The 69,973-nt window shown below is 49.4% G+C and overlaps 2 protein-coding genes, 2 long non-coding RNA genes and 1 other non-coding gene across 9 annotated transcripts in view; 4 read left to right on the plus strand and 1 right to left on the minus strand.

Moving 5' to 3' along the window:
• Positions 1-5,393: 5,393 nt before the first annotated feature.
• On the minus strand, positions 5,394-16,206 carry LOC125407920 (uncharacterized). Of its 2 annotated transcripts, XR_015738743.1 has the most exons (4): positions 15,851-16,206; positions 15,604-15,746; positions 7,044-7,363; positions 5,394-6,559 (listed from the first exon to the last, which is right to left on the minus strand). It is a non-coding gene; the product is annotated as an uncharacterized LOC125407920 (long non-coding RNA). The 2 variants fall into 2 exon arrangements; XR_015738744.1 differs by lacking the exons at positions 15,604-15,746; positions 15,851-16,206 and adding an exon at positions 9,752-9,914.
• Positions 8,294-12,874, plus strand: LOC125407919 (uncharacterized). Its single transcript, XR_007234321.3, has 2 exons — positions 8,294-10,245; positions 12,689-12,874. It is a non-coding gene; the product is annotated as an uncharacterized LOC125407919 (long non-coding RNA).
• Positions 16,207-17,481: 1,275 nt separating the features above from the next.
• On the plus strand, positions 17,482-33,566 carry Slc4a1 (solute carrier family 4 member 1 (Diego blood group)). The gene is made up of 20 exons (XM_048445804.3): positions 17,482-17,638; positions 21,012-21,094; positions 21,211-21,331; positions 22,249-22,322; positions 23,311-23,491; positions 23,588-23,723; positions 24,164-24,287; positions 24,401-24,482; positions 24,580-24,761; positions 25,371-25,581; positions 25,757-25,969; positions 26,142-26,290; positions 26,417-26,611; positions 27,708-27,878; positions 28,269-28,358; positions 28,829-28,995; positions 29,426-29,679; positions 30,547-30,716; positions 30,798-30,971; positions 31,747-33,566. The coding sequence occupies exons 2-20, from the start codon at positions 21,080-21,082 to the stop codon at positions 31,825-31,827; spliced, it is 2,790 nt and encodes a 929-aa protein (XP_048301761.2). The 5' UTR covers positions 17,482-17,638; positions 21,012-21,079; the 3' UTR covers positions 31,828-33,566.
• Positions 33,567-48,816: 15,250 nt separating this feature from the next.
• On the plus strand, positions 48,817-48,935 carry LOC148120775 (5S ribosomal RNA). Its single transcript, XR_015738944.1, has one exon. It is a non-coding gene; the product is annotated as a 5S ribosomal RNA (ribosomal RNA).
• Positions 48,936-68,165: 19,230 nt separating this feature from the next.
• The window catches only part of Ubtf (upstream binding transcription factor), a 13,262-nt gene continuing 11,454 nt past the window's right edge, over positions 68,166-69,973 (plus strand). For 2 of the 4 annotated variants that reach the window (XM_085695852.2, XM_085695853.2), the window contains exon 1: positions 68,623-68,761. The gene's annotated coding sequence lies outside the window, so the exon portion shown is untranslated. Of the gene's footprint in view, positions 68,297-68,622; positions 68,762-69,919 lie in introns of those variants that run through there. The other 2 variants (XM_048445800.3, XM_087909934.1) reach the window with 2 other exon arrangements.

Here is a 69,973-nt window from a genome sequence, read left to right on the forward strand (position 1 = left end):
CACATAATGTATTTTCCATCTAAGTACTGGCCAGACCCAAGCCTGCTTAGCACCTGAGGTCATCATCACACATTCAGGGTGGTGTGGCCGTGGACTACTGGCATGGACGGTCTGGGGACTGTTGCTGTTTGTCAACGTTCCAGCATTTCTCCTTGACGGTTCGCAATTCCCCAGCACCTTTTCCCTTTCACTTTGAATGTTCTCTCTATGTGTCATGTGAGTTCCCATAAGCTTTTTCCTTTGTTAAATTTGTTTGAACTTTGAAGGATGAATGTATAAAATGGCAGCCTCTGATAAGCCAGACGGCGGCGGCATACGCCTTTAAACCCAGCTCTTGGGAGGCAGAGGCAGGCGGATCTCTGTGAGTCTGAGGTCAGCCTGGTCTACAGGAGCGAGTTCCAGGACAGCCAGGACTGTTACACAGAGAAACCCCGTCTCTAAAAACAAACAAACAAAAAAAAAACAAAAAACAAAGAAAGGGCAGCCTCTCTAAACAAAATTATTTCGAAAAAAGTCCCCACCACCATGGAACCATATAGTGTGATAACTCTGCCTACTCCCATACAAGTTAACACCAAGCTGCCAGAAAATTTAGATAAGCAACATACACTTGAAATTCAAGGCATATTTGATAATCAAGATTTATAAATTCCTAAGGTCTACTTAGGTTCACAATAATATTTGTCCCGTTTTGTCTGTGCCCACTTAAGCTTTGGCTAAATAGATAAACTAAGTCATATAAAAAGCTGCTATATTCTATAGTAAAGTGTCTGGTGCCCCCAGGAAAGTTCTTTTCCTAAGGTCAAGCTTTGAAACAAAAGTCTCCATGCCTTCACAGGATTGAACAAAGTTCCTGCTTGCTAAAACTAGTCCCTTGTGGCTCTTCATTGACATGTGATTGGCACCTACAAACTTGTCAAGGTCAATGCTAGATCCCTCAACCCCTGATCTTAAGCCACACCCCAGCTCCCTTGTGCCCTTTCTCTCATTTAATCCTACGTGCAACTATAGAGTATAAAATGTGTATTCTTTTTTCAATGAGTACTTGGCCAGCCATCTGGATTCACCTCAGATCATGTCAGTACTCCCCATCCCCACTCCACTCATCCTCTTTGGGACCTGAACCCTGAGCCGGTCTCCAGTTGATCACAAAATATCTTTCTATTATATTCTCCCTCTGTTTTCCTCCTAGCACCCCTTCCCCCTGACTGATCCCCTTCCTCTTTCCACTGGTGCCCCTACTACTTTCAGTGTGTGTGTGTGTGTGTGAGTGTGTGTGTGTGTGTGTGTGTGTGTGAGAGAGAGAGAGAGAGAGAGAGAGAGAGAGAGAGAGAGAGAGAGAGAGAACGAGCGGAGGAGCTTCACGAAGGTTGCTTTCAGAGGCATGGGTATTAAGTACAGGAGTTTGGACACCTTATCAGTGGATACAGCACTGAAAAAACTGTCTCTTCCTCCCGCATCAACCTGACTGCACACACATTTGTATATAAACCCCCAGGGAGTACAGGGCCCCAGGAGCCACTTGTTGACAGGGTGCTGGCAGCCTCAGCCATGGCAGAGCTTGTGCAGGTATTCCCAGATGCTGTAAATCAGTGTACCAGTCAAGCCACGCCTGGCGGTCAGTGCTCCACCCTGCCCACCCACTGCTGTGGGACAATGGTCTCTACCCTGTCACTTGTATTTTAAATAAACGCTGATTGGCCAGTAGCCAGGCAGGAAGTATAGGCGGAGCAACGAGAATTCTGGGAAGCGGGAAGTTTCTTTTCTTTATTATTATTATTTTATTTTATTACTTTAAAAAAATACCAATCCAAATTTCCACTTCCTTGCCTCCTCCCACTTCCCTCCCACTCCCTCCACACACACACACACCCCACCCCCTCCAATTTTAAGAGAGAGCAAGGTACCCTGCCCTGTGGGAAGTCCAAAGCCCTCCACACTACATCCAGGTTGAGCAAGGTATACGTCCAAAGAGAATGGGATCCCAAAAAGCCAGAACATGCAGTAGAGACAAATCCCAGTGCCATTGTCATTGGCCCCTCAGTCTGCCCCAACTGTCAACAACATTCAGAGGGACCAGTTTGATCCCATGCTCGTTCATTTCCAGTCTAGTTGGAGTTGGTGAGCTCCCATTAGCTCAGGCACACTGTCTCAGTGGGTGAACCCCTCATGGCCTTGACTTTCTTGCTCATATTCTCCCTCATTCTGCTCTTCAACTGAACCTTGGGAACTCAGTCCAGTGCTTCGATGTAGGGTTCTGCCTCTGTTTCCATCTGTTGTTAGATATTTAAGATAATCATCAGTCTGACTACAGGGCAAGGCCAGTTCAGGCACTCAAAGACGGAAGTTTCAGTCTGCAGTTGTCACCCAGCCACATAGGAAGCCAGACACAGAGCAAGCAATATATGACTGCCTTGCCAAAAAAATCAGTCACATGGCTAACAAAGACAAGAATTATGGACTAATAAAAGTTCTAAGAGTTAATAAAAACAGCCAGGCGGGAGGCAGAGGCAGGCAGATCTCTGTGAGTTCGAGGGCCAGCCTGGTCTACAAGAACGAGTTCTAGGACAGGATCCAAAGCTACAGAGAAACCCTGTCTCGAAAACCAAAGAGAGAGAGAGAGAGAGAGAGAGAGAGAGAGAGAGAGAGAGAGAGAGTTAATAAAAAGCCTGAGATACTAGGCCAATCAGTTTATAATTAATGTAGGCCTGTGTGTTTATTTGGGACTAAATGGATGAAGGACCAGGAGGGACAGAAACGTTGGTCAACCACCCACCTCCGATTTTTACATTCTTTCTGCCTTTGATGGTCCCTGAGCTTTGGAGAGAATGATGTAGATGCTCCACATATAACTGGGCATCCAACCCTCATTTATTCTTGGTGCTTGGACCTGTTGTGAGTCTCTGAAATCAGACCAGTCAGTCTATGGTTGTTGAAGGTGAGTGAGTTTGCTCGCTCAGGCTTGTCAGACTATAATAATGTTCCTAGCTTTCCAGCCTCCACTTTATACACAGTGGGTCCCTAAAGATCTCCACCCTGGAGGGAGACTATGTATTATCTGAAAATTTTCTGCAAGGAAGATTATCTCTTCTCTCTGCTTATTATTTACTCAATCATTTAAATATATCAATATGGGCTTATGGCTATTTATTGTGTACTTTTGGTTAAAATGTTTGTGTTCATTGTTTTGGGAGGCAGTGGGTGCGGGGTGGGGTGGGGAGTGGGAGGTGTGGTGTGGTTCTCACTATGTAGCCTTGGCTGGTGAGCCATCCACCTCTGCCTCCCAAGTGTTGAGATTAAAGACATGCTCCATTCTCTTAGTTAGGGTTTCTGTTGCTGTCAAGAGATACCAGGACTACAGCAACTCTTACAAAGGAAAATATTTAATTGGGGCTGGCTTACTGCTGCAGAGGTTTAGTCCATTTTCTTCATGGCAGAAAGCATGTTGGTGTACAGGCAGACATGGTGCTGGAGAAGGAGTTGAGAGTGCTACATCTAGATTGGCAGGCAGTAGGAAGAGACCCTGAGCAACTGGCCTAGCTTGAGCATCTGAGACCTCAAAGCCGTCCCCAGTGACATGCTTCTTCCACCAAAGCCACACCTACTCCAGCAAGGCCACACCTCCTAATAGTGCCACCCCTGTGAGCCTATGGGAATCATCTTCTTTCAAATCAGCACAACCATCATGCGTGGGTTTTGTATAATTTGATTATTTGGTGTTGTTCGTTTGCTTGCTTGTTTTCTGGTTTTTCAAGGCAGGTTTTTCTGGCTGTCCTGGAACTCACCCTGTAGACCAGGCTGGCCTCACACTCAGAGATCTGCCTGCCTCTGCTTCCTGAGTGCTGGGATTAAAAGCATGCGTCACCACCACCCAGCTGATTGCTTTCAGACAGCTTATATTGGTAACTTTTCTAGTGCCGTGACAAATGCCATGACAGAGACAACTTACAAAGGAAAGCATTTAACTGGGCTCACAGTTTCAGATGTCAGAGTCCACGATGGCAGAAGAAAGGCATGGCGCAGGAATGGCTGAGCACTCACATATGAAATACAACCACAATTTAGAGAAAGAGATACCGAGAATGACACCAGTCTTCTGAAGCCTCATGGCCTACCGCGGTGATACCCTCCAACAAGACCTCACCCCCAATTCTCCCCAAATGGTGCCGCCACCTGGGGATCAAGTACTCAAACACATGAGCCTCTGTGGGCCGGGCCGTTCTCATTCAGTCCCGGGTTATCCATCACTTTCCTACGGTTCTGTTTTTGTGTCCCCACTGGACAAAGAAAATCACATTCAACTAGCCAAAGTGCTTTCCTGCCCTTTTGCTTCAACTTTCTTCAGTCCCTCATCTATAAAACCGACTTCCTTTGTGCTGCCTGCCACAAGACTGATTCTCTTTATGGGATGTGGTCTTGCTTGATGCTGGCATAGAAAATAATGTCAGCTGCGATCATTCAGTTGAGATTGATCTACTATTTTATTGTAATTTCATCCTCAGTTTTGTTGCTCAGATTGCCCCCATCTCCGTCACCGAGAACTGCCAGTGTCTATTTTCCTGTCTTCTAGAGGACAACCCTGAGTTTGGTTCTTTACACACCATCACCTGGGGGTGGGGGGGTTCATTGACCTTGAACTTGCTAAAAAGTTATCTGGTCAGCAAGCCCCAGGAATCCACCTGCCTGTCTCTGTCTCACATGGCAATAGGATTACAGACAGACACCACCATTCCCAGCTTTTTTTTAAAAAAGAAAAACATGGGGCTTGAACGCATGTCTTCGTGTTTGCAAGACAAACACATTACCAACGGAGCCATTGTTCTGTGTCACCTTTACTTTGCAGTACATTCTACACTCACTAATTGAGCACTCCCTTGTGTGGTGGCCTGTGCCAATCACAGGCACTTAATAAAGGAAGGAGGGAACAATGAAGAAGAGTCAAACCACTAGACTGGGGAGGTAAACACTGACCTATGGACATTGACAGGAAGTGACAAGCTCCAGTTCTGGCCAGGTCCTCCGGATACATGGAAGTCAATAGGTATCGGCAGGGATCAGCCAGAGAGGGTGGCAGTCATACACCTGCAGGTGCTAGCTTGAGCCACTTGGGTGGACCAGTCATCTGAGAAAGGACACCGCAGAAGGCCAGGTTATGAACACGCAGAGTGGAGGGAGACATAACTCAGCAAAGATGAGCTTGGGGAAGGGTAACGAGGGACGTGTTAATAGTCAGGCATCTGTACTGGCCAGCCCTTAGGATCCTGGCAGGATGTGCCTCCCTCCCCCTCTACCTCTCTCTTCTCTTCTGGCACCAGTCCCCAGAGGCCAGAGTCCCCCTCCCCCACCCCACTTTACCATTCCCTTTCCCCCAATAAAAACGCCTCCACGTGAGCTCTGTTGCAGGGCATGACTCTCTCTCCCGCCGTTTTTAAATTGTAACAGGAGGTGATAAGAGGAAGAGGAGACAGCTAAGAAGATGGAGACGAAAACACGGAGAGCACGGAGTCGACATTCCCAAGAGGCGAGTGCTGCCAGCGTCAAATGCTACAAAGAACGGGGAGCTGGAGAGTGTGTGCGGGACCTAGTGGTAAGCAGATTCTCTATAACCTTCATGATGTGAGGAGAAAGGAGTGAAGCCGGTGGCTTTGTCAGAAGACGGACCAGCGACCCGAATGAGCAAGCTCACCGTTCCTCTCTGAGGTGCTGAGCTGTGTTGATTGGAGAGCAGCCCTTTGTTTGCCTGGGGTAGACTGGACCTTCTTTATGGGAGATGGGAAAAGAGGGGCAGTAAACAGCCTGAGCCCCCTGGAGGTCAGGTGATGTAATTACAGAGGGGTTTTCAAGGTTGGGGGAGGGGAAAGCATTTATTACATCAATATCCCTGGAATACAATATTGAGAGAGCCTCTCAATTTGACATTCTTAAACTTGATTTCTCATCCAGTTTATTAACCTTATGAATTAAAAAAATCATTGGTTTTATTTATTTACTTATTTATTTTTAAACAAGGTCTCTTGTATGTGGCCCTAGCTGTCCTGAAACTACAATGACCAGGCTGGCCTGGAACTCACAGATATCCACCTGCCTCTGTCTCCCAAATGCTGGGATTAAAGGTGTGTGCCATTACATCCAGCAATAGGTTTCTTACTTCTGGGATTAACCAGATAATGAGTCCTGTCCTGACTCTCTTTTCTTGTCTGGGGTTAGCGAATTCACTAACTCCTGGCACTTTCATTTCCTCTGGGTGGGAACAGATTGGAGAGCATCTCTGGGTGCTGCCATAGTTGTTGGGGGTCCATGATCTCCAGCAGAGAAGAGCCTTGGGCGACTGGGCATCCATGGGGGTCCCTGGCTCCCTCCCCATGCACAGGCCAGGCTCTCCTGGGCAGAGGAGGAGGAAGGAGGAGGTATCTGTCCAAGCCAGGTCCTGGTAGTCCTTTTCGACAGCTGTTCTCTGAGCCTTCCCATCTGCGATGACAAAGGCACGGTGGAGTCACCCGGGTTTTAGGCCGTCCTCAGGGGCGCGTGCGCTGTGGTGCTTCGCTTGGTGTTTACTTCTCTGCCGAATCACAAGAGGGAATCCCGTTCACTCTTGGGGATTATCATCAAAGCGTTGCGGGGCTCTGGGTCCAAGAGTTTCCCAGGGGTTCTGGGCTTTCTGTGTGTTTTTCCTGCTCTCCTGACCCCTAAGATTTCGGACCCTAGCTTGGGATTTGTGCTTTTGTCTTCGTTTTTGCCACTCCTAGCACAGACCAGCAGGAGTGAAGTCAGTGCTTGCAGACTGACACCCGGGCGAATTAAGACGCTGAGTCTCTGGGCTTCACAAAGTGGGAGCTAGGCAAGCCCATATCCAGAGCATAACCTGAGGCAAGACATGGGGGGGGGCGGGGATGCCGTTCCCCCACTTCTGTCAGGCTCTCATCAGCCGAAACAGAACATCTCAAGTTTGGGCGCTGACAGCACTGGGGTCTTCAAGAGGAGCGCCCCCCCCCCCGGCAACCTCCCACGCCTCCCACCATGCCCATCAATGCTCCCCTCCCTACCCAGGGCTCCCCAGCTTCACTGGTCCGGAACCAGCAGCTGCAGTCAACCCGGGAATATAGAAGCCTGGATTCTTAGTTCTGATTGGCTGCCCTAAGGGCTGTTCAAAAACAAACCAAGAGCTTGAAAGGAGGGGAGTTTGGACCTGGAGGCCTCCTTTTCTTTCCGCTCTTCGAGGGACAGCTGAGTCACTAAGCCCAGTTGGCTTGGTCTCTTTTACAGGAAGAGAGACTGAGGCACATGAAGGAAGAAGGTTCTGAAGTTTCCTCTGTGAGAACTCTGGACCCAGCAGTCCGATTGAGATGGGCACAGCTCAAGGCTCCTGTTTGAGACACAAAGGAGGAGCTACCTGGGTGGAGGAGCTGAGCCCTCCCCCTTCCCCCCCACCTCAGGCCCCATCAACCAGGCCTGAGAATGTCTTCACCTCCCTGTGCTGGGAGTGTCATGAAGGCAGCCTGGTCTCAGGGCGAACAGGAGATCCTGGTACCAACTGAGGTTTTCTCCTGAAATAACACTCCTGCCTTCCACCAAGCTCCTCTGTGCCAAGGGCCTCCTAGACTCTGACCTTCTACCTCACAACCTCCTGAACTTGAACCTTCAGAGACCTCTGGAAACTCAGTTAAGGCCACGCAACTAGGGGGAAGCCACGCTGGATCAAAGCCACATTCCCCTAGACATACGCATGGCATGGGACACACCCATAGGCCTGGCCCTGTGACAGACTCTGCCATCAGCTGTCAGGTGGAGGGCCCCAAACATCTGGCTCAGCAGATAGGAGAGACCAAGGGGCTGCAGCTGGTCCGAAGGGAGGGGCTGCCCCTGTGTCAGGGTGTGGCCCTTTTCTAGGAGAACTCTTTTCCTCACCAACAGAGCAAGGGAGAGAATTTTCTCAGCAAGGAAGGGGTCCCTGTGGGCTGGGAGAGGGAGATCAGGACAGGCAGATGTGGGATCAGTCACAGACAGGGAATCTAGGGGATCCCAGGAAGGGGCAGGGAGAAGATAGAGGAGGCTATCACACAAGCCTTCCCTCTGCCCTCAGTGTCCCGTGGCTGACTCTTCCACGGATGTTCACTAGGAAATGGATGTATCAGATACATACCCTTTTGCCAGTTTCCAAGGCCCAATCACAGTGATGTCAGTACCAACTGCTATTTTGGTTTAAATTTTTTCTTTTTCTCATATATATACTTTTTATCATGAGAAAAAGAAAAAATATATATGAGAAAAAGAAAAAATTTAAACATATATATATATATATATATACTGTCAGTGTGTGTATGTAAGACTAACTTTCTTTTTTTGTTGATTTTTTAATTGATATTTATTGAACTCTACATTTTTCTCTGCTCCCCTCCCTGCCTCTCCCCTCTCCCTTCAATCTTCCCCCAAAATTTTCATGCTCCCAATTTACTCAGGAGATCTTGTCTTTTTCTACTTTCTATTTCCCATGTGGATTATATCTATGTAAGTCTCTCTTATTATCCGCATTGTTGTCTAAGTTCTCTGGGATTGTGGTTTGTAGGCTGGCTTTCTTTGCTTTATGTTTAAAAACCACCTATGAGTGAGTACATGTGATAATTGTCTTTCTGTGTGTAAGACTACCTTTCAACAGCAAGGGAGTTTAAGTTTTGTTGCTTTGAGACAGGGTCTTACTATGTAGGCCTGACTGTTCTGGAACTCTCTTTGTAGACCAGGCTGGCCTCAAACTCTCAGAAATCCACCTGCCTCTGCCCACTGAGTGCCAGGATGAAAAGTGTGCACTACCACACCAGGTTTTTTGTTTGTTTGTTTGTTTTTTGAGATAAATTCTTCTCTATTGTAGATTGGCTTCCAACTCTCTACACTGCCAAGAAAGAAGATAAACTTCTAATCCTCCTGTGTGGGCCACTGCACCAAGTTTATGCCATGCAGGGGGTGGATCCCAGGGCGTGAATCCCAGGGTACCATACATGTTTACAAGCACTGAGCTACATCTCCAGTTACTCTTTTACAAAAAAAATTATTTTACTCTGTGTGTGTGTGCTCCCATGAGGAGGTCAAAGGAACACCTGTGAAAAGGGGTTTCTCCTTCTACGAAGTGGGTCCCAGCTATCCGGTGCTGAAACTCAGGTCACTGGCTTCACAGCAGGGGTGTTTCTCGGAGCCATCTCTTCAGTTCCCTCTAGCCAGCTTTTTGGTTTTAAATAAACAGCTCAGCAGGTGGTAAGGAGCCCCCTCTTCACCGTGAGCACCCTGTCGCACAGGAAGGATTGCCTGGAGGCTTGAATGACCCCTTTGTTAGCGCTCCCTCCCCTGACAGCAACCTCTCTAATGAAGAGAAGGCAGCCAGGATTTCCAGGGAGCAGGGGCGGGGGGAATTCAGCGCCTGCTCCTGCCATTTCCCCCGCCTCCCCCCCCCCCCACTGCGTCCTGGGAAGACAGGTGACACCAACAGGCCTGAGGACCTGGAAAAGGATGAACCTGGCACCAAGTCGCAAGGTTGCAGAAGAGAGCTTAGCTGAAAGAGAAGCCAGAGGAAGGAGAATACATAGGACAGGGCTAGGTCAGGGGCAAGTTCAGAGTTAGGAGGCTAGACTGGGAGGAGGAATTGAAGTTAATGCTGAGGTGGAGGCCTCAGGGAGTCGCTGGCAGAGCGGAGAGGTGGGGAGTGGAGGGTCGGTGGACCTCAGACGGGAAGGACGGGGACCGGCTTCCCGGCAGCGATGCTCACCGGCAGGGGACCAGGTTACAGCATTTCACCCACTTCATCCTCGCCCCGCCCCCGTAGGCGTCCCGACATGCGGGTTCTAGCAGACGTGGGCTACTTTACGGCAAATCTTGTGCCTAGACCCTGTGGAGTGGGCAGAAGAGGTAGGGTCTAGCGGAACTCTTTCAAGCACTCGGAGCCGGTGCCAGCAGCCCAGACACCGTTCCCGCCCCGCCTCGCCCCGCCCCGCCCCGCCGGTGTTCCAGGCCACAGTCAGTGCAGCCCACAGCGGTTTCTGCTCCGCTGCAGCCTATCTCCGGGCGTCTGTCCCCTTGTGCCCCACCAACTAAGAACGACTTCCCAGGGGACTTTCTCTCCCGGTCCAAGCTTTAGCCCTCTGCTTCCTGTGGGCCAATGTACACCGTAGGTAAACAACTGGACCTGAGGAAGTTACTGCACCTTTCTGCGCCCAGGGTTCTTCAAGCATTGGGAATGAACGAGAGAAGGCCCTGCACACAGTAGGTGTCGCCTAACGGTTAAATTAAAGGACAGAAACTGCTTCTTGACCTGCCCCTGATCTGCTCGAAGCCCTTGGGAACAGCTCTAGTCTTAGGCTGGAGCCGCCTGTGGGTGTTTTCTTCAAACTAGGTTTCCTAGAAGCCAAGGCAATGAGGAAAACCTGATGAGTTAGACAGTTCTCCCTTGTCCGAAAGGGAAAACACAATCTGTCCGTGTGAAGGTCACACGTTGCTCAAGGCTTAGGTCCAGGAAGGATGTAGTTCACGGGTGGATTCCTTCTGACCTTTCTCACCCACCGATCTGTCTGTCTGAAGGCTACCAAGTTGTTCCAGAACAACCAGGGCTCATGTTGATCCTGTTAAAGGCTACTGGCTTGGCATAAATGGGAACTTGGAATGGAATTTCCCAGGCATGGCACCAACAGGCTCTCTGGCAATCTTTCTCTGGCTTGAACTTGCCCCTGGGTAGAGCCAGTCTGTGAAGTGGAGGCGCTCAAGGGAACGTTTGGATTTAGACTCACATTGCCAACTGTATGTATGGCCTTAGGCAAGTTCCTCTGGTGACTGTGGTTACAAATTAGTCTCTCAATCCCACATCCCTAGCTGTGTAGGAATAAGAATGGCTCTAGACCAGAGGTCCTCAGCCTGCGGGTCCTGACCCCCATGGAGTCGAATGACCTTTACACATGGTCGACAAAGACCATCAGAAAACACAGACATTTACATTACAATTCATAACCATAGCAAAATTACAGTTATGAAGTAGCAATGAAAATAAATTTATGCTTGGGGGCCAGCACACCATGAGGAACTGTATTAAAGGGTCACAGCATTAGGAAGGTTGAGAACCACTGCTCTAGGCCATAATTTCCAGCAGCCAATCATTATTCAATAAAAATTCAGGACTTTTCTTTTTTGAGAGAGTCTTGCTGTGTACCTTAGGCTGCTTGCTGATCACGATCCTCCCGTGCCTCCCGAATAGCTGGGACTACCTTTTGCTGGCACTCGAGATCCAGTGATAGAAAATCTCCAAAAGCCCTACACTCATGGGACTTATTATTTTGTATTCTGTGTATATGTGTAGTATGTAGTAGTGTGTATGTGTGTGCATGTATTGAGTGTGTGGGAGGTGTGCGCAGTGTGTATAGGTAGTGTGTATAGGCCAGACAATGATATGTGTCTTCTCAATTGTTCTCTACCTTATTGTTTATTTATCTATTCATCTATTTATTTATTTATTTATTTATGGTTTTTCAACACAGGGTTTCTCTGTGTAGCCTTAGCAGTCCTGGAACTCGTTCTGTAGACCAGGTTGACCTCGAACTCACAGAGATCTGCCTGCCTCTGCCTCCCAAGTGCTGGGATTAAAGGCATGCGCCACCACCACCCGGCTTATTTATTTATTTATTTTTAAGTTCGTTTTTTGACACAGGGTCACTAGGTAGCTCTGTGGGTCCAGAACTTGCTATGTAGACCAGGCTGACCTTGAACACAAAGATTTCCCCAATTCTGCTTCTCAAATGCTGGGATTTACCCACTGAGACATCCTGCTAGCCCCTCCACCTTAGGCTTGCCGAGACATTGAACCAATACTTGCTAGTTGACTAGACTTGCGGGCCAACAAGTTCAGGGGATTTCCCTGTCTCTTCCCTGCTGAGGACCTGAACTCAGGTCTGGTGTGGGAGAATTGTCTGTATTCTGTCAATCATGTATTTTAATAAAACGCTGATTGGCCAGGCAGGAAGTATAGGCAGGTCAACCAGACAGGAAGTAGAGGCGGGGTGATGAGAACAGGAATATTCTGGGAAGCAGGAAGCTCCCTCAGTCATTCCTGCGCAGACCATTGAAGAGGCAGGATGTAACCTGCCCAGCTGAGAAAGGTACTGAGTCGTATGACTAATGTAGATAAGGATAATGGGGTAACAAAAGTTATAAGAGCTAATAAGTAGCCTGACCTAATGGGACAATCAGTTTTATAACTTATAGAGATCTCTGTGTGATTGATTTTCTCTGGGACTTGCCAGTTGTGGGGTATCGGGCGGGAACAGATACCCCAATAAGCCAGCCCGTCATGTTACACAGGTCCTCATTCTTATAAAGCAGGCACCTTAGTGCCTGAGCCAACTCCCCAAGCCTGGCTTCTGTTTTACTGTCAAAGATAATAATTAATAAACAAGCTATTCAACAAGAGAGGATCCCCTGGGTAGATGTGTTAGTGGGGGTAGAGGGCGATGGTGACAGGACTCGGGCTGAGTGACTTGATGTCTTCTCAAGTCTATTCCCCTCTTCTTCCTGTGTGGTAGAACCCTGGACACAATACTTCCAAGAACGGAGACTACGCCGCCCAGACTGCCTTTCAGCTGACTGCAGCCATGTAACTAAGTCTTGGTCTCCAGACATGTCTTCAGAAGAGAGCTCATTTTTTCTTTACTCCTGTTGGCAGGCACGCAGAGGGGACAGCTGAAGCTCAAGCAGCCATGCTGGACCGAAAGGGAAAAGCTACTTGCTAAAGATGACAGACAATGGACAGAAAGACCTGCAGAGCTCCATTGCGTTCTGGGATCTCCTACCTCCAGGCTTCTGTGTCAGCAGAGAGAGATAAACTGCTATCTTGTTTAAGCCACAAAGAGTTGGGGGTTTTGCTCATATACAATCCATCTTGCTTTTCCTTATCACGGCCACAGAGGCATGGGATTGTGTCCAGTTGAGAGGCTAAAAGGAGGCTAACACGGAACTAAAGCCTGAGTGGTGAATGGGAGCCAGGACTGACACACAGGAGCAGTATCATGATTGACATCTCCTCCTCCTCCTCCTTCTTCCTCCTTCTCCTCTTCCTCCTCCTCCTCCTCCTCCTCCTCCTCCTCCTCCTCCTCCTCCTCCTCCTCCTCCTCTTCTTCTTCTTCTTCTTCTTCTTCTTCTTCTTCTTCTTTTTTCAAACAGGGTTTCTCTGTGTAGCCTTGACTGTCTTAGAACTGAGTCAGAGGCAGGCATATCTCTTTGTCGACCAAGGCCAGCCTGGTCTACAGAGAGTTCCAGGACAGCCAGGGCTACACAGAGAAACCCTGTCTTGTAAAACAAACAAACAAACTAACCAACAAACAAACCAAAAGAAATAATTAGAAATAAAAACACTGTTATTATGTCATTCCTATGCACTGATGTCTCTACTATGCTTTGGCTGTGTGATTAGAGACCCAGTTTTGCCCAGATCCCATTCAAATCCACAAACACACGGACTATGAAGCCAGGTGTACATCGGGGATCCCAGTGCCTGGGAGGCCAAAGCAAGAGGACCAAGAGTACGAAGCTATGGAGTAAGACCTTGTCTCAAAGAACAATAATGGGTTGGAGAGATGTCTCAGTGGTTAAGAGCACTGACTGCTCTTCTAGAGGACCTGGGTTCAATTCCCAGCACTCACATGACAGCTCACAACTGTCTGTAAGTCTGACACTCTCAAACAGACATACATGCAGGCAAAATAGCAACGCACATAAAATAAAAACAAATCATTAAACAAACCATGCCACTTTGGGACAGAGTGAAGTCCCGAGAGCAATGGTTTCTGTCCTTGGGTCTTCTGGTCAGGCAGGGAAGACCTGCCACAGCATGGAGCGGTGAGGTATGAGGACACCTAGCACCTCTGAGCTGATCCCCTCCCCCGCCCCAGGACAGAGTCCTGAGTACAAGCATTGATCCTTGAAGGTCACAGCTTCGGTTCAGTGGGTTTGGGACTGGGGATGAAGGGAGTCTCAGGACAAGCAAAGGGACATGAAAGGGCCAGAAATCAAGAGAACAGAGAATATTCTCAGGAGAGCACATGTCTGACGAAGAGCCCCGAGTCCAAGGGCTCCTCAAGCAGATCCTGTGTTTTGGGAGACCCCTTTCTGAGCCAGCCAAGTTCTCACCTGTCTCCTTGGGCAAGCAGTAGCACCACGCCCACCTCTCTGGACCGTGAAGAGCATCCCCACGTGTGTATATTCTGAAAGGAGGCCTAGAACCAGCTGTCCTCACAGACCAGGCCTTACTACCCCAGCTAGGGGAGTCTTCTCCTCTCAATCCCAAGGCCCAGCTAAGGGTGCTGGCCAGGCAGATGAGGGGACCCAGAGGAAGAGTGGCCTTCCTGGTCCCTGTGCCACCTCCCACTCCTTACCATGCTCCCTCAGGAGTGTCGGAGCCGTGACTGTATGGCATCCCCCATCTTCCTCTGTGTGCTCCCAGTGACTGCCCTTCTCCTCTGCCCCACCCCACCCCATTCCTAGCTCTCTTCCCCTAAAAAAACTTCAAGGTTCAGCTCAAATTCCTCCCTGGGGACCACAGGACTTCCCAGGTGTTGTCTCCTCAGTCCCCACTCCTTTTTAAGTTGAATTTATTTATTTCTATTTTATGAGCATTGGTGTTTTGCCATGGGTGTCTGGTTCTCTGGAACTGGAATTACAGACAGTTGTGAGCTGCTGGGAATTGAATTGGACTCGGGTCCTCTGGAAAAGCAGTCAATGTTCTTACCCACTGAGCCATCTCTCCAGCCCTCTCAGTCCCCTCCTCCTTTTTTTTCACGACAAGGTTTCTCTGTATAACAGCTCTGGCTATACTGGAACTTGCTTTGTAGACCAGGCTGGCCTCACACTCACAGAGATCCGCCTGCCTCTGTATCCTGAGTGCTGGGATCAAAGGCGACCTGGTTCTCCTGCTCTTTACCACACTCTCGCCTTCAGACTCTGCGGTTATTGTGGGTTGTTATCATCTGCCCCACTAGATGCGAGTTCCTAAGGATGGATGTTCTGAGGACCAGCTCAAGCAACCGCCTACCCAGGAGACGGTCCAGGCTCAGTAACCCTCCTCCTCAACTCAGCCCCACCCTGCATCCAAAGGGGACTGTATCTTCAAACTCCCAGCCATCCGTCACTCCCTTTTGGTCCCAACAGTCCATAGAAGAAAGGAATGACCAGAGAAAGGATGTAGCCACACAGCAAAGTAGCAGAACTTCCTGTCCCGACAGTTTCTAAAAGCTGGACTGTGGAGACTCCCCTTGAGTGGAGGATAATGGGAATCTGGGTCCCTTGGTCTATGGGGAAGTAATTTCTTCCACAGAGAGTCAGTGGCTCTCCTGGGACAGCAGGGCATGGAAGAGGGACCATGAGGTTATTAAGGGACTCCATCCTCAACGATCACAGCTCCAGGCAAATACCCCACTCCTCCTCTTCACCCCACTACAAGGTACGGGTCACCTAATGCCAAGAAGCCCCTCTCCTGCCTGGTGAGGCAGACAGGGAGGTATGAGCGGGGAGGCTTCCCGTGAAAGGCTAGCTAACAGTGGGCTGAGGAATGCGGCGTAGTTGGTAGCGTTGCCCAACACTCACAAAGCCTTGAGTTGATCCCCAGCACGGAATAAAGTGGGCACGGGCACGGTGCTGCACAGCCGTAGTTCAGAACTGAGAGCAGAAGTTCAAGGTTATCCTCAGCTTCATAGCAAGTGTGAGACAAGCCTGAACTCAGGGAAATCCTGTATTTAAAAAAACAAACAAACACAAAAATTGAAACTGGGTTTCTCTACAAATCTCTGGCTCTCCTGAAACAGTCTGTAGACCAGGCCAGCCTTGAACTCACAGAAATCCACCTGCCTCTGTGCCTCTGCTTCTCAGGTTCTGGGTTTAAAGGCATGCGACACCACACCCAGGAAAAAAAAATAAAAAGAATAAAGGAGAGAGAGAGCAAGCAAATAAATAAAAGCTTCATAAAAAGCTCCTTCCCCTGAGGGCTTCATGAGCTCAGAGAGACTTGGTGTCCGGCATGGAGGAGGAGTAATGTCCCCTGGTCATTTTGCTTACAGGAAGCCACATTCCCTCTCTGGCAATTTAGGTACTTCCTCTGCACAGGGCACTTGAGAAAATGGAGCAGGACTCCAGCTGAACCTCCAGAACAGCCCCTGCAACAGAGGCCTGCTACTCTAGAGGACTCTGTCCCTTTAGGTCTGCAGGGATTCCGCCAGCACAAGTTCGTGGTTGAGACATGATAAGCTAAATTTGGCGGGCTCTAAAATTATCTATTGTTGGAGCCTGAACTTGATCTGTGCGTGTGGAGGGTCGGGGGAGACTTGAATGCTCACTCTCATTCACGGGCTCTTTCTCTCCTCAAGTGTCCCAGGCTGGCTTTGAACTCCCTAAGCACGTAGCTGAAGATGACCTTGAACTTCTGATCCACCAGCCTGTTTTAAGAGTTCTGGGATAACACCTCCTGAGTGTTGGGATTCCAGTGAGCCCGCCACACCCAGTTTTATGCATTGTTGAGCTCTAAAGCAGGGCATGCTGCAGACTACACAAGCACTCTACCGTAGAACTGAGCTCCAGCCCCACTCCTTGGTAGAAGAGGAAACCAAAGCTCCAAGAGACCAGGAGGCTGTGGTGACTCTCATAGCCAGTTAGCCAGTGAAGGAGCCGGGCAGAGCATTCCCGCCCCTCCAGGTCCACAGTACCCGACTTGGTCTGCTCCTCTTCATTCTCACCCAGTGGGGCCCACCTGTCAGTCAGAGATAGGTGCCCTGACGAGGGAGAGAGAAGCCCTGTTGGAGATGGGATGGGAGGAGAGCGCGGGGGCCAAGAATGCAGTTGCTCTGCCTAGGGGCCTGGGCTGGGCTGCCACAGAGGAGCCAGTGTGCCCAGACATTGAAGCTTTGTGAGCTAGGGCTCGTGTGGGGACAGTTGTTTTCTTGACTGGACATTGTTTCAGGTTGACTGTTAGGGCCATGGCCCCTAGAGGCCAGCTCTCAGGAGCCAGTGGGGTCTGAGAGAGTACCTAGCTAAGGTACTCTAGTCAGAGACCAGAAGAAGAAACTCAATAGGGTACCATGAACACCAGACGGGTGCCTTGGGAGGCTGCCAAGGAAAAGCCGGTCTTGAAGGAAGACATGGGTAGAAGAGATGCCCTGAGACTTGGGGCCAGAAAAGACCTGGCCAGAGTGAAGAGTGGACAGAAGCTAGGCATACGTGTCCAGGGGCCAGTGACTGCCTGCCAGAGCCCTGGAAGTCCTGAGAACTCAGCTCTCAAGCCTCAGTCCATGAAGGCAGATGCAGAGGGATCCCCAGAGGTCAGAAGGGCCCAAAGGCCCTAGGAGCTGGCCAGGCTGGGTGGGGTCGGCCTGGTGCACAGCTGCCCAGATGTGGGTGAGAGATAACTCTGTTTATGGGGCACCCAGTTGGAGCGGGGCAAGGGGGTGGGGTGAGAAGGGGCTCCCGGCTGTGGGGCGGGCAGATTAGGAGGCAAGGGCATGAGTCAGGGGTTTGGGAGCCTCCCCCAGGGCACCTGCCGGTGCTGTTAGAGTGGTTGGGAGCTCAGCCAGTCGCACAGGGCACCAGCGGCAGCAGGACCTCACGAAGGACCCCCAAGGCTCCTGAGCAGGTGGGCAGGGCAGGGCAGGGAGTGGCTGGGTGGTCCTTAGGCATCTGTCCTGAGGGTTTGTGCAGGTGGTCAGCTTAAATCTGTGTCCAAGGGGTATGACCCTTAACCTCCAAGCGGGTGCAGGTGGGTGGGATGGCAATGTGACCATGTGCGTGTAGTCCCTCAGTGAACTAGTGGCAGGATGATAGGGCAGTTTCCACACACACGGAGTGGTGTGTGTGGCCGGAGTACATGTTGGGAGCAGAGCTGAGACATTCCACCACAGGTTCTACCTGCTTTCTATCTCCCAGCCCCATGAGCCCATGGACTCAGGCCTCATTCCTCCCGGGTCCTTCTTTCCTTCAAATGTGGGGCATTCTCAGGCTGCCCCCATCTCTCACCTGGGAGACCATATACCAGCCAACATTGATTTCCATATGGGATAATTCTAGGGATCTACTTGGGAGCTTGGCACTGCCCCCATCTCAGAGAGTATTGAAAGGGAAAGGAAAAGCCCCTCTCACTGAGGGTTGGCAGCCTCTTAGCTCAAGCTAATTCTATAGGAACTGGAGGCAAATCGGGGACGGTGACGATCACCAGCCTGACCTGGATGGCTGTGGCAGGTGTAATGACAGACTGTGTGCCAGGCACAGGCCATGTGTTCTCTGCATGGACTTAGTCTGCACAGAGGGCCTATCACATAGGAATTATTCCTACCAGTTCTATTTTACAGATGAAAAAAACAAAAACAAAACAAACAAAATAAGCCTGAGGCTCAGTTACCTTCCTGAGCCCACAGAGTTAGTAAACTGCATGGCCGAGATTAAATAATGAACACAGGCGGTCTGACTGCAGGGTCTGTGTCTTAAGTTCTAACTCTGGGAGGCAGCTCAAAAGTTCTCAGAGGGAGAAGTTCGTGGAGCTGCAGGCCAGGTTTAATCCTGCCTCTGATACCAACGTCCCATGCCATGCCACTGAGGTAGACGAACTCCTCTGAACCTTGGCTTTGTCAACCGCTGCCGCTGACGTTACTGGGTTCAGCTTAGCAGAGTGTTCTGGGAGAGATGGGGCATCACAGCTGCTTGTGAAGTGTAGGCTTGTAGTCTTGAGCCACCAGGGAACTGTCTCTGTGATCTGTCCCCCTCCCCTCTGTGCCTTCTCAGCTGGTGGGCTCTACCTCCTGGGCTCCAGATGTCCCCACTCTTCCCTTATCTGACCCAGCTGACGGCTGGCCCTCCAGGTGTTTGGGGTGCTTCCAGACCTAGACACTGCTGGCTGGGGGCCAGGCTCTTATCAGTTGCAGGCAGAGTGGGGCAGCGCTAACAGGGCAGGGACAACAGGCGACAAGCCGGGTCCTGGGGCACCTTTCAAGGCTCAGCTGAGCTCCAGGCCCCTCCTGACTGAGTTCCCAGAAGCTGGCATCTAACAGATGGGTGGCCACAGACACCTGAGAGCTGCCCAAGGCGTTTGGTTTGGTCACGATCCGAGAGGCAGCCTGGAACTCTGGATCCCTGGCTATGCCATCTTGTCCCTCAGGAGAAGCGAGGCCTCAGTGCCAGCCCCACAGTGGGATTTTTGGGACCTCAGGATCTGAGGCCCAACCAGAAAGCAGTGTGGGCAGGTCCGGAGAAGGAAACGAGAAAAATGAAGACAGAATAGAGGAACAGGGTGGGAGGCTTTGGGAAAGGAAGATGGAAAAGACAGAGAGGGGACAGGGGAGCGGTGGATAGCCAGGGCTGCCAAGGACGAAGTTCTAGTAGAGAGTGTCCCACTCTTGAACCTGAGAACTCTTCTGTGGCTGTCATTTGCCACTCCCGAGGACTTGACAGTGCCTCTCCCCCTCAGAACCTCAGGACTGTCCAAGACCCAGAAAGTTCTCTGTATGATTCTTTCTAAATGTACGCCCTGCCCTAGACCCTTGCATGGCCCCTTGCATGACTGCATGGCTCTACCTCTACCCTCCTGCTCTCCCCGCTTCACCCCGTTGCCTCTGACCCTTGGATCCCATCCTCTGCCCTTCCATCTTCCGCTGCCTGTGCCCTGTCCCCTGCCCTCCACTTGCTGCCCCTCTGCTTGCTGCACTCTACCCCCCTTTGTCCACCCCCCATCTCTCTGTCCTAGCCTACTCCTCACACCCAGGCTGGCCATCTTTGCCCAGCTCTTGAGACCCATCTTGAGGTCCCTGTGCCCTGCACCTGAGTCCTCCTCTTCCTCCTATAACACTTTCTGCAGCGTCCAGCACAAGGGGCCTCTTAAACTCCATCCATATAAGAGCCACGTAAGTCATCTTAAGAGTAAGGACATGCTCTACTGAGCCTCTTGTGCTCAGCCGAGCGGCTACATTCGATGACCCCACCCAAATGCTGGTCACCCCAATGGTCTAGGTGACAGTGAGTGAGAGGAGAACGAAAGTCCCTCCACACACAAACTGGCACATTAGATGACCATGCCCACATCCTGGCGTGGATACACCTTTGTCTTGAGAAAACGGAGGCCAAGGTTCTGTGGCTTGGTCTGTGACAGGATGCCAGCTAGGTGTCGGACTCCATGAGGACCGAGATGCGCAGGGACTTTACCAGCAAGTGTCTTCCTTTCCGAAGGAGGTGTCAGAAAATTAATTATACACAAATCAATGAAGAAACCACGCTCAACTGGGTCAGGGACTGGCAGAGTGGTTAAGGAAGGTCTGGGAAAGGGTGATACTGGAACTGAGATAAGAGAAAGACCGAAAGTGTGTCTCAGAGTGGGTGATGAATGTGTAAACAATAGATAGAGGATTAAAGAAGCCAGTGAGGTAGAGTTCAAATAGAGAGGCGGCACCATGTGGTTGCTGGGAACTGAACTCAGAACCTCTGGAAGAACAGTCAGTGCTCCTAACCTCTGAGCCATCTCTCCAGCCCCAAATTGAGAGGAGAAAGCAGGCTCATGTCCTTCAGGATCTGTGGGCCCCTCCCAAGGACACTGCAACCTGTTGTACAGGCAGAAGCAGCCAATTCTAGAAGAGACTATGTTGTGGAAACTCTCAGGGGAGACAAGGCCCCTGAGGAAGGGACAGGTCATGCCCTGGGAGTTAGCTGAGTTCTTGGGACTCAGAAAGAGAAGTTCGGTAAGGCCTGGCAGGCACAGGTTGGAGCTAGACATCACGCCACTTGACTTGTCTCAAATGCACTAAGAAGAAGGCAGCCATGCTGGTGCTGCCTGTCTTTCAGCCCACATATCCACACACCTACAGACTCAATGTCTTCCTCCGTGTCCTCTGCCTCCATCTGATGCATCTCGTATCCCCAGGGCTCTCCTAATACTAAAAGTCAGCTCCCTTAGGGGGACCCAGAAGCAGCAGGAGGCCAACTGAGGGTGACATGACCGCCTCATTTAGCCTGCACCCCTCTTTCAGGGACCTGAGGTGCGGGTTATGCTGGGGGCTCAGATAGCCGAGAACGACTGGACACTGAGGACAGCATCATGGGGGACGCGCAGGTAAGTGTCTGTTGATCCATGCAGGGCTCCTTCCTTCAGCTCTGGAAGCCAACCTGAGCTGCTCCTGGGGGACTTGGGCAGCCACTTAACCCAACCTTGATGGCCTTTTCCCGCAGGACCATGAGGAAGTACTGGAGATCCCAGATCAGGACAGCGAAGACGAACTGGAGGAGGTCATAGAACAGATTGCATACAGAGACCTAGACATCCCTGTGGCCCAGATGCAGGAGCCAGAACGTGAGAGCCATCCCTTGCCTTCCTCTTCTCCCAGAGGAGCTGATAGATCCTTCTAAGGACAGTAGGGGCCCAGTCCTTCCCGACTCCACAGCCCCAACCCTGGTGCCAGTTCTCCCCACAATCCTGACTGATTGAAGGATAAACAATGTTTTGTTTGAAATGATCACAAGAGGTGACTAGGGTGGTTGGGCTCCTTTCACATGTGACAGGGCAGCCAGGTATGTCTGGGACAAGGGCACAAACCCAGCGGTTACCCTGTCTGTCCCACATCAGCATGGAGGCTGAGCCACAGTCTGTTGCTGAAGCTTCATTCTGTCTAGACAGCTGGAGACCTTGAGAAATGGGAGAGAACTGTGGGGACCCCATGAGCAGAGACCCCAGGAGTTCATACCACCTTTCTTGGCCTAACCAAGGTCTTAGGTGGGGAGCCAGAGGAGGGGACCTGTTTACTGTCAACAGGGTTTAAGTGCAAGTGATTAGATTCGAAGTTAAGAGGCCCCCTTGGGAAATGAGGGCAATATAAGGGGCTCACCGCGTCTGGGTGCTGTGGGGTAAATGGCTACTAGCTGGCAGGTTAGCTGAGCGGGTGAGCAGAGGCAAGGAAGTCTGGTCCCAGACATGGGGTAGGGGCTGCTAGGATGGTTTTGAATACTGTGACTTGGGACTCTCCTGATCCTCACTGAGGAGGGGTCAGGCTTGGGGCTCGGACAATGATCTCAGGGTTTCTCAGGAAGGTTCATATGGAGAATGACAGATCCAAACTGGCCCAGAACAGGCGCCAATGTGGGGCTGGGCAGGGATCCTAGCCCAGGGGCAGTGGAAGGATGTGTCTGGGTTCCTTGGGCTCCCTGGAAGTACAGCAGGGCCTGAGTGAGAGGCTGTGCCACAGGCAGCGCTAACTAACCCTGGGTTTTTAGCTCTTCCCACAGAGCCGGCACCCACAGACTACATCCCAACCAGTACCTCCGCATCACGCCGAAGCTCCAGTCAGGTGAGGACCAGACTCCAGCCTTTCTCAAGTTGCCTTGAGATTCGTTACATCCCATGAAAAGGATAGGAAGAGAATCGGGCTGGAGGAGACCCTCCCCCAACAAGCAGGATGGAGGGATCATCCTTGGACATCAATGGAAGGGGAAGGAGTGTGCTCACCAATGGGGAAATGGGCTCTTTGTGAATTCCCTGTACAGACCGCTTACTGCTGAGGACTAAGCCAGGGCTTCAAGGCCTAGCTGGGCTAGATACTCACTGGGGACTTATGGAATCAAGGGCACATTCTCCTCTGCCCCAGCATCCAAGTCCCTGCTGAGTACCAGATTGCCTAACTGGTTAAGAAATTGGGTTCTGGCCAGGATGTGACCCCAGCACTTGGGAGGCAGAAGCAGGCAGATCTCTGTCAGTTCAAAGCCAGCCTGGTCTGCAAGAGCTAGTTCCAGGACAGGCTCCAAAGCAACACAGAGGAACCCTGTCTTGAAAAAAAGAAAAAGAAAGAAAGAAAGAAAGAAAGAAAGAAAGAAAGAAAGAAAGAAAGAAAAGAGAAGAAAGAAAGAAATTGGGTCCCTAAACTGTGACTCTCAGAGTAACCACCTGACCCAGGACACTATGAATCATGTCCCTCTATATTGTTAGAGACAGGAGACTTAGCCCAATGGCTTCCCAAGCCCCTTCAGCCTCCGTCATCAGGCCACAGTTTTCCGAACAAGTGACTGCTTGAGGCATCTCTTGGTCCAGAGGTTCATGTCTCTTCTGAAATGTGATAATGGCTTGCTGAGGAGGTTGGGACATGGATCCAGCGGGGTGGGCCAGACCCCCAGGCCCCTTGCACATCTCCCTATGTCCTGAGCAGATCTGTCCTGATCCTTTCAGGGCCCAGTGCCTTTTCTAAGCCTAGCTTAGAGCTAAGTGCCCTCAGGATCCAAGCTTCCAGTTTCCCCATGGGCTTGGCTGTGGCCTGATGGACTAACTCAGGCCGTGGGCCTCAGGTCTATGTGGAGCTGCAGGAACTGATGATGGACCAGAGGAACCAGGAGCTACAGTGGGTGGAGGCAGCGCACTGGATAGGGCTGGAAGAAAACCTACGGGAGGATGGTGTATGGGGCCGCCCACATCTGTCTTACCTCACCTTCTGGAGCCTTCTCGAACTGCAGAAAGTCTTCTCCAAAGGTGAGTCCTACTGGGCCCTCTGCGGCTGCTGCATAGGAGGCTTGCTGGAGCCGCACTGTGTAGCTGCTCAGCTCACCCTCTACTGCTTGCCTGCAGGCACCGTCCTCCTGGACCTGGCAGAGACATCCCTGGCCGGGGTGGCCAATAAGCTTCTAGACGGCTTCATCTTTGATGACCAGATCCGGCCTCAGGACCGAGACGAGCTGCTCCGGGCTCTGCTGCTCAAACGCAGGTGCTCTGCCTGCCAGGACCTGCCTGGCCATCCCATCCCAGGGGCTCCTCCCTGCCCTCTACCCCAAAGTTGTCCTACCCTTCCTCAACTTCAAATGAACCTCACCCCAGTAGAAAGGGGGACTCTTCCTCTACCATAGCTTCTATATCCTTCTGACACCCCCAAATGGAGACCATGACTTCAAGTTCACACTTACAGAGAGAGCAAGGTCTTGAGGCCCCTTCTGCCCCTTCCTGCTCCCACCTAGACATCCTAGACAGGGCCACCTACTTCCATCCGCACTATCCTATAAGAGGAGGCCCTTCTCTAGGGTCTCCCTAGCTTGTTCCCTGGGAAATTCCACTGGGTGATCACCTTTGTCCCTCCCAGCCTAGTCTCCCTTTTATGGAAAATTCAGCCCGAATAGCTCACTCAACTCATGTCACCTATTTGTTCCGCAGCCATGCTGAGGACCTAAAGGCTCTAGAGGGCGTGAAGCCTGCTGTCCTGACTCGCTCTGGGGGCCCTTCTGAGCCCCTCCTTCCCCAGGAGCCATCACTGGAGACCAAGCTGTACTGTGGACAGGTGAGTCCAGAATGAGATTGGCAGAGGGGCCAGAAGAGGCAAAGGCTTAGACGCTCAGGTCTCCTAGGTTCAGTGTGACCTCAGGACCCCCTTACACACCTTCCTTCCCACAGGCAGAGGGGGACCCAGAAGGGTCCTCACCATCTGGGATTCTGAAGATTCCCCCAAATTCAGAAACCACACTGGTCCTAGTGGGTAAGAGCCCTTCCCCTCTACAGACTGCGCTTCAGGTCCTGGGCAGCCCCCTCCGGAGTCCCAGAGGCCTGGCTTTACCACCTGGTGCCTCCCACAGGCTGTGCTAACTTTCTGGAGAAGACTGTCCTGGGCCTTGTGAGACTGAAGGAGGCTGTGCAGCTGGAGGACCTGGAGCTGCCGGAACCTGTGCGCTTCCTTTTCGTTCTGCTGGGACCTGAGGCTCCCCATGCCGACTACACCCAGCTGGGCCGGGCTGCAGCCACCCTGATGACAGAAAGAGTGAGCAGCAGCCACATGACTGCTTTGCCAGGGAGCTGGTGGGAGGGCAGAAGACGACACCTCTCCCCCTTGGCCTGGCCTAGTTGACTTTAAATCCTCTATTTGGATCCATTGGGTTGGGTTGAATTCCACCTGTTCCTGGCGTGGCTGGTTCAGTCTTATCCTGGCTTGCATTGGGCTGGCTGGTCCACTCTGGTCCAGTCTGGCCCACTGTGACCAGTGTTGGCCCAATCTGGTGTGTGGTGTGCCTAGCCCACCAGGGATAGTTTAGCTCCTCCTACCCCACCCAGGGTGCCTGTTTCCCTGAAGCTGGTCCTTAGAGGTCTGAGGGAACAGAAAGAACCAGGCTCTATAATGACAGGCAGGATTTTGGTGACTGGTCCCTGACTATACATGTCCAGACTTTAAGTCTTTGAGACACGATCTCACCATGTAACTCTTGCTAGCCTGGAGCTTGCTATGTAGTCCAGGATGGCCTCAAACTTAAGGCAGGCCTTCTATCTCCCCCTCCTGAGTGCTTAGACTACAGGCAGGCGTCACTTGGTTGCCTGCTCCCTGGGGGCCTCTTGTCTACAGTTCCAGTTTCCGGACCCTCTTTCCTGCCTGTAGGTGTTCCGCACAACTGCCTACCTGGCACAGAGCCGAGGAGAGCTGGTGAGCTCCCTGGAGGGTTTCCTGGACTGTAGCCTGGTACTGCCCCCGACTGATGCCCCTTCAGAACAAGCCCTGCTCAAGCTGGTACCTGTGCAGAAGGAGCTGCTTAGAAGGCGCTACCTGCCCAGTGCCGCCAAGCCAGACCCTGCCTTATACAAGACCCTAGGTACCTGTTCTGTCCTCGACAGGGCTTCCTGATGCCCCATAAGCCCCTGCACCCCCAGCGCAGGGCCCATTTCCTATCAGACACCCCCAGCACATCTGTCTCTGTGGTCAAGCTTCTCTGTTGCCCCGGCCATTCCTATTGGTCCCTCTGACCATGTTCCTATTCTCTACAACAGACTTGAATGGGGGCCCAGGAGGCCCCGATGGTGCGGATGACCCTCTACAGAGAACAGGTCGGATCTTTGGAGGCCTGATACGTGACATCCGGCGCCGTTATCCTTACTATCTGAGTGACATCACAGATGCGCTCAGTCCCCAGGTCCTGGCTGCCGTCATCTTCATCTACTTTGCTGCCCTGTCACCTGCTGTCACCTTCGGTGGCCTCCTGGGTCAGTGACAATTACGGTCCCCCATAATATCCACCTCTAACACTCTGACCTTTGCCTCCCCACCTCTGACCCAATCTGATGCTCTGTACGCTCACATCACGCCCCGTGACTTACTCTCGGTCCTTGAAAATTATTTCTCCCATCTTGACCCTTGGATGGCTTTTTCCCACAGGAGAAAAGACCCGGAACCTGATGGGGGTTTCGGAGCTACTCATCTCCACAGCAGTACAAGGCATTCTCTTTGCTCTCCTGGCGGCACAGCCCCTGCTAGTGCTTGGCTTCTCGGGACCCCTGCTGGTGTTTGAGGAAGCCTTCTTCACGGTAGCACCGTCCCAGCCCCACACTGACCCCAACCTTGTAGCTGACCCTAGGTCACCTGCCTGATGTTCACAAGGTGACTAAGCCTACATCTGTCTGACCAGAATTCCTCTGTCTGACTGCCTGCAGTTCTGTGAAAACAACAACCTGGAGTATATCGTGGGCCGCGCATGGATCGGATTCTGGCTCATTCTGCTGGTGTTGTTAGTGGTGGCCTTCGAAGGCAGCTTTCTGGTCCGATTCATCTCCCGCTACACCCAGGAGATCTTCTCCTTCCTCATCTCCCTCATCTTCATCTATGAGACTTTCTCCAACCTGATCAAGGTGGGGCCCAGGGGGAATGCTCACACTCACACACAGCATGTGGGTTACCACGTGTGTGTCTGTACAGCACGACTGTAGTCATGTTTCCACCTGTATGCACAACCATGAACATGGGCATATGCATGTTTCTGGGTTCACTTAGGACCGTGTAGTTGGGTTGCTTATGACCCTGTAAAGGCTAGTGACTCAGTGTTCATGCTATGATTTGGCAGGGCGATTGTATAAGGGAAGACACCTGTATATAAACTTGTCCATACCCATGACCACACATATGACTAGTGGCCCCCATGTGTGTGATGGCCTGGGAAATCATGTGTAGTGAGACAGCGGACGCTCTAGGCTTTCCTCTCTTGCCCTTGACCTCCATAACCCCACAGGGCCTCTGCCTCCTTAGTTTGCCCCGTCCTCCAAAAGCTTCACCTGCTTCCACATCTGCACTATCTATGAAAGAAAGGGTGACCTCAGCTGGTGCTGGTGCTGGCGCATGCCTTTAATCCCAGCACTCAAAGGCAGAGGTAGGAGGATCTCTGTGAGTTCAAGACCAGCCTGGTCTACAGAGTGAGTTCCAGGACAACCAAAGCTACACAGGGAAACCCTGACTCGGAAAAAAATAAAATAAACAAGCAAACAAAAAGGTGACCTATTTATTTGCTTGTTTATTGTGCTGAGGACCAAATCGCTCGCATGCTAAGCAAATGCTATTGCTGTCACCAACTCCCTAAGCCCTTTTTGTGACTTATTGCTGCCTCCAGCCTTCTCACATTCCAAACAAAGCTGGACGCATGTACCCATACATGCATGCTTATTGCTTCTTCTACCCTTCCCACACATGCTCACTTTTCTTTATCCATGAAAACCAAGCTGGTTAATGTCAGATGAGAAGGAAGATGGACAGATGGATGGATGGATGCATGCATGCATGCATGGGTGGATGATGGTTGTGTGGGCAGTAGATGGGTAGACGGATGTCTGGATGTATGGGTGGATGGATGAACGTAAAGACAGATGGATGGTCGTGCCCAGTCAACTTATCTGATACTGTCTAGTTCAAGCCAAGTCTTGGGAGGGAACCCAGTGCTTTGTTTTTCTGTTACAGATTTTCCAGGACTACCCACTACAAGAGACTTATACCCCTGTTGTGATGAAGCCCAAACCTCTGGGCCCCGTGCCCAACACAGCCCTCTTGTCCCTTGTGCTCATGGCAAGTACCTTCTTCCTGGCCATGATGCTGCGAAAGTTCAAGAACAGCACCTACTTCCCTGGCAAGGTCAGCGCACGCCTATCCTCCCCTTCACCAACCCCTAGCTTCTCCAGTACCCTTGGCTCCGCTCCTTACCCCAGATCTCCCTTCCCAAAACCAGGGCTCAGCGGCCCTCTGCTAAATCGGGGTTCATGTTGCAGGCAAGGCCGTCTCTGCTCAGAACCAAGATCCAGCAGGAAACCAGAGACAGAGAGTTCCTGGGAGAGGGACGAAGAGTGGGGTCAGGGCAGGGAGTGGGCAGAGGAAAAGGGAAGGCGGGGATAATTGGAGTAAGGACCGTCATTAGTTCTTGATGGACCCCTTGGACTGAGCAGAATCCCTGGTAGAGGTGGAATGGGAAGGAAAATGGGTAGGGGGTAGGACATGAACACAACTGGTTGCTTCATCTACCCACAGTTGCGAAGAGTCATCGGGGACTTCGGGGTCCCCATCTCCATTCTGGTAATGGTCGTGGTGGATTCCTTCATCAAAGACACCTACACCCAGGTGACTCCTCCTCATCCTCTGCCGTGCAGCCCTAAACCTTCACTTCCTTTCCCTCCCCATGCCCTGCCAGAATGGCCTTTCCTAACCTAACACCAGGCAGAACTCTCCCCATCCTTGGTCTTCCACTAGTCCATCAGGACCACGCTAGCCCAAGCAAGAGTCCAGGCCATATTGCCCTTCTTATTCCTTTGCCCAGGGCAGTAGGATAGAGTGGCTTTAGGCCAGGCAGGTCTCTGTGCAGCTTGGGGCAAGCTATAACAACCTTTCTGCTCTTGTTTCCTCCTCTGTAATACTGAGATGAGAAGATACGCACAAGGGCTTAGAGAAGTGGCTTGGAGCAGAGCAAAGGTTCAATATAAGCAAGCCCTTGAGCACTTCAATCCAGCTCTGCCCCAGGCCCTCGACTTCCCAAGCCCCACCTCTCCCTATCTGCCTGGCCCCACGTTCTCACCAACTGTCTCCCCTCACAGAAACTCTCCGTCCCTGATGGCCTCAAAGTGTCCAATTCCTCTGCCCGGGGCTGGGTCATCCACCCTCTGGGTCTGTATGACGATTTTCCCCAGTGGATGATGTTTGCTTCTGCCCTGCCTGCCCTGCTTGTCTTCATCCTCATATTCCTTGAGTCTCAGATCACCACGTAAGAACAAAGACAGAGGCTTGGCCAGGGAGAGCTGGAGGCAGGGAGGGGAGCAGGCTCTGGGCCAGCAGGAGACAGGGCAGTGGTCTCCTCTGCTAGCCAATGAGAGGGATGGACCAGCAGAGGCAAGTCTGAGTTTTGTGGCCCCTGGGGTGGCATCATTTGAAGACCATGTAAGCTATGAGATGAACTGCTGGATGTTGGAAGGAGCCTAAACAGGCAAGGTTCTCAACTCAGGCAAGAATGCCTAAGGGTGTTCCGAAGACTTCTAGCCCTCAAGAGTCTGAATTCTCAAATAGACAGAGGGAGGGAGCCAGGAAATCAAAGAGAAATGGGAACAGAAATCCAAAAGACTCAGAGGGACACCAGTGTGGAGGAGGTAACAGGGGCCTAAGGCGGTTCCAGCTGACCAGACTTCCTTCCACCCTAGGCTGATTGTCAGCAAACCAGAGCGCAAGATGGTCAAGGGGTCCGGCTTCCACCTGGATCTGCTGCTGGTCGTTGGCATGGGTGGGGTGGCTGCCCTCTTTGGGATGCCCTGGCTCAGTGCCACCACTGTGCGTTCCGTTACCCACGCTAATGCCCTCACAGTCATGGGGAAAGCCAGCGGCCCAGGGGCTGCAGCTCAGGTCCAAGAGGTCAAGGAGCAGCGGATCAGTGGGCTCCTGGTCTCTGTGCTTGTGGGTAAGTGAGACTGGCCATGCCCCTGCTGCCCTGTTCCACTCCCTTCTGGTCCCTGGTCCTAGGGTTGGGGAGCTCTTCCCACTTAGGGATCCCACCTCCACCATCTTTCCCTGGCCAATCCTGGCTCCCTCTCTCGGGACTGGGGACAGAACTTCCATCCCATCTGCTCCGCTTCCAGGTCCCTACACACCAGTTGTTCATGCCTCCCCAGCACCTGCTACTCACAGGAGGGGCTCTAGCAGAAGAGGCTCAAGGACCCTGGGACACTGTGATGGGTGTTTGTGTAGGGCAGGACTGCACTGCTGGGCTTTGCAGATCAGACCCTGCCTCCACCCCTGCCTCCACAAGTGTAACCAATAGGGCTGTGGGGTTTTCCCCTGCCCTGCTGTTGGTTGGGTAACTTCCCTGGCCTCTGGGCCTCAGTTTCCCTATCTGCACAGTTAGAGGAGTTATTAAATTCCTGAAATTCTTTTCCAGATCAGTTGCTCTAGGGCTGACCTCACAGCTCAGTCTACGGGAAAGCAGAGGGTCTCTAGGCTCCAGAGAGTTCTAGAGCAGCAGAGTCCAGTAGAGTGAGCAGCACTATAGTCCCTGATGGGGAGATCCAGATGACGGAGGCACTCTGGACCGAGGAGAAAGACAAGTTCCTCTGACCACTGTGACTGCCCCCACTAGGCTCAGGGAGCGGGTGGAAGGCAGGAAGGCAGAAGTATGACCCTTTGGAAGCATAGTGTTGAGCCTATAAACAACTACTTCAGAAAAGGGTCACATGGCACTGTGGTTTCATGGTCAGTCCCAAAAATGAGCTAAACCTTGTTGGTGCTGGTCTTTGGGTGACCTGAACTAAGAGTGTATCTCTCTACCCAGGACTGTCCATCCTAATGGAGCCCATCCTGTCCCGCATCCCCCTGGCGGTGTTGTTCGGCATCTTCCTGTATATGGGAGTCACATCCCTCAGTGGCATCCAGCTCTTTGACCGCATCCTACTTCTGTTCAAGCCACCCAAGTACCACCCCGATGTCCCCTTTGTCAAGAGGGTACGTGGCTTTGAAGGCATCCCGCCAGGGTGGGGCAGGAGTGTCAGAACGGGGCAGCCACTGACCTCGGCTTCCCCACAGGTGAAGACCTGGCGCATGCACCTCTTCACGGTCATCCAGATCGTCTGCCTGGCAGGGCTGTGGGCAGTGAAGTCCTCCTCTGCCTCGCTGGCCCTGCCCTTTGTCCTCATCCTCACTGTGCCTCTGCGTCGCTTCCTGCTTCCGCTCATCTTCAGTGGGCTGGAACTCCAGTCTGTGAGTCGTGGGGGTCCTGGATGGGAGGACAGGGGATGGAAGGGCACAGCAGGAAGTCCGGTAGTGTGGCAGGCACGTCTTGGAACTGGGGAGACAGTAGAGAGCTGTGGGTTTCGGCATAGAGATGTAGTTCAGCTGGTAGGAGACTTCCCTCCCATGCACGGGATCCTGGGTTCAATTCCCAGCACTGCAGAAACAGTATATGGAGGCACATGCCTGTAATCGCAGCACTAGGGAGGTAGGAACAAGGGAATCAGAAATTCTAGGTCATCCTTGGCCACACAGTTCAAAGCCAGCTCGAGTTACATAAGACCCCATCTTAAGAAAGAGAGAGAAAAAAAAGTCTGTGCCCAGAGCCTTTGTCTCAGTCTTGGTCTGCCGTGTCCTCGTATGTGAGAGAGTGACCTCATTTCTCTGTGCCTCATGAGTGCAGGGAGGAATAATGACAGGTTGAAAGCATTATGAGGCACACAGGGTGTGTTCCACACGCACTAGTGGGAAGACAGTCCTGCCGTCCCTCAAGGTATTAGGGACGTTCAGTGAGAGGCTGGGGCTGCCACGGTGAGGGGATCCCCTGCCCACCTTTCTGCGGGTCCCTCTTCACCAGACCCTGTAGAGGCCGCCTGTCCTATGTAAGCCACTCCTCCAGATCAACCCTACACTGTAGGGACAGCACACTGTCCGGCCTGGTTCCTAACTCCAGACATGCCTCTTAAGTCCCAGGAAGGTCTCATCCTGTCCAGTCTCTCACGCCTTCTCCCTCCCACCCCTCTAGCTGGATGGCGACGAGGCCAAAGCGACCTTTGACGAGGAGGAAGGTCTGGATGAATATGACGAAGTGCCCATGCCTGTGTGAGGGGCAGGCCCCGGTCCCCAACCCTTCCACTTTCCCACCCTCCCAGGAAGAGCATTTGTGGCCATCTAATGGCTGTGGGTGGGGAAGGAAGAAGGGTTGTCTAGGAAACACTCTACCTAAGCACACTGGACTTTCTGACTGAAGATGACCAGAAGCCATATCAGAGAATTGGGGTCACAGTCTCTCGAGACTCTATGAGTTCCATGCTGGAGAAGTTAAGTCTGAGCCTCTTCTCTTCATGGCATAGTTATAAATAGCAACGGGGACATACAGAGGGCAGTTTTCAAGTTCCTGCTAGCTGTGTGGCCTTATGTAAGCCCCTTGACCTCTCTGGCCTCTGCTTCCTGCTCTATAAAATGTATACCATGATAATAATGCCCACTTAACCACATGACATCTGAGGACCAATGGCAAATGTGAAAGGACCATTCAACAAGCTGTCCTCGTTTTCTGAGCCTGCCTGAAGTCACATAGCCTCTGGGCTATGCAGTGGGACTAGAGCCACGGCCTCCTGACCTGGAGGGCACAGCTCTGTCCTCCATCTTCCTCGCATCCTCCTTCCCTGCTAAAAAATACCCCTGACAACTTCCTCCCTTCCCTTCTCTGCCCCAGCCCCACCCCCAAGACCCTCTTCTCTACACCCAGAGAGGCATCCTGGTGAGAGTAAGGACCAGGTGAGGGACTGGGGCAGACTCCTAAGTGTTTGTTCCTACCCGCCAGACACTCATTCATTCATTCCATAGCTACCCTCTTAGGGCCCTGAACCCAGAGGGCACAAGGGGACTAGCTCAAGCCCCTACCTTGGTGTGGGGTCACACACAAGTCTGCTCTGGACTTGAATGTGGATGGAGGGAGGACGGGAGGATTATAATTTATTAATTGTATTTTCTTTTATTAGTATTTTTTTGTATTTGTTTTTTCCTTTTTTGGGGGGGACGTGGGTTGTTTTTTTGTTTTTGTTTTGTTTTGTTTTGAGACAGGGTTTCTCTGTGCAGCCCTGGCTGTCCTGGAACTCACTCTGTAGACCGGATTGGCTTCAAACTCACAGAGATCTGCTGGCCTCTGCCTCTTGAGTGCTGGGATTAAAGGCCTGCACCACCACTGCCTGGCTAACTGTATTTTCTAAGTGCTTCCTCTGTGCTTTGGTTTTGTCCATGTACCCAGCCACCGTGAGAGACCTGCTGTGTCCAGCCCCAACTAAACTGAGTCTTGGGGGAAACCCAAGGTTTTACCTATTGGAGTAGGAGACAGTGACTTGCTCAGGACATGGATAAAGATCTATTTTTTTTACAAAACAAAAATATTTTTTAAAAAAAGGAGTTGAAAGAACCAGAAGTTGTAAGAAATGAAACAGAAAAATCTGCAAGAACAGTCAGCTAGAGCCTCCAATGGAAGATTCTCAGGGGTCTCTGGAAACCTGTTCCTGCCTCCAGCACCCATTACCACACTGGGCTTGTTTCCTCATCGGAGAACCAAGGATCAGAATGGTACCTACTTTGTAGGGACTTGTGAGGATTGACTGACACAGTATAAGGAAAGAAAGCACTCGCTGAGCACAGACCCCGCCTTGTGGGGAGCTGCTGGTGCTGCCACGGGTGATCACACCCCTGCCCACTCCTGCCTTGCCCTGCTCCTTGAACATAGCCATAGAGAGGGATTGTGCCGCCCACTCTACCAGTGCCCTTCCCCGCTGTGCTTGGGAATAGGTTTTGCCAATAAATATGTCTGTGTTAAGGGGATGCCTTGCTTGAAGTTGTCTCAGAACTGGGGTGCCTCAGGGGTCTTGACTGAACCAAATGGCATTAGGTGGAACCCATATAGGACTTCAGCCATTCGGGACCCTAGAATCACGCTGGACATGGCCCTAAGCACGAGCAGGGGCGATTCCTCTTGGGAGGCTGCTGAATTCAGAGATGAATTTGAACTCTGTACAACCTTCATCTTCTGAGTAAGCAAGACCGGACTGGTTGGGTGGGGAAAGCGGCTGTCGGAAGACCCTGCCCTTTGCACTCCCCCACGTTTCGTTAAACGGGTCAGCTCTGGGTCCTAGATCCAAAAGCTGGATGGAGGCTTTGAGGGCAGTCACCGAAGGACCCCGAGGCCAGGAGAGGAAGATAGTTTTGCAGACGTTGCCCATGAGCGCAGCCTCTCTCCCTCTCCCTCATGTCTCATCCCAGAACAACATCTCTTGACCAACTTTCTGTTAACCCTCACTCCGATCCCCTTTAAAGTTCCCCCACCCCCACCCCACGCTTCCTGCGGTTCTAGGATGCTCCCGGACCAGGGTGTTGGCTACCCTGGAAAGGAGGATGCAGGCATACAAGACTTCCCTACCCTCCTCAGCCTTCAGAAAGAAGTCAGTGTCGGGCAGGACCTCCTGGCTTCCTTCCCTGGGTCTATATTTACTAGCTGACTACCCCGAATTGACCCCTCCCAGGCCGGCTGGAGCCAAAGGTCTGGGTGCTAACTGGGCTCCTAGGAGAGCCACCCCAAAGTCTGCTTCCTCTTCTCCCCAGCTGTACAACCCCCACCAGGCTGGCCTGTCCCCAGGGCTGGTATTTCCCTCACCCTCCACTCCCAGTCTAGAGACTGAGACAGGCCCTGGAGGTTTGAAGCCCAGCGTGTTCCCAGGCCCTCCCGCTTGCAAACTGCAACCCAGCAGCGTTTAGGGCCTGGATTTCCTGCTGGCTATTCTTATACATCCTTCCATGTTCTTGACTTGAAGAAGTTCCTGCCCTTCAAAGTTTAGACAACTCTCCATTTTTTTTCCTGTTTATTTGTAATTTCTACTTTTGAAATTGGACTTTTTTTTCTTTCTTTCTTTTTTTTCTGAGACAGGGTTTCTCTGTGTAGATTTTGGAGCCTGTCCTGGAACTCACTCTGTAGATTAGGCTGGCCTCAAACTCAGAGATCTGCCTGCCTCTGCCTCTTTAGTGCTGGGATTAAAGGTGTTCGACACCACTGCTCATCTGAGACTGTCTTCTTTTCTTTCTTTCTTTCTTTCTTTCTTTCTTTCTTTCTTTCTTTCTTTCAAGAGATTTATTTATTATGTATACAATGTTCTGCCTGCATGTGCCCCTGCAGGCCAGAAGTTGGCACCAGATTTTATTACAGGTGGTTGTGAGCCACCATGTGGTTACTGGGGATTGAACTCAGGACCTCTGGAAGAAAAATCAGTGCTCTTAAACCATGAACCATCTCTCCAGCCCCAGAGTCTGCATTTCTTATAGCCCTAGGATGGCCTCAGATTTACTCTCTTGCTCAGGACAATCTCGAACTCCTGAACCCCCTGCCTCTGAGCACTGGGGTTACAGGTGGATGAGTCCCATCAAAGCTGACTTTCAAATAGTTTTTTGTCATGGTGCTGGGAACAGCCTCCACAGCCTGGTGTATGCCAAGCAAGTCCTGTTCCATTCAATCACTGTCCTGGACCCCCTCTCCAATTTTTGATGGTTTTTCTTTTTCTTTTTTTATTATTGTTTTTATTGAGCTATATATTTTTTCTACTCCCCTCTCTTCTTTTCCCCTCCCCTTCTACCCTCTTCCATGGTCCCACACTCCCAATTTACTCAGGAGATTTTGAGATTTTGTCTTTTTCTACTTCCCATGTAGCTTAGATCCATGTATGTTTCTCTTAGGGTCCTCTTTGTTGTCTAGGTTCTCTGGGATTGTGAACTGTAGGCTGGTTTTTCTTTGCTTTATGTCTAAAAGTCACGTATGGGTGAGTGTCCCGCGCTACCGTCTCGCCAGCAAGAACCACGCGGTACACATAGGATCCTTCTGCAGAAAAGCTTTATGTCTCTTGGGAGCTAGAGCATAAGCCACATGGCGGAGACCCAGATAAGATGGAACCCATCCCTTATATAGGAAACAGACCCTGCTTTGGACGTGTCACTCTTTGATTGGTCAACTGCTCCCAGTCCCAGGTGATACCTTGGGAGTAGTGGAAAAATACCAACACGTGTGAGCTTTCTAGCTCACCTGGCGGTGAAGCGCCATCTATGGTGGAGAGTGTGGTTGCAGCCTTCTACATCTCCCCCTAATTTACTTCTTTGCAGAAAGGCAACTCCCTCAAAAGGTAAAGATAGAGGTCGCACTTCCCAAAATAGAAACATTAAAATGGGCTTACACGGAATCTGCCCCTAGGTTTATGACACCTGGAACCTATCCAGCCTGCCCTCTGCCAATTTTCTGGGAAAGGGAAATATACGGCAGGAAACCCTTAAGCAGAGCGACTTATCTCTCAGAGAGGGCCATTCTCTGTGCGATGCTCTTCAGCTCGACAACCTTCAGGGCTAGCTAAGCCAAGCACTCCACCCTGTGCAATGGACCACAGTCCTAGGGGTGCAGGAGCTGGTTGGCTTAAACCTTACTGCTTTAACATAAATAACCACACATCAGAAGAGGCTCCTGTTCCAGGACAGCCAGCGCTGTGCAAAAACCACTTTGTCCCTAAGACTTTGGGATTTGAGTCAGCAGACCATCCAGAGGAGAAACACTATTCCATAGCATAGGATTGTTCCAAACATTCCAACCCCCACCCATTCTTTGAAGTAGGAGATGAAGGACACAATCCAGGACTGGAATCCTTTGGCCAAGCTTATGTCCACTCACGTGGAGTTGATTGTCATGATGGACCGTCTCAAGGAGGACAGCAAATCATCAAAATTCTCCTGCAAGATACAAAGACAATTCTCGGGACAAGTTAGCCACTTTTATAAAGTTCTCATATGGTACACTGGTCACACATAAGGCTGGAGTTTTCCATTTACAGCCCAATTGGGCAAGCTGTCATAAGATATCCACCTGTTCTTGTATTAGGTCAATTATTTGATTAAGAACCATTATTCCACCTCTAATAGATGTATCTATGGTAACCTGCTGATCCAGGGCTGTAGCCATTATGGTAGATAACTGATTGAGGGTCTTTGTTTTTTATGATATAGGCCGTGCTGTCCCAGTGGCGCCTAGGAAAAACCCAGGCCCTGTTTGTTGATATTAGGTTTAAGATTTATTGGCTCCCGTATTCCTTGCCAGTACGGTGGCCTCGGGCTCCAGAGTCCGCCCGCCATCCAAGGGCTGTGTGCGGCTGCACGGCTCCCATGTGTCCCAGGCCAGGAAGTGGCGGCTCCACCCCCAGGCGCCCCTGCCTTCCTTGCGGGGCTAGCCTAGTTCTCTGAGGCTGTGTTGGTGGGGGAGTGTGGCGGGAGCCGACACTCAGACCGAGGCGGCACAGGCCGGCAATATCTCAAGGTCCGCGCCAGAGCCGCTGCGGCTCAAGGGGCTGATGGGAGAGGCGGCGAACAGGGCCGCTTTCCTACTAGCCAACTCTCAACACCTGTGCCACAGCAAAAGCAGCTGTAAACTCTCACAGATCCAGCCAACGACCCAATCACCCCAAAATCCAAGGGCCCTTCGCATCCACCTCCCTGCGGATCCTGAAACATCAGACAAGCCAAGCATATACACAGCAATCTTTCAGGAGGACTTGAATTCTTAAAATGCTAAGCAGTTTTTAAAAACTTAAGTCGCACTATGTAGATGTAATACGGTACTGCCTGTTTACTGCGTCTAAACCTTAATTGCGCTTTTATTATGATAAATACGACCAGCCCTGCCTGAAGTCAGCATCGTTTAGCATAGCCAAATGGAACCATAGCCATTTTAGCCTCTGAGACCCTCACAGTTTTAGGTACATAGCAAGCTTTCTGGCCCGGCTGCCTGTGGCACCGCTGTGACATCCTCCAGGCCAGGCACCAACCGAGCCACACCAATTGAGCCGGCGCAACATGCTCCCCACCATAGCCACAGAGCAAAGCTCCGTTCCAGCCACAGCTGCACCCACTCCGAGCCCAAACCAGTGTACGGAGCAAAGCGGAACTCAGAGAAGCAGGCTTGCTGCTCTGCAAGGACCTCATTTAATCTTTTAGGGAATTTGGGTGTCGTTAGTCTCTTTGGCTGCTTCCTGCTGTTATTGGGCCGCTGTATTTTAGGGGTAAACATTATAACATTTCAGGAGGTCTCGGTGATTCAAACCACATAAATCCCAAGTACACCCTTAGGCTCTCCTTTTCTGTGGAGACGAAAACAGAACCTCTTTCCCAAAACATCATATCCTTAGCAGTTTCTAAGTTTAAATATCTTTCTCCTATCCAGTACACAACAGACAACACAAACAACATAACATAAAGCTTTTGACCTTGTAAGTCAGCCTTCTCCCCCATTTTTACTTTTTTAAAATCACTGGGGGGTCCTTTTTAACTTATTTGGGTGCGCGCGCACAACCTCCCACTGCTGCTCAGTTTCTGATATGCTCTCTGGACTTTAGAGCGTACCTCTCTAAGCATGCATGCCTGCAGTTCTGAATCCTCCTTGTGTCCAAGGGGTCTCCGGCGGTGCAAAGTTCTTCTTTTTCCTCCCGGGTTTCAGCACCAGATGTCCCGCGCTACCGTCTCGCCAGCAAGAACCACGCGGTACACATAGGATCCTTCTGCAGAAAAGCTTTATGTCTCTTGGGAGCTAGAACATAAGCCACGTGGCGGAGACCCAGATAAGATGGAACCCATCCCTTATATAGGAAACAGACCCTGCTTTGGACGTGTCACTCTTCGATTGGTCAACTGCTCCCAGTCCCAGGTGATACCTTGGGAGTAGTGGAAAAATACCAACACGTGTGAGCTTTCTAGCTCACCTGGCGGTGAAGCGCCATCTATGGTGGAGAGTGTGGTTGCAGCCTTCTACAGGTGAGTACATATTATATTTGTCTTTCTGGATCTGGGTTACCTCGCTGTGTTTTTATTTTTCAAAACAGGGTTTCTCTGTATATCCTGGCTGGCCTCGAACTCAGAGAGTCACCTGCCTCCATCTTAGGCTTGAAAACCTTATAGTAAAGACAAAGGAGTTCATTCTTGCTTATAATTAAACCTTGTGGTACAAATAAATAAAAAACCAGAGAGAGAGATTGGGGTTCAAGCCGAAGATTAGAAAAGCAAAGCAGCCAAGCCACTAGAGATTCCTTACTTCTGCCAAGGCTCAGACAACAAAGGGGAGATCTGGCAATGCTCTCCACCAACCTCAGACCCCACACTCCACTGAGTTCCTGTCTCTTCTCCTTTATATTCCTCTCTCTGCCCAGCCATATCACTCCTGTTTCTACTTCCCTAGTGCTGGGATTAAAGGCATGGGATTACCTTTGTGTGAGCTCTGTTTCTCTTTTAAACAGATTCAATCTTGTGTAGCCCAGGGTGGCATTGAACTCACAGAGATGGTGTGTGCCACCACTCTCTGTCTTATATGGCTGTCTAGTGTGGCTGCTTTGCCCTCTGATCTTCAGACAAGCTTTATTTACTAAAACATCAATAATATATAAACCTATTTCTCAAGGATTGGGCTATGCCTCACCTGTAACCTTAACTATAAATGGTTTATACTGCCTGTTCCAGGAATCGCAACCATGTCTTTGTTTGAAAAAGTTAATAACCATTTTACAAGTCTACATTTGTTTCAAAAGGGTTGTTAATGGCTACTTTGTCATGACTCTACCTGTTGTTACAACCCCAGGTCTTTGTTCCAGGAGGTCCTTATAGCTAACTTATTACTCCTATGTTCTGCTTCTGAAACCCTACCTAGTCTGCCTTCCATTCCCCCATTTGGGAACCCCCATCCCTGAGCTATAAAAATCTTATTTTCCTCACATCCGATGCTGACTTCTAGAACCCCCACTTACGGGGAGGTGGTCTATGTACGCCAATTAAAAAGCTTGTTTTAGCTAATTGCTTGCTTTAATTAATTTGGCCAGGATGATTGGGGTCCCTGATCTTTCTCCTCTCATCTTTGGGATTAACATCTGCCTCCCTAGTGCTAGGATTAAAGGTGTGTACAACCTGTCCTGCTTCAATTTTTACCTGTACCTTCTTCAATTTCTTTTCTCTTTTCTTTTCTTTCTTTCTTTCTTTTCTTTTTCTTTTTTTTTTTTTTTTGAGACAGAGTTTCTCTGTGTAACCTCATCTGTCCTGGAACTAGCTCTGTAGACTAGGCTGGCCTCAAACTCACAAAAATCCACCTGCCTCTGCCTCCCAAGTGCTGGGATTAAAGATTAAAGGAATATGCCACCATTGCCTGAACCCTCTCCAATTTTTAATCTCTGTTGTGAGACCAGTTTGGTGGATGTATGAGGCTGGGTGTAAGAGGCTAGAATCCTAGAGCCCCACCACCCACAGGATGGGACTCAAGTCCCACAACTGACAAGCCAGTCCCTGCTTTTCAGCCAGACCCCAGGTTATTTGTGGGTCTGACCCAGAGGAGATGGTTAGCCTTAAAAAGCCAGGCGAACTACAGGAGGGCTGGAGTATGGCATCTCGGCCCATCCCCTACCCCCTCACATAACAAACATTCTGAGGATTTACACACTCTATCAGCCTTTCTTGAAAGCGGATGGGGCACTTGGAATGGCGTGTGTTGTCAAACTGGAAGATGCTGGGCCACAGCCAGTCTAGTCCTTCCTCTACCTTGAACCTCACATATGACCTGATACTAGAAAATCTTTTCTTTCCTTCTTTCCTTCCTTCCTTTCTTTCTTTCTTTCTTTCTTTCTTTCTTTCTTTCTTTCTTTCTTTCTTTCTTTCTTTTTTCCAAGACAGGGTTTCTCTATGTAACAGCCCTGGCTGTTCTGGAGCTCACTCTGTAGACCAGGCTGGCCTCAAGTACATTTATTCATTCAGAAGGCAGAGGAAGTCAGATCTCGGAATTCAAGGCCAGACTGGTCTACACAGTGAGATTTCATCTCAAAAACAGTATTACACAGATTTCTTTATTTATTTGGACCAGAGATGACAACGGGGTCGTCACTACGCAGGTGCCATGGTCCAAGAGTGAGTGGAGGGCAGAAGATGAGTGGAGTCCTGTGGACAGCAGTAGGAGATGGAGTCAGCCCTTTCCATCCACTCTGTGGCTTCTGGGCATTGACCTAGGGTCATCAGGCGTGGTGGCAAGCAGCCTTACCCGCTGAGCTGTCTTACCAGCCCAGGGAAATCTCAAAGGCCATGAGAATCCTCTGAGATTGATTTCCAAGGTTGGCAAAGGCCCTAGGGACCTGTAAACTCTCATTTCCTGCCTCTCCCACATCCCCTACCCTGCCCCGCTCTGCCCAACCCTTCCCTTCCTCAAAGAAATCACTACCATTTTTCTTTACTTTTCAATTCATCTTATTTTTTTATTTGTCTGTGTGTGGTTGTGCAATTGTGTGTGCTGGGTGAGTGCACATGTGCAAAGGTGACGGCCTTAGGTGCTGCTTCTCAGGAGCTGGCCTCTCAGTTTTTGTTTTTGCTATGGGAGGATACAGTCTGTGTGTCTGTGCGCTGGCACACACACACACACAAACGAGAAGGCTGAGTGTCTTCCTCGATCCCTCCTTTCCATATTCATTTGAGACTGGCTCTGTCCCTGAACCTGTAGGTCATCATTTTGACTAGGCTGACTAGCTAGCCATTCCTGGGATCCTTCTGTCTTTGTCCCCCAATCGGGGTTTACAGGCCATGCCTAGATTTGAACACAAGCCCCCATGCTTGCACAGCCAGTACTTACTTCTGCTCATCAGCTATCTCCCCAGCTCCCCTCCCTCCCTTGGGTTTTGAGTCAGAGACTCTCCCTAGGACCCAGAGATCACCAATTCTGCTATGTTGATCAGCCAGGGAGCTCCAGGGATCTACCTGCCTTTTTCTCTCCCGCCTCCCCACAGCGCATGCTGGGATTACAGGCATGTGGCATGTGCCACCATGCCCATCTTTTTATGCAGTTGTTAGGGATTAACCCAGCCAGCACCACGTGCTGGAGGAGCCACTAGCGCAGCAGGTTTAAGGCTTGACACATGCGGGCAGAAAAGGCTGCACATGCGCAGTAAGACAGTCCAGACTGAGAAAATGTAGACAAATGTAGTAGAAAATGGGTGTAAACAGTCATACAAAATAGTTTAAGAATAATAAACTAAAGTCTTTAAAGAGAGAGCAAGTGGAGGCCAGTCAGGTCTGCAGAGCTAGTTCTAAGACAGGCTCCAAAGCTACAGAGAAACCCTGTCTTGAAAAAGAAAAAAAAAAAAAGACAAAAGAAAAAGAAAAAGAGAGAGAGGCCAAGTAATATAAAAAGAAAAGGCTATATAAAGATGGAAAATATGCAGGGCATCTGGAGCCTGTATGTTGCTTCATTGACTGAACTGTTTTGAATGCTGATGAGCAAATGGCAGCTGCTAGGAGACCCTGGGCTATGAAAGGAGCTGCTGAAGCCAGCCAACCTATATAGTTTCAGAATGTCTTAGCTACAGAGTGGAGGTCAGAAATATGTTGCATTGAGAGAGAGGTTATGCCTTTGTTTTCACAGGAAACAGAACATTATGATTCTCCTCAAAATTAAATAAGACAAGATTTGGTCCTGAGGAGCTTGGCTGCAGATGTGAGGGACTGCAAGACAGGTGATGTGTATAACGATCTCTCTACATGGGAACAGCTCTGAGACTGAATGAGACATGATAAACCTTGTCTACAGAGTCCTCATGACTTATTAATACATGCCATCCTTCCATGGATGGATATGGATAGAGATTTATATTCCAGTTTGGTTATGCAGTCCAAATGGACTTATAAAGTTAACAGATGTCTTTTACCTGCTCAAACATAGAAGAAAAAACATCTTTAGCTGACTTATGCATACCGAATATTCCATACTTTTGCGGCAGATATATATTTTATCTTTAAAAGTTTGTGTTTTCAGAAAAAAAAAAGGACCAGTGGCCAGGAAAGACAAGTAACCCAAGTGATTCAACCTCTCTGAATGCCTCTGTTGCAATTTCCTTTAAATTCTGCATCCAGAACAACTTCAAAGCTGCGAGCTAAGATGGTTCAGCCTCACAGACTAACCTGCAAAGATTTCAGATAAACTCTACACTTTCCTGTCACACTAACTAAAAGACTAAACAAAAAGTAATATAGCCAGCTCTCCCAGGACTTGATCATTAACCCAGTCTTCTCAGGGTCCCCTAAAGATGCCCTCACCCTCAGACAACAGGAAACAGTTTAGAGAACATAACTCCCACATCCCCAAGAGGTTGGATGGGTGGTTTTCGGCATTCAGTGGGTTGTGGATGTTTGTCATCATTTAGGGGTATTGACTACAAGTTGTTGGTCATGGTCAGGAAAAAAGCTGAGCAAGGGAGATTAAATTCAGGGATTGCTTTCCGAAGGGAAAAGAAGGGGCTACAGTATAGAAATAATGAGAGAAAGGGGTGGATGACTGAGTCTACTTTTGAACTAAAAAACCGCTACTAGTCTCAAATATTTTATATTGGTATGGATTTTTTTTGTTGTTTTGTTTTCCAAGGATTTCTCTGTGTAGCTTTGGAGCCTGTCCTAGAACTCTCTCTGTAGACCAGGCCGGCCTCAAACTCACAGAAATTCGCCTGCCTTTGCTTCCCAAGTGCTGAGATTAAAGGTGTGTGCCACTACTTTTATTTACTGTATGTATGTAGGTATGGATTTTTATATGTTGATACAAATTTAAGGTTATTTTTGTTATATACAACAAAACTGTATGTGTGTTTCTATTCTTGTTTAAAGTACCTATACAGCTCACTTAAAAATGTAATGTAAAGTTCTAGTCCTTTAAAGCTATTATTATAAACCATTTAGGATAAATAAGAAAAGCAGTATAGTAGTTAGTCATATATAACAATCAAACTTGTATTTGTGTTAGATATATTTTCAAGGTCATACAGAGATATATTTTAAATAGATGGTGTTGGAGGAAGCCTGCTTGTTTGTGCTGGCTGCCCAGAACTGAAATAATCACACAGAAACTGTATTAATTAAATCACTGCTTAGCTCATTAACTCTAGCTTCTTATTGGTTAACTCTTACATCTGAATTTAATCCATTTCTAGTAATCTGTGTGTTGTCACATAACTGTGGCTTACCGGGTAAAGTTCCATCTGTCTCTGATGGGGCTACATGGCTTCTCTCCGACTCTGCCTCCTTTCTCCCAGCATTCCATTTAATTTTCCCCACCTAGCTCTGTTCCCCTATAGCTCTGCTATAGGCCCAAAGCAGTTCCTTTATTAACCAATGATATTCACAGCATACAGAAGGGAATCCCACATCACCTCCCCTTTTCTTTTTAAGTGAAAGGAAGGCTTTAACTTTAACATAGTAAAATTACATATAACAAAACAGGTATCATGCAAGAATTACAGTTACAATATTTATATCTACTTTATCTTTATCTTTTATCATAACTAAGGAAAACTATAACTATAACTATAAATTGTTCAACTCCATCAAAGACTCCAGAAGAATATAATATTACCTAAGTAAACAGGAAATATATTGCAAGCAACTTCTAAAACTCTAGAATTGACAGAGACATCTTGCTGCCTGGACAATCACTCAAAGTTCTTCTGTACCATTGGGGCATCCATCTTCAGCCTACAGGCCCATAGAAAAGTAGGCCCAGACTTTTCCATGAAGCAGGAAATTTCAAAGACAGTTCCACTTATATTGGCATTTTTTTTCTGTCACTTTCTTCTGTAGCCTGCAGAATGTCTGGCAGACTCTTTAATGAAGTAGGAACCCCAAAGGATGCCTTACCTTCTTTAGGCAAGTTTAGCTCTCTGTGGGTCCTGCATGTCCAGTTCATCAAGTAGTCCAGGCAAGAGCAGTTTCTTGCCCAAATGGCTAACAAACTCCATGGAGCCTCTTTGATGCCCATCTTCCTCTTGAAGTAATTGGTGCTGCCAGGAACAGATGTGTCTCATTGTCATGAAAAGTCTTAAGTTAATAATGTAAACATTTTGGGCTGGAGAGATGGCTCAGCAGTGAAGAGCACTGACTGCTCTTCCAGAGAACCCATATTCAATTCCCAGCACCCACATGGCAGCTCACAACTGTCTGAAAATCCAGTTCCAGGGGATCTGACACCTTCACACCAATGCACATAAAAAATAAATAAATCATAAAAATTTAAAAAAACAATTTAAACATTTTAAATGCCATATTCTGAAGGTCTCTAAAAGATTTGAGGAATACCTAGCTAACTGAAATATATCTCTATATATCCAGAAAATCTAACATGATTACAAGCTTGACTATTATAGATGACTATCTATTAACCCATATTTTTTAATATATTACATTTTTAAATGAACTGGACAAACACAATACCTTAGTCAAGAGCAGAAATATATATATACAGTATAATAAAATGGACCTTAAATTTGTATCAATAAACCAAGATCCATACCAATGCAAATCTCTATAGCATATCCCCCTTTAAATGTAAACAAACATACATACATATATATATTTATATATATTTATTATATATATATATATATATATATATATATATATTTGGTAATACGGGCATAGTTTTCTCCAAACTGCTTCCTGCTGTTTAGTGGGCAAAGCAATTTTTGGGGTGTTCACTGGGACCTATCGGGGATCTTGGACCATCAAACCACGTTAGTCTGGAATTAATCCATAGGTTCTCATCTTCTGTGGAAACAAAAGAAGAACTTCTTTTGCAAAGCAACATATCCTTAGACTCAAATTCTGAAATCAAGATATCTTTAAAATATAAGAACTAGGTAGGAACAAGACTAAGCTACAGACCGGTCTTCCATTATTAGTAAGTACCCGTGCCATTATTTGGGAGCTGCCTGGAGGGACACAACATTACAGTTGTGAGCCAAACCTGCGTCTTCTGGAAAGGCACAAGTGCTGTTGACCCCTGAACCATCCATCCCTCCAGCGCTCACATCCCTATAAACAGTTAGATTCCCTGTGTGGTTTGTTCTACAGTGCTGGGGATAGAGCCTGGGCCCTCATCCACACAAGGCCAGTGCTCTATGCCCGAGCTGTTCCTCGCCCACAACCCTGGTTCACAGTCCTGCTGATCTTCTTAGCCTTTCATCAATACCGCCTCAAGAGCAATGAGGTGTGAGCACAAAATAACTCCACCTAGGAAGGGTATCACTGTGCAGAATAAAACGTTCAAAGAGCAAAGAGCTCTTGGCGTAAGTCTGCTTTCCATGAAAGCAATGAACCTGAAAGAGACCTAAGACCCAGAAACAGCAGTTAGTAAATTACAGAGAATTACCCCACATCAGTAAAATGGACCGCTAGGCAGGTCGTCAAGGCATAATGAGGACACCGCCATCAGATCGCATTGGTGCAATCATGTGCTGGGCCTAGTGACTCAATGGGAGCTGGAACATGCAGCCTCTCTCTGAGCTCAGTTAAAGCATCTGCAAAGGAGAGACGATAGCCTCACCTCATGCAGCTGAGAGGGTCGATGTGACACAACGTGCCTGGAGCCTCTAGCTGAGTGCAGGAAAAAAGCAGGCACAAGTTCCTGCTCACGTCTCTATGTGGGTTTTTTGTTCTTTTAGGTAGTGCTGGGGATTTAAAAGCAGGGGCCTCCAGCGTGCTCTGCCTCTGAACTATACTCCAAGCCTGCCTTCTGGTTGTTTCCTTGAGACAAGGTCTCACTCTGTACCTCGCCCCCCCCCCCCAGACTGGTCTGGTGTGGCGCACTGCTTGACCAGCAAGCAAGAACGACCACGAGTTGAGGATTCTTCTCTGATCACACTTTATTGGAGCCTCTTGGTTGAAGGGAGAGCAGGAAGCGAGAGAGGGTGAAAGCCAAGCGGCAGTTGCTTTTCTAGGGTGGAGGTACTGTCCTGATTGGTGAATACCATTCCGCTGAAGCCCGGGGCTTCGGGATTGGCTAGGGAACAAGGCTCAATTGCGCATGTACAAGCAAAGGGCGCTCAGCCCCACCCAGCACTGCCAAAGAAGGATTTGTTTACCTCCAAGCTGCAGGACTGCCAGCGCCATATTGTAATGGCAATATCTGGACGGCTCCTTACAGTCTGGAAGTCACTAAGTAGTCCAGACTGGCCTCAAAATCTCAGCACTCCGAGTCTCCCAAGCACTGATGTTACAGGCTTGTGCCACCCGGTTTGGCCAGTGGACTCTCACTCAGCTCAACTCTAAAATCAGTCCCGTTGCTCTGTCAACATCCAGTTGACAAGTGTTCTGTGGGGCACCCAAGCCACAATTTTTCTGTGTCCCAGACCAGTCCTGAGATCTTCAGTGCGGCTTCTCTTTTTGAAACAGTGTCTCACAACGTAGCCCTGACTGGAACTTGCTATGTATTCTAGGCTAGCCTTGAACTGCTGGGATTACAGGTGTGCATCCCCAAACCAGTGGCAGCCTTTATCATTGTCATCATCATCTTTATCGTTACCATCACCACCATGAACATCACGAAATTCTTTAGTCTGACGCTACCAGCTATAGGTTTATATTTATTTGGGTGGTACACTCTTGAAAGGCTGTGAAAACTTTGGAAGGTGACCTCCAGACGGAGAAGTGGGTCTGTTGGGGGAAGGAGGGCTTCAAAGGTTATACTGGGTCCCCCAGGTCACTCCTCTGCTCTCTGCTTTGTGTCTACAGTGAATAAGCTCTTTGGCCACACAATCCCATCACCTGAGCAGTCACAGGTCCTGTGAAATGCTTAGCAAAACAAACACTTTCTCCTTCAAGTTGCCTCTGCCGTGAGTCTCATCACAGTGACTACTTTGTTTTAGTTATGGACTAAGACATCCTTAAAGTACACAAGGTCCAGATATGGGAGACTTTGTCAAGAAGAGATTCTGGATATCGACAAGTGGTTTGTCTTGAGGGTCAGGGAAAGCAGATGGTTGGCACCCTACCAGGTAGAGAGGAAAATGGAGCAACTAAGGGCAGGAAGAGGAGAGCACAGAAAAGATTCGGCTGGAGAAGCAAACCCTACTTGGAGAAGTTAATATAAGACTTGGAAAGCAAGGTTAGGTTTGAAGAAACTGGAATGTCAAGAGTGATAAGAGGCACTGGGCAGATGGCCCAGCAGTTAGGGACACTGGGCCCTCTTCCAAGGACCTGGGTTCAATTCCCAGGACCCATAGGGCAGCTCACGGCCATCTGTAACTCCACTTTCAGGGGGATCCAATGCCCTCTTTTGACCTCCTCTATGTTCTGGGGATTAAACACAAGTCCTTGGATTCACCGGACAAGAAATTTACCGCTGAGCCTTCGCTGCAGATTCTTGCTGCTATGGCAGTGACACGGTTAGATCAGAGATGCAAGGAGGGGACCAACTGTGTCCCTCAGCACATTAGCCAGCCCAGGATCCCACGCAGAGGTCGACAGGCAAGGCCCAGGCCCTCACAGCACCTGCGGTGAGCAGAGGGGTCAGGTGCTCGACACAAGAGAGGGAGGGAGGAACAGCACAGAAAGCTGGCATTAGGCCAGGCTCCTTGGCAGCAGAGACATTTAATCTGTCATCCGAGGGACACGGAGGAGTTGGGCTAGTAATGACAGGCGTGAAAAGTCTGCAGTGAGTAAGGATCTGAAAAGAGAATTCATAAGGCAAGCCGGTATTCCCAGTGTGTGGCAGGAGGATCAGCTCAAAGTCCTCTTCCGCCACGTAGCAAACTCAACGCCAGCCCAGGCTACATAAAACCCTGTCTCAAAAAACTACATACTAAAACTACAACAAAAATACCCCAGAGTCTAGGGACGTGTCTTAGCTGACAAAGTACTTGTCTCTCTGACACAAAGCCTCAAGTTCAATCCCCAGCACCACATAAAAATCACACCTGGGATGGGCAGCAGTGATACACACCTTTAACCCCAGCACTCAGGGGGCAGAGGCAGGCAGAGCTCTAAATTCAAGGCCAGCCTGGTCTACAGAAGAGTTCCAGGACAGTCAGGGCAACACAGAGAAACCCTGTCTCAAAAAATCAAACAAATAAACAAATAAACAAAAACAAAAACCAGACCCTGGCACACACAATCCCAGCACTTGGGAGACAGAGGTGAGAGGATCAGATGGTCAAGGCCTTCTTCTGTTATAATTGGGTTTTAGGCCAGTCTGTGCTATATGATAACTTGTCTCAAATAGGTCTATGGCCATACCACCCTGAATGCGCCCGATCTCGTCTGATCTCGGAAGCTAAGCAGGGTCGGGCCTGGTTAGTACTTGGATGGGAGACCGCCTGAGAATATCGGGTGCTGTAGGCTTTAAAAAAAAAAATAAATTAAATTAAAAAAAAGAAAAAAGAAAAAGAAAAAAATACAATCAAATAAAAAAAAATCCAAAACCAGAATACTAGAACTCATCGAGAAACATCCAGAGCATAAAAAAGCAGTGACATTTGTTCAGCAAAGTCAAGTGACATCATGGAAAGCCTGCTGGGCTGGCAATCCACACGGTGATCTCAGAACATTGTTTCATTCACAGGTCCCTGGGCCAACAGCCAGCTGAGAGGAGGTGAGGAAGGAAGGGCTGGTGAGCCACAGATGCAGGGGTTGGGGGGGGGATGCAGGCTGGGTAGGACCTTGGCAGGATAGAGTTGAGAGGAGTGTTCAGTGGGTAACGTTCCAAAATGGACTAGAGGACACCTTGCCAACTAGGGGATACATTCATGGTCATATGTCCATCGTTCTTTTCCTTAAAACTTTTAAGACTTTAGCTGGGCGGTGTCTGCGCAGGCCTTTAATCCCAGCACTTGGGAGGCAGAGGCAAGAGGATCTCTGTGAGTTCGAGGCCAGCCTGGTCTACAAGAGCTAGCTAGTTCCAGGACAAGCCTCAAAACTATAGAGAAACCTTGTCTGGAAAAAACAAACAAATAAACAAAGCATCTATATGGCATTTGGGAAGAAGTGTGCCTTTTTTTTTAAATTCAAGACAGGGTATCCCTATGTAACAGCCCTGGCTCTCCTGGTTGGCCTCTTCTTCCTGAGTGCTGGGATTAAAGGTGCACACTACCATCCATACATTTGAGGACAAGCTGGTCTATATAGTGAGTTGTAAGCTAGTCAGAGCGATTTAGAGAGACTTGTTTCAAACAAGCACATAAACACACACGCATGCACATGGGCGGGGGGCATAATAAATCTGAAAAGATGGCACACACCTTTGATCCAACACTTGGAAAGCAGAGACAGGTGGATCTTTGTGAGTTGAAGCCAGCCAGCAAGGAATACGTATTGAGACCTTACACACACACACACACACACACACACACATACACACACCGAGTAAGAAAAACAGAACCGAAATAGCTGAAACTGATAAGGCAAGGTTTTTAGAAAGATCAATGATCTAATCAATAAAATTAAAAAACAATTCTTTGGGAGAAACTGATAAGCAAAACTGTCCAAAAAAAAAAAAAAGACAAAAATTATGACTGACAAGAAAGAGAAGGCCCCTGCACATACATGTTGCTGGTACATACATTTGTGCTCACACATATAAACATAAAAGTAAAATAAACATAAATATTTTTAAAAAATATATGCTATTGACTTGATATTAAGATAATTTTACTACAAAAAAATAAAAAAAATAAAAGAAGAAAAAAAAAAAAGAGAGAGAAGGCCCAAAGGCCCTGTTACATATCCCAAAGACCACAGAAGGATAAGGAATACTATAAACATATACCCATAAACTTGAACATTTAGAATAATTAAGAAATTCCTCGAAAACGACAAACTGTCAAATTCTCCTAGAAAGAAACTGCAAAGCCAGCTGGTTCTGGAAGCTTCTCTCCCAGCAGTCAAGAAGCTGGCAATTCACTCCTCACCCTAAGAAGTCAAAAGTTGAACTGACTGAAAATTGAAAAGTAGCAGAGAAAGCATCGGATACAAAGAATCCAGAATCCCGGAAGAGGCAAAGAGCGGCTGGTGGCGAAAACAGGAAATGCAGTCATCATCTGCTGGAGGTTCAGGGTGGAAAAGTCTGGAAACAGCTTCCCAGACCCCTTCAGAGCGGACTCCCCACCCACTTCATCAAGTCCTTGCCTCGTGTGTCTGTGAAAACTCCCCTCCTGCTTCTGGATGGGAATTGGAAGATTCCAGAACATTCTATTCCTCACAAGGTCTCCTTCAGGAGAGACTGTCTGTGGGGTTCTAGTAGAACTCACGCCACCAGAGTTCTGGCCTTCCGAGCGTGAGAAAGCAATGTGTCTCTAGATCACAGTCATCCTGTATCATCCAAGGAGAATACAAGACTGAGAAGCAGTGGGGGAGGTGGGAGGAGAGAGGTACTGGGTCGCCAAAGTCGCTTAGCCAGTTTCTGGCCAGCCAGGGCAACATATAGTGAGACCCTGTGTCAAAACAAACAACAAAGAAAGAAGAGTTCATCTCTTTTTAAACCTTGGGTTTATTTATTTTTGTTACATTTAACTTGTGTTTGTTTCTGTGTGTGTGTGTGTGTGTGTGTGTGTGTGTGTGTCTGTGTGTCTGTGTGTCTGTGTGTGTCTGTGTGCACAGCATACCATCCCACAGTGGACCTGAAGAGGTCAGAAGACAACTTTCCAGCTGACTCCTTCTACCTAGGATCAAACTCAGGTTCTCAGGCTTGGCAGCCAGCAGCTTTACCTGCTAAGCCATCTGGCCAACCCTGGTTTCTTCTTTACCCAAAAGTCACTCTTTTGAAAGTTAAATACAAATCAGGATCCAGTGCACCTGGAACAATAGAATGTGGGGTGTGGGTGACAGGCTAGAGGAACACAGAATTTTTAGTTGGTTGAAAACAAAATTCTAGTAATTGCTTTTCACAAAGATGTACTTTCAAGAGCCGGAAAAGGCAGCTCGATCATCAGGAGCACTGGCTGCCCTTCCAGAGGACTGGGTTCAAAAAAGCCAGGACTCCAGGCACTGTGTGCAGGTCCCTTTCTTCCTGGTTCCCCTACCTGGTGCCATGACAGTTGCTATGGGAATGACTAGAAAAAAAATATAACAGTGGGTTGGAGTGATGGCTCAGTCGTTAAGAGCATTGGCTGCTCTGTAGAGGACTTGGATTCAATTCTCAGCATCTACATGGTAACCCACAGCTATCCTTAACTTCGGTTTCAAGGGAATTAGATGCCCGTTTCTGATCTCCAAGGGCACCAGGGTTATCTTGGTACACGTGCCTGCAAGTAGGCAAAAAACAACACCCATATATACAAAACAAAGTGCTGGGTGTTGAAGGCACACACCTGTAATCCCAGTACCGGGAGGCAGAGGCAGGTGGGTCTCTGTGAGTTCAAGGCCAGCCTGGTCTCCAGAGCAGCAAGGACCATTTAAAAAAATAAATAAATAAAAAACCTGTATTGAAAAAAAATTATTAGCTGAAAACAAAGTGAAGAAATCTAAAAAAAAAGATGAGCCGTAAAAGGAACAAAAAGGGATAAAACATCCAAACTTCCTGAAAAATCTCCATTCATTCTAGAAAACACTTGAAGACTTCTCCCACCTATTAGCCCAACCCTTCCTCTTACTACCTGACATCTAGGACCTCCCAACCTCAAGGGTACAGAAGTTGATTTGCAAGTTTGTCTCTCACCTCTCTTTAAAAACAAAATTCTCTGCTGGGCGGTGGTAGAACTTGTCTTTACTCTCAACTTTTGGAAGGCAAAGACAGGTGGATCTCTGTGAATTCAAGGCCAGCCTGGTCTATAGCCTGAGTTCCAGGACAGGCTCCAAAGCTACACACAAAGAAACCCTGTCTCGAAAAACAAAAATAACAAAACAAACCAACAAAACGAATAAAATTCTTTTCTAGTCTTCAGTTGGCCCAGAGTTATCATTGGTTCCACACTCCTGGGAAGGAAAATGGATCCAGTACGAGACAAAATTTGATAACAGAGTCAATGACCCAAATGTTGTGTAGCCTGACCCTTGTGTACAGGAAAGCTACTAATCAGCAGGGGAAGGTGTCCTGTATCCATTGTAAGTAAGGTAAGTAAGGTAAGGATGTTTGACCCCAAAGACTAGGATTGTTAGCAAAGCCTCCTCCCACATGACCTCTGGGGCACTCACTTCTGGGTAGGGGGGGGATGGAGGGAATCTGTCACAACTGCCAGCTTTGGGGACCTCTACCGCGCCAGCACGGTCTGGAACCACGAGTCTCGGCGGAGGGTGTCCAGGTTGAATGAAGTCCACAGAGCACGAGGTTGAGGTGAAACAGCAGCTCGTTTATTGTTCTGCTGGAGCTAGCTTTTATACCATGGCACCAAATGGGGAGGGGGCTGCGAAGGGACTGTCACCTGACCCAAGGAGGAACTCTCACCTGACCCCAGTAGGGGTCAAGGACTGATCACATGCACTCAACCTTCACCTGTCCCCAGTAGGGACTGTCACCTGACCCCAGCAGGGATCAAATGCACTCAAACTTCCTCATCCAACTCCAGGAGCAGAGGGAAGTTAAGATTCTTTGCAGATAAGCACCTCAAATGGGGGCAGGGAAATATAACTCGGGGTAGTAATTCCCACAGACCTCATTTCTGAAAGACTCAGGGAGATCAACCTGGAGTTCCTGACAAAGGCCTGGCATGTGTTGACACTGTGGGAACCTTCTAGAACTTTTCTGGCATCAGGATCTGGCTTGGTAAAGGACATGGCCTGTTACCATGGCAACCCAAGTGTATTGTTTTAATCCCTTGGGTTTCCTTTTAGGTAAGACTTTTTTTTTTTTCCTATTCTCTCTTTCTTTACATAGGGTAGGTGCTAGGACTCTTTATTTTAATTCATTCAGTAATTTTTATATGTAATTGATTTTACAGAAGAGAAAGATAACAGAAAATGGGGCTGAGTAAAGAATAAAAGTGGAGACACAAACTGGATCTAGGCCTTCCTATCCCACACCTCAGCAGTTTTGCCACTAGATCTAACTCTTTGTTCTTTTTGGGGGGTTGTTTTATAAGATTTTAGACAATTCTGAAGCCATTTCTGACAATTCCAAACCCTCTCAGCCTCTGTGCCTTAGTGCTTCCCCTCCTCCCCTGGGAACCCAGGACCTAACAGCCACACATGCACGTACTCAGTTCCTGAACAATTACCCATACACGTATGTTTTGACTCAGTCCCCTGGGAAACGGGGTCAAAATGACATCTTACCTCATCTGATCTGACAATAGTTCTCCAGTCAATTATTGGTATTAGCCCTTTTCGAATAAGCCAATCATAATGGTCAAGGAACAACCCCTCTTGTTTCTATGGGGCCTTCTCCTTTAAAAGTAGCCTGTACCAGCTAGTGGGGGTCTCTCGGCTTCCCGAATGCTGAGGGACCCTGTCATGACAGAATTAATAAAATCCTCATGCTTTTGCATCGGCTGTGGTGTAGGAGGTGGTCTCTGGGGGCGACTCCTTCTTGGATTGGACACCAGAGTCCAACAGTTTGTTTGGTTTTGTTTCTCTGTGTTGCTCTGACTGTCTTTTCCTGCGCCAGCGCAGCTTGGATTTGCCAAGTCCAAGCCAAGGATGTCAGGATTAATGAATCACGCACTCTGGATGCTGCAGAATCAGAAGCCCTTTATTGTACATCACCAAGGGGGTTTTATACCTAACCCAGACAGGTGGGACAACAGGATGGAGACCTCATTGCTGGATCCTCGGGTTAGGGCCAAGGCAATGCGTACTCAGGAAGCAGGTAAACAGCTCTGAGAGCACAGAACTTGCCAGTTTCTCAGAAACCCAGAACAACAAGGGCAAGAAAGGTCACCAACAGGGGAGGTGAGTAGGAAGGCCAGGACTTCATTAGGTCCCAACAGTCCTTGAACTCCTTCAGTAGCTCAGGTTGACCTTGAACTCACAGAGATCCACCTGTCCCTGTGAGACCACTGCCTAGCCTATTGGAATTATTGATGGGGCAGAAATGACTCAAGGACAGCCATACTGACAGGGACCCATCAGTACGGATGATGGCTCCCAAAGGCTAGAAACACGGTCAGCACTGCACAGCTTGCCAGCACCCACACAGGTTGGAGAGTTTCTTTCAGGTAGCTCAGCTGGTTTAGGAATCTTCCAGGCACCTGGTTGGCCTCAAAGTATCCCTCAGCAGTCCTTACTGTTTGTATATGATCAGGGAAGGAGGGGCCTAGTATATTTGTTCAGTTTCAGGGACTTCCTGTGTTGTTTACTTCCTGAACTTAAGTGCCTCCTTGCAGAATGGAAAGTTCCATCTCTTTAGACAATTCCGTATCTTCCCTCTAATACAGAAAGTTTATCTTTTTCATTTTAGAGGAGATTGCTGCATAGCAGCATTGTTTTTAGCTAGGTTATCAGTGAGCCATCCTTGGCTATAGAGCAAGTTTTCATCAACCTGAACTCTATAAGAACATCTCAAAAGAACCAAAATTTTAATTAAAAAAAAAAAAGGAAAACCAAGCTGGATGTAGTAGTGCACTTTTAATTCCAGCACTGAGATCTGCCTGCTTCTGCCTCCTGAGTGCTGGGATTAAAGGCGTGTACCACCACCCGGCTACTTATCACTTTTATTTTCATGGTATAGACTGACTTTTTTGTTGTCTACCTCAGGCTCTGCATATTTGACCTATTGAGGCAGTCACTGCCAAGGCATTTAGACACCGAGACATGGGTCCTGTTGGGTGAGAACAGAGCTATCTTTATTTGACTTTTTGAAAGGCTGGATTCCTTCCTATGTGCTATCCTATGACTGGGTGACTATAGTTCTGGGAATTAAACCCAAGGTCTCACACAGGTCAGCTAAGTGCCCTATACTGAGATACTGCCTCTGGCCTCATTTTAGTTTTTATTTTGAGATAGGGTCTCAGCTGGCTTTGAACTCACTGTCATCCAGACTAACTTTGAATATGCAATCTTGCCTCCACTTGCTGAGTTGCCGAGATGATGAGCCTCAGCCCCCAGCCCCAACTGTTCTGAGCCATCCCTCCAAATTTCTTTGTATTTTTTTAAATAATTTGTTTATTTGTGTTTTATGTACATTGGTGTTTTGCCTGCTTTTATATGTCTGCGTGAGGGTGTCAGATCCCCTGGAACAGGAGTTACAGACAGTTGTGAGCTGCCCTGTAGGTGTTGGGAATTGAACCTGGGTCCTTTTCCACTGTCTACTCTTAACTGCTGAGCCATCTCTCCAGCCACTTCTTTGAATTTTTTGTTTTGTTTCTCCCCTCCCCCAAGACAAGGTTTCTCTGTGTAGCCCTGGCTGTCCTGGAACTCTGTAGACCAGACTGGTCTTGAACTCACAGAGATTCACCTGTCTCTGCCTCCCAGCTGATTGCTTGGGATTAAAGGCGTCTGTCTCACCGCTGGGCTATCACCTTCCTCACCCGCAGGGGTTAAGAAATTGATTTGCAAGTTTATTTCCTACTTCTACTCCTGGCCCAGAGTGCAGCGTCCCTCCTTACTCAGCTAGCTGCCTTGTTCTTCATTGTCTCCACAGAGCATGGGGGACGGGGTGAGGAGAAGGACTCCATTGACAAAACTAGAAACTGAGTCAATGCGACTGCTGCCTTGCCTGAGGCCATCAGACTCCAGCTTCCTCATCCAGCTGTAGGGACATGTCTACATTTGCAAGTACATCCACACAGAGAAATATTTTGAAGGAGGAAGAGAGGAGGGGAAGGAGGAGGAAGAAGAGGAAGAGAGAAGAAGAAGAAGAGGAAGAAGAGGAAGAGGAGGCCAGATGGTGGTGGCACACACCTTTAATCCCAGCACTAGGGGGGCAGAGGCAGGCAGATCTCTGTGAGTTCGAGGCCAGCCTGGTCTACAAGAGCTAGTTCCAGGACAGGCACCAAAGCTACAAAGAAATGCTGTCTTGAAAAACCAAAAAACTAAAAAGAAGAAGAAGAACAATAACAACAACTACAGTTGCAATGGCAGCAGCTACCATCCTTGGAACTATAGGTATGTACCACAAAGCCAAACTTTTGGAAGCCTTTGGAACTGATGTGAGGGAGACTTGAGTGATTTGGATTACAGAAATTCCAGAAGCAGTTCTCAACCTGTGGGTCAAGATCCCTTTGGGGGTTACATAGCAGATATTCTGCATATCAGATATTTGCATTATGATTCATAATTAAGGTTATGAAGTAGCAATGAAAATAATTTTGTTGTTGAATCACCATAGCATGAAGAACTGTATTAAAGGGTCACAGCATTACGAGAGTTAAGAATCACTGGTCTAAGATGATGTGAGTAGAGCTTAGGGGTCAATTCTGGTGGAGTCCAGAAGACCAGCATGCCAACAGAAAGACAGACAGCAATGATAGTGCTCACATAGTTTCCGATGGGAGTAAGGATTGTACCAAGAATTGACTAGGGACTATTCATGCCACATAGTAGCAATCTAAATCACACACACACACACACACACACTTTAATTTTATGTATATAGGTGACTTCCCTGGATGATGAACTTATTAACAAACAGGTAAAATAAACCTTTTCCTCCAAATGGTGCTTTTGTTCCTGATCTTTTATCTCAGCAATAGAAACCCTAACTAAGACAGCCCCCAGAGGCTCATATGTTTGAATACTCTGTCCACAGTCGGCAGAACTGTTTGGGAAGAATTAGGAGGTGTGGTCTTGTTTGAGAAGGTGTGGCTTTGAGGTTTCAAAAGCTTCCCACCATCCTCAGTGTGCTCTGTCTCTTGCTTTTGATTTGGGCTGTGGGCTCTCAGCTGCTCCTGCTGCCATGCCTCTGCTCTGCCATCATGGATTCTAACTCTCAAGAAGCCTAAGCCCAATTGAATGCTTTCCTTTATAAGTCTCCTGGGTCATGGTGCTTATTATGCAAGAGAAGAGTAACTAATATGGGGGGAGGTCTGATGCCTCTGACCTGCAAGGGCCTTGCATGCATGTGCACACACCCATGCAGACACAGACACATGCTTAAAAGTAATGATGGAGGAAATTTCAAGGCAGCCTCCCATTTGGGCTGTGGCATGAGTATTGTTGACTGCTTCGAGCCGAGTTTAATCGAGAATCAGGAGGAAGAGCATAGAGATAAAGAGTTAATGATTTGTATGATGACTGGAAAGGGCATGAAGCCAAAGCCAAGGAGGGCGTGGCTGAAGAAGGGTTGAAGGATATTGCAAAGAAGCCGAGGAGTGGGGCATGGTGCTCCTGCCTGTAATCCTAGCACTTGTATGCCTCATAGGAGGATCATCATGTAACCCAGCCTGGGTTACACAGTGAGGTACTGGCCCGGCTGGGTTACAAGGTGAGGCTCTCTTTATCAAAACAAAAAACAAAAACAAATGTGGGCCTGATGTCGAGAGAATGAAGGAGAGAGAGAGACAGGAGACAGAGACACACAGAGATAGAGCAACAGAGACAGAGAGAGACAGAGACACACAGAGATAGAGTGACAGAGACACAGAGAGACAGACAGAGACACAGAGAGATAGAGCGACAGAGACACAGAGAGACAGACAGACACACAGAGATAGAGCGACAGAGAGACAGACAGAGACACACAGAGATAGAGTGACAGAGACACAGAGAGACAGACAGAGACACACAGAGATAGAGTGACAGAGACACAGAGAGACAGACAGAGACACACAGAGATAGAGTGACAGAGACACAGAGAGACAGACAGAGACACACAGAGATAGAGCGACAGAGAGACAGACAGAGACACACAGAGATAGTGCGACAGAGACACAGACAGAGACACACAGAGATAGAGCGACAGAGACACACAGAGATAGAGCGACAGAGACACAGAGACACACAGAGATAGAGCGACAGAGACACAGACAGAGACACACAGAGATAGAGCGACAGAGACACAGACACACAGAGATCGAGCAACAGAGACACGGACAGAGACATACAGAGATGGAGTGACAGAGACAGAGAGAGACAAAGAGATACAGAGAGACAGACAGAGACAAAGAGAGACAGAGAGACAGAGACTCTAAGGGAATTGGTTATATTCCACCTACAACAGGCTCAAGAATAAGAACACTTTGAACTAATTTGAAAACCTGCTTTGATAAAGGAACTCGAGGTTCCCTGATCACAGGGCTATGTGGGGAAGCGTTTCCCACCATGTTCAGCCTTACTCAGAGGCTGTCACACCTAAAGGGAGTAAATACCGGTGAAGGACATGGAATACCAGGAACTCCCCTTGATGTTTAGTGTGGTCACTTTGGAAAAAACTTGATTTTTTTTCTTTTTCCTTTTTTAGACTTTTACTTATTTATTTATCCATTTATTTATTTATTTAATGTGTATTGGTGTTTTTTTACCTGAATGTGTGTCTATGCACCACACATGTACAGTGTCCTCAGAGGCCAGAAAAGTAGGGAGGTGGGGGGGGGGAGCATATGAGAGGAACAGCAAGCAGCTTTGGAACTCAGGGAAAACAGCCCAGGGTCAGCATAACCATAGTGGGTGTGCCTTGGAGAAGCAGAATCCAGGACTCCCGTCCTGAGGCCCTCATGCTGTTATTGAGCTCTGCTTACTGCCCTCGAGGTCGCCGTGTGTGTCCCTCATAATCTATACATGAAAACTCTCACGGGGTTTCTAGTCCCTCACGGGCGATATCACTGGTACTTGCAATGACAGTGATTGGCTTTTTCCAAGCACTGCTGCTGGAGTGGATTAATGATTTTGCAACCACTGCCTTTAGGAAGAATTTAGAGATGTAGATTGTTAACAAAGTTGGATTAAGATGTTTTTGTTAATGGTTTTGATGTCGAAAATCTTGGGGAACAATTTGAAATTTAGAAAGGCACCCTTTTAATAGCTGAGTCATGGACTCACTGAGGTCAGGGGCGAGGGACTCGCTGAGGTCAAGGACGAGAACAAAGGCAGCCTGGTTATTACTAGCTGACCTGCCTTTCTTGCTAAAGATTGGCTGGTAACCAAAGGTGATGATTAATTTCTTGTATCCGTTTCTGCCCTCGGCTTCCTGGTATGATTTAATACAAAAATGTTGATGAGTGGGCCCACTCTGAGGAATTAAAGTAGAAATGACTGATTGTTTTATGTATGTGTTATATATATGTGTGTGTGTGTGTGATATATATATATATATATGTATATATATATAAAATTTAGATTTGTGATTTTTTTTTTCTTTTTGATCTTTCGAGACAGGGTTTTTCTGACCAGCTTTGGAGCCTATCCTGGAACTCTCTGTAGACCAGGCTGGCCTCAGACTCACAGAGATCTGCCTGTCTCTGCCTCCTAAGTGCTAGGATTAAAGGTGTGCACCACCACCACCTGGTAAAGTAGTCTTTTCTTGCGTAGAAATTTTTGTCTTAGGAGGTATAAAAGGGACAAGAGAAAAATAAGAAATATAGAGAGATTACAACTGGGCAGAAGAAGAAGGCAACAGGGTAGAACATGCCAGGGAAAGAACCAATCAGAAGCAGAAAGAGAATAATAAAATAAAGAATTGTCTATTTATTTATTTATTTATTTAACATCCTGGCCGCAGTTTCCCCTCCCTCTTCCTTCCCCCTCCCACCTCCGTCTGCCCGCCCCCACATCCACTGATCCTCCATTTCTATTCAGAAAAGGGCAGGCTGTCTCAGACTCATTTACTGACTTTTGGGACCCTACAGTTGCCTTGCTCAGCCTTAATACCACGGGAGGTTCTTAGCCTTATGGCAACTTGGTAAGAATTGAGTTTTGACCCCTCAGATAACCTCCTGTGTGTGGTTTCACCACACCACACCTCCTCACCAGTTCCTCTGGTCTGCTGAGAGCTGGTCTTGTCAGAGTCAGATCCTCTGAAAATGGAATTACAGAAGGTCATTGCTAAGCCCAGATCACAGAGTTTCCCCCGCCCCAAAACCAACTAGGAGACCAAGTCCTGTTTGTAAAAGCAAAGAGCCTTTATTCTTATTCAAGTTCAAATTCTCTGTGTGTTCAATGTATCGGCACGATTAGAGAGTCCCTGAGCTCAGCTGGGGTTGGGTTTGTATAATAGCAAAGGCTGAGACAGAGATTTCTAAGGTTCAGTACCCCTGACTGAGGTGTCTGAGTGAAAAGTGATGGGCGTGTGCTGGCAGGTGATCATATCTATAATGGTTGGAATGTTAGGAATTTCCTTAGGAGGGTCTGTTTCTGGGTAGTGCCTTGGGTGATCTCAGTTTGTGGTCTATTTTGGAACCAGGTATTGCCTTACAGTAAACTACTGAGACTCAGGCCTCGTGGCTGGGCCCTACAGACATTAGCCACCATGTGGGTTCTAGGGAGCCATCTCTCCAGCCCCTACAGTTTCTTATGAAGTTTTCTTTTGCTTTTCTTTTTTGTAATATCAACTGAATTTGGCGATGCATACTGCAATTCCACAGCTTAGGGGACAGAGACAGGAAGAACAGTAGCTCAAAGTTAACCTTAGTCACAGAAAAAGAGATTCAAGCGACCTTGTCCAAAATAAAACAAAATCCTCAAGAGTGCAGAGGTGGCTCAGCAGATAACAGCAAGTATTGCTTTTCCAGAGTTCCTGAGCTCATTTCCCAGCACCCATGTCGGAAAGCTCACAACTATATATATAATCTCCAGCTCCAAGGGATTTCACACCCTCTCCTCAAACTCTTTGGACACTCATACACACACACACACACACACACACACACACACACACACACACACACACACCTACCCTGGACATATACACACGACTTTTAAAAAACTTCCACATTCACACACACATGGCACCCCTCAGACACACACACATAATTCTTTAAAACTTCAAAGACATGTATTTATTATATGTGATGCTGAATTTTATGTTTCGGCTTAATTAGATCACAAAGCGTCTGTTGATCTGACCAAACATTTTTGTTGTGCCTGTAAGAGGATCTCTGGATAAGATTAACATAGCTGGCCCATACGAATCGCCCTCCCTAATGTTGGCTCTCATATAATCAGCTGAACAAAATGTTAGAGGAAGAGAGGGAGGGAGGGAGAAAAGAAGGTGTTGAACGGGACGAAGTCTAGAAGCCGAAAAGCTAGAGATCTAGTAAAAATAGATGCTTTAGTGTGGGTCATAAGGCTGGGAAAGCCCAGTATTTGTCCTGCCTTCCTTTTCCCAGTCCTTGGGACTGAATTTAAGTCCTTAGACACGCTGAGCCGGTGCTCCACCGAGCTACACCAGCCCCATATTAGAATTTTCATCCTTGTCTCTCCTGATTCTTAGGCCTTCGGACCTGGACTAGAACTACACTATTATTCTCCTGGGTCACTCTAGGTCTTGAGATTTCCTGACCTCCGGTATCTATATGATTCAACTGTTGTCTACCCACTGACTAGTCTTCCCCTCCTCATTTGTTTTCTCTTATTAGCAACAAATACCACAGTTTAAGTAACTTTATGAAGGAAAGGGGGCTGTTTGGGGGTTGGGTTCTTCCCTCACACACACCTCACAGCCCCACCAGGGTCATACTGGTCTGATCTGAGTGCCTGAGCTTCAGCCAGGGGCCATGTCTGGGTCCATTGTCCTACTGCAGCTGGGATCTGTGTTGATGTCTGTGGCCCATTTTACTACCAAAGGGCATAGGAATACCCATGGTCTGTGTAATGGATTAAGTAAAAATATTACAGATCCCCAAGTGGCTGCAGCAGTCCCGAGAGCAGCCAGTCCTGGGCAGGGATGGCACAGTTCCCCAAGTGGCTGCAGTGGGCCACGAGGGGCAGCGAGTTCCACGAGAAGACAGACAGATGGGCACGCCATGCAGAGTAATGTTGGATAAGGGAAGGGGAGAAGGAAAAAGAGCAGAGAGGGAGAGAGAGAGAGAAGCAAAAGTGGGGAGGAGAAAAGTGGGAAGCGACAGAAGATGCCTCTTTGAGAGGGAGACAGAAAAGGGAAGGAACTCAGGTTGGAAGCTGAAGATCAGCTTGACTCTGCTGATGGGGAGAGAGCGGGCATGGCTTGTCTCTTAAAGGGACAGAGCAGACCATTACAGTCTGGACCCTCATCTGAGGTCATGTTGATGTCTGAGGGCCATGCTGCTGCCAGGAGCTATACTAATCTGAGTGGCCTGCATTGCCACCTGAGGCCATGGTGACATCTAGGCCCGAACTGAAGCTGAGGGCTATGTCTGGGTCCATTGCCCTACTGAAGCAGCCAGGGTCTGTGATGATGTCCATGGCCCATGTTCCCATCAGGGGCCAAGGAAGAACTGGCCCCAGCGGCCTGACACTGGAGAGCTGGTCCTGCCACTGGCTGGCCACCTCAGCAGGAGAACTGGCCCCAGAGTTGTGGGCTCAGGAGAGCTGTCCTCTTGTCTGGATGGCAGCCACAAGAGGAGAACTAATGCTGCACCTGAAAAAGCCATCCCCACCCCTCCTCATCTGTGCAGGAGAGTTGGCCCTGACCCTCTCCTGGAGGGGGGGTCCATGGAGAGGCCCGGGCTGACAAATTCAACTACCATCCAGGCCCACAACCAGGGCTTTGAGTTGGCCCACCCCAATATCCCATCTATGAGCCGCTGGAGAGCACGAAGGGACTGGTCCTGTGGAACCATAGCCACAGGAGCTCCATGACTGTGGCAACAGATGGCTATCCCAGGGAAGTTTCAGTGACAGCCCAGTACTGATGGCGTACCAGAAGCCAGCGGCCTTGGACCAGATCAACAACTCATTGCAGTGAACACTTTGCAAGTAAAACTGCTTGGGCCCAAGGGTCTACGCTGTGACACCGAAGCTACCAAGACCACTAGGACGATGGAGGAGGGCAAGTCTTCTTTCTTTCTTTTCTCTTTGTAAAAATTATTTTTCCTTTTTAAAATTTTCTTTAGTGGGGTGAGGCTACAAGAGTGGAGGGCAAACACGGAAGGACTGGGGAATGAGTGGGATTGAGATGCATGATGTGAAATTCCCAAAGAACCAACAAAAAAATTGTGATAATAAAAAAAAAATGACAGGGGGGCTGGAGAGATGGCTCAGAGGTTAAGAGCACTGACTGCTCTTCCAGAGGTTCTGAGTTCAATACCCAGCAACCACATGGTGGCTCACAACCATCTGTAATGAGATCTGGTGCCCTCTTCTTGCCTGTAGGCATACATGCAGACAGAACACTGTATACATAATAAATAAATAAAAAAATATTAAAAAAATAAAAAAGAGGGGTTTTAAAAAAAAAATGACAGGGCTGGAGAGATGGCTCAGAGGTTAAGAGAACTGACTGCTATTCCGGAGATCTTGAGTTCAATGCCCAGCAACCACATGATGGCTCACACCCATCTGTAATGAGATCTGGTGCCTAGAACACAATATACATAATAAATAAATAAGAAAAAACATTTTTTAAAAAATGACAGACGGGTGGTGGTAGTATATTCCTTTAATCCCAGTACTGAGGAAGGTTTTTGTTTTGTTTTGAGACAGTATTTCTCTGGTAGCCCCAGAACTTACTCTGTAGACCAGGCTGGCCTCAAACTCACAGGGATCCACCTGCCTCTGCCTCCCAAGTGCTGGGATTAAAGGCGTGCGCCACCGTGCCCCATAAATTGTGATAATTTATGCAATGGAATACTATGCGATCTACCAAACTATAATCTATGGAGATAGAACACAGAATGCGGTGGACATTTGGAGGGGAATTTTGGCTGAGTGATCTTGCTAGATACTGGATATTTTGATCTGAGTGATGGTTACATTAGATATATTTTTACATAATATGTATGTTGTTTTTCTGCAGACTTAGCAGTCGCACTTGAATCTACTTGTATTTTAACTACTGTCTGTGTCCTCGGTCCTGAAGCCAGCACCCCACTGTTCAGACTGCGACTTGGCAGGATTTCCAGGATTTCTGAGGCTGCTATATGTAGGCTTTAACTAAGTCTCTATCATTTTGTTTACCAGTACACAGAAGTCAGATGCTGGGGTGAGAACCTGCTAGATCAGAAAAGCTGAGAAGCAATCAACTGACCTTTCTTTTTGGCCAGAGCCCTAGCAAGAGAAAGTTTCTCTCCTGTCCCAAAGGAGAAAACAACAAAGCAAAAACAAAACAGGCGGTGGTGCATGTCTTTAATCCCAGCACTTAGGAGGCAGAGGCAGGGGGATCCCTGTGAGTTCGAGGCCAGCCTGGTCTACAGAACGAGTGCCAGGAGAGGCCCCAAAGCTATAGAGAGACCCTGCCTTGAAAAACCAAAAAAAACTGCAAACAAAACAAAAAAGCAAAAATGAACTTGAAACTCTCAGTCTCTCTCTACTCCTTCCTGTTAGTCTCTCTATCCACATTTCTGACTCCTCAGTCTTCTCTATGGCTAATTTCCTATCAACTAGTTACTGGCTCTGCTCCCCCCCTTCCAAGTATTTTAATGCAGTCTCACAGTGTAATCTAATATCTTTACTTGGCACCAGTAACTCAAGATTCAAGAGACCCAACACCCTCGTCTGAGGGCATACACTCCTATAGATATACACACATACACATAAATAAAAATAAATGTTTTTTTTTTTTTTGAGACAGGGTTTCTCTGTGGAACAGCCCTAGCTATCCTGGAACTAGCTCTGGCCTTGAACTAATAGAGATCCCCCTGCCTCTGCCCCAGTGCTGGGGTTAAAGGCCTGTGCCACCACTGCCCGGAATTAATCTTGTTTTAAATTTTTTTTCTTTGTACAACTGAGCTACTACATTTTGCTTCTAAGTATTCAAGGAATTCTGAGCCTGTGTTTGGACCGTGCAGCCCAGAGAAGGGCTGCAGTCCAGTCCAGGATGCACAGTTCGCAGGGCTGGGGTTATGGAATGTCAAGGCTCTGCTTCGAGGCAACTATCAGAAAACAGGAAAGCTGGGAGGAGACGTGCATGGAAAGGTGTAAAGAATAAGGGCCAAGGGCAGATTCTTTCCCTCTGTGGCCTGCAGCCCAAACAGTGGACTTCTGACCTCACCAGAAACCCAACAGAGGTAAAGAAGCCAAATGGTTCCCGCGTGGGAAAGGTGCCAGCAATGATTTTTGCTGCCCAAGGAACCAATAATAATAATCCTTATGATTCATGTTCATCCCGTTTTATTCCCAAGCACTTTACCGAAAAGCCCCTTGGTTCAGCCAAGAAGCTCAGGGCAAGAAGCCAGAATACCTGCGCTCCAGATCTGTCCATGCAACATTTGGACATTATTGGGGTTTTTCTCTGGCTTTAATTGTGGGCAGTGCCATATATGGAGAGATATATAGTTTGACTTACATCATCTCACTTAACCTTCCAATCCCTGATGAGGAAGCAGATCCTCAATTCTAAGATTGGGATCTGGTTAGGGCAGAATTTGTCCAAATCCACACAGTATTAAGGTGGGGTGGGCCAGGCAGTGGTGTCACAGGCCTTTAATCCTAGCACTAGGGAGGCAGAGGCAGGTAGATCTCTGTGAGTTCAAGGCCAGCCTGGTCTACAGAGTTCCAGGACAGCCAAGGCTAGACAAGAGAAATCCTGCCTCAAAAAGCAAAAACAAAAAAGGTGGGGCTAGGAAAAGGAAGTGAGCAACCCTGGCTTTTCTGGAAAGCCTGTAATCCATGCTGGCCTTAAACTCACAGTGATTCACCTGTCTCTCAAGTGCTGAAACTAAAGGCATGGGCCATCAAGGCTGACACCTGGGCCCTTTAATTCTAGATCTTTTTACTCCGCCCTTGCCAAAATAGATAAGTACATTCCACACTTGCTTTTTTAGTGGGGCAGGAGAAGGCTTGATCCCATACAAAATGCCTAGTGTATATTCCAAAGGCAGAGCTGGGCTGGTGGGGCTCTAAATGTACAAATTTGGGAGGAAGATTTTATTATTTATTTTTGAGACAAGGTTTCTCTGTGTAACAGTCCTAGCTCTTACAGATCAGGAGGGCCTCAAACTCACAAAGATCCACCTACCTCTGCCTCCCGAGTGCTGGGATTAAAAGCAAGTGCCACCACTACCTGGCCTGGAGGAAGACTATTTATTAAAAAAATAAAATATTAAAATAATTTGGGAACAGACCCATCGGTAGGCCTTCCAAGCAAGGGACCTTGAAGCTTAAACTTCATTAACTATAATCAGTCCGTCTCTCCTATATCCTGTTCTCTAAAGTGGTCACATCAGACTTCGATATGCTTCGATTCATGAAACGTGGCAGAAGTGGGACGTGGAAGTCCTGCGAGTCTCATTTCCCCCAGGAGACAAGAGGAATTACACCAGCAGCTAAACTGTGAGGAAAGAGAAGGCGGTGTGCCAAGGAATAGCCCAAGGAGACAGTGCGACCCAGCTGGCTGCGATGTGAGCAACAGCAGCGTTATTGTGGCAGTAGGAGCAATGGCGTTGCCCGGGGAGCGATGGCACAAACCATGCGTGGGCTGGCCTAGTGGAAGCGGGCGTCCTTCACAGCGCCTTCTCCCTGCCTTGGTCTAATCCTGATAACCCTTCAGCTGATCAGGGGAGGCGAAGCCCACTAACAGCCGTTGGCAGTGCGAGACCAGAAAGTCGTACACGCCCAGGCCTTTCCTCCTCAGATTTGCTGGATGCTGGAATGCGGGAGGTTCGAACGCCGGTGCCCGGATGGCAGCGGCTGCCCTAGGACTGGGGTGCCAAGCTCTCGACCCGGCCGCCGGGGAGGGGGCAGCGCCAGCGGCCTGCTTTCTCAGGGCTGGCCAAGCCTTTTTTGACAAGCTGATTGCGAGGAGGGGATTGGCTGATCCAGGCGTGACGCTGGTAACAACAAAGGTGGAGTTGGAAGAAATTAGATTAAAGGAGAGGAAAAAAAAAAATTGAAAGGGGAGCTAGCAGGCGACTGGAGGCAGAGACCAAGGGGAGACGCACGAAGCTCCGCTCCCGGTTCTGGCTTCCCCCTTCCAGCTCCTTCGCACAAACGCGCCGGGATTTTGCTCTAAACCCCCACCCGGGCCGCGGCCTAGTTACGGAAGCCGGGATAGAAGGGATGGCCGCTCCGCTGCGTCTTAAAATCTTCCCAACTCCCACTGACAGTCTCCTACGACCCAGGGGAGAACTTTTTGCTCTAACTCCTCGGATCCTAAGGCCGTTGAAGATGGGGGGGTCATCGAGAACAACGAAAGACTCGCTCTGAAACCCGGAAGGCCCTCGCGGGGCATCGAGATCGAACGAGGCGGGGTGCTTCCCCCGGTATTTTGATGTGTTGCAAACCTAGGAGCGTCTTTATTTTTTTTTTCATCTTCGTAACACCCCTTTCACCCCCACCCCGCTTTAGCTTCAGGGTTGCAAAAGCAGAGCAATAAAGAAAAAAAAAAAACCTGCGCATACACTCAGACACACACCAGTGGCGACAGGGGAGAGTTGGAAAAACGCAGGAGAGAAGGAGGAGGCAGGAGACAGCGGGGATGGAGCAAAGGGAACGAGAGCAGGCAGGATCCCTCAAAGATCCCCCTCCGACTTCAAGCTGCCTCGCCCGCCCCGGCAGGAGAGCGAGGAGTCGGGCGAGCAGATGGAGCGGAGCTCGCTCTAGGCAGCTGGCTTGGCCGGAGACTGGAGGAGCCGCCAAGCGACCGGCTGATTGGAAGAGAAACGCAGAGCGATGGAGGCGGGGGTAGGAGGACGATTTCTCTGCGGGGACTGGCGGCGGCGTACACGCCCGGGTCGGGCGCTGCAGAGCTTGGCTAGCTTTCAACCCGCGCTCGGCGGCTCCAGCCCCGCGCACCCCCGCCCCCAGCCCTGCCGACGGCCCCGCAGGTGAGTGCGAGCCGAGTGGAAAGAGAAAAAAAAAAAAACATCGAAAAACCTCTGCTTTGAAGAAGAGGGGAAAAAAGGGGAAAGAAAGAATTTTTCTTATTCCTTTTTTAAAATTTTCGTGCAGCCCCCAGAGCGGTGGGAGGGAAGGGGTGAGGCTGAGCCGCCCGGAGGAGGCGGAGGGGCCAGGCGAGGCCGGGGCGGCCCGGGAGGCGGCGGCGCCAAGGCGGCTCTGACGGGCGAGCGCTCGAAGCGGCGCTGCGCTGCGCCGAGGCGGGCGGGCGGGCGGAGCGGGGCGGGCGGAGCGCGGCGCGTGGGGCTCGCCATTAGCCGTCGCTCCGCATCGCCATCTCGGGCTTTGTCTGGAGACTCGCTGCTCCGGCGTCGGCAGCTGCGGAGCTGCGACTCCGCTCTTCCGCCCGCCGGAGTGCCAGGTCCCCCCGGCCCTCACTAGCACCCACACGCTCGGTAAGTGGGCCTTCGGCGCGGCGGATTTCGGGGGAAAGGGGTTTCTCCCAGGCGGCGCCAATCTCCGGGCTCCACGCGCCCGGGGCAGGCCTGGGGAGGCACGCCGGGCTAGATTGAACCGGCTCCCTGGCTCTGCCAGGGCCGGCCGCTCCAGGATGTTTTCCCGGCTGTGCGGAACAGGGGGAATTTGGGGCTTTTTGTTATCTTTTTTTTTTTTAATTAAGGGACTCGTAGTATATCTTTAAGTTCCAAGAGTGCCGCTCGGCGATAAGGGGACCGGGAGGTAGGCGCCGAAACCTGGCACCGCGACCGGCGAGCGTGAGCTCAAAGCTGGTGGCCGCGCTCCGGGGACCGGGGTGGGCGAGCGCTAGCTCGCCGAGGCGGGAGAGGGAAGGGAGCAGATGAGAGCTGGCCCGGAAGACCGAGCCTAAGCTCGGAGAGCCTGGAAGAGAGCTCTAGAGCAGGGCTGCCGGCACCCGCGAGGCTCGCCGGCCACCCCTCTGGACACCCTCTCCACCGCCGCACCTCGGCCCTCCCTCCCGCGCCGGCCAAGCCTGCTAGTTCCCCCGCGGGGCTGGCGAGGTCGCTCTCGCCGCCTGCTTGCCTGCCCGCCTAGGCTCGCAGCCCCGCCGCCATCCGGGCGGCTGCGTGTCTCCCTGCCCCGGCCCCCCCCTTCCCCGGCGGCAGCAACAGCAGCAGCAGCCGCCGCCGCCACTACCACCACCCCCCTCCCCTCCTTCCTTGCCTCCGCCTCGGCCGCCCGGGTCCCCCCAGCGCCCGCCCCTCCTCCCAGCTGCCCCCCGCGGAGCCCGCCCGGGCAGGCTGTGGGAGGGAGCGGAGCCGGCGAGGCGGGCGGGCTGGCGCTCGCTCCCCGGGGGTCGGTGTGCGCTCTACGGGGAAGGACGCGCTCGCTGCCCCGCTTCTCCCGCCCCCCCTCCCGCTCCTCCTCCTCCCTTCTCCCTCCTCCTCCCCGCTCCGGCGGCGGAGGCTGCTGCGGCGGCGGGGGGTGTGCGAGCTGAGGCCGGGGCCGGCGGGCGGGCGGCGGGCGGGCTGCCTGCAGGCGGAGGGCGCTGTGCTTTGTGCTTTTCGCCGCGAGGAGCAGCAGGCAGCAGCCGCCGCCGCCACAGCAGCAGCAGCCGCCGCCCCAGCGCCGCCGCCGCGCCCGGAGGAGGAGCCGCTGCCGCCGCGGGAGGGAGTTGCGGCTGTGCCCGG

This window comes from Myodes glareolus, chromosome 9, assembly GCF_982192425.1.
Source record: "Myodes glareolus chromosome 9, mMyoGla1.1, whole genome shotgun sequence".
Lineage (NCBI taxonomy): Eukaryota > Metazoa > Chordata > Mammalia > Rodentia > Cricetidae > Myodes > Myodes glareolus.

What these genes read in the sequence shown, in the direction of transcription:
- Slc4a1 (XM_048445804.3), top strand. An exon ending in CTTTCTCCAACCTGATCAAG is followed by an intron (nt 26,612 to 27,707) that starts GTGGGGCCCAGG and finishes TTTCTGTTACAG; the next exon opens with ATTTTCCAGGACTACCCACT. An exon ending in TCAAAGACACCTACACCCAG is followed by an intron (nt 28,359 to 28,828) that starts GTGACTCCTCCT and finishes CTCCCCTCACAG; the next exon opens with AAACTCTCCGTCCCTGATGG.